The sequence below is a fragment of the Macaca fascicularis genome, chromosome 15 (assembly GCF_037993035.2).
Source record: "Macaca fascicularis isolate 582-1 chromosome 15, T2T-MFA8v1.1".
Lineage (NCBI taxonomy): Eukaryota > Metazoa > Chordata > Mammalia > Primates > Cercopithecidae > Macaca > Macaca fascicularis.
Window position 1 is genome coordinate 35,394,949 of NC_088389.1, and position 69,741 is coordinate 35,464,689.

At 39.5% G+C, this 69,741-nt stretch overlaps 2 protein-coding genes across 2 annotated transcripts; both read right to left on the reverse strand.

Moving 5' to 3' along the window:
• Positions 1 to 23,205: 23,205 nt before the first annotated feature.
• OR1J4 (olfactory receptor family 1 subfamily J member 4) lies at positions 23,206 to 24,134 on the reverse strand. Its single transcript, XM_045372849.2, has one exon. The coding sequence runs from the start codon at positions 24,132 to 24,134 to the stop codon at positions 23,325 to 23,327; it is 810 nt and encodes a 269-aa protein (XP_045228784.2). The 3' UTR covers positions 23,206 to 23,324.
• A 13,537-nt stretch (positions 24,135 to 37,671) lies between these two features.
• On the reverse strand, positions 37,672 to 38,619 carry LOC141408697 (olfactory receptor 1J2-like). The gene is given in 1 exon segment (XM_074018060.1): positions 37,672 to 38,619. A coding segment is annotated over 1 exon segment (948 nt).
• Between the last annotated feature and the right edge of the window lie 31,122 nt (positions 38,620 to 69,741).

Sequence of the window (69,741 nt, forward strand, 5' to 3'; positions counted from 1 at the left end):
TATCCCTTTGCAGATTCCACAAAAACAGTGTTAGCAAACTGCTCCATGAAATGAAAGCTATGATGCTGAGAAATGATTTCACAAATCACAAAGAACTGTGCCAGAAAGCTTCTTTCTAGTTTTTGTCTGACGATATTTCCTTTATATCTTCAATGCACTCCAAAATATCATATGGCAGCTTCCACAAAAACAGTGTTAACAAACTTTTCAATGAAAAGAAGAGTGTAACTCTGTGAGATGAATTCACACATTACAAAGCAGTTTCTCAGAAAGCTTCTTTCTAGTTTTTATATGAGGGTATTTCCTTTGTAACCATAAGCTTCAATGCGCTCTGAAATATCCCATTGCAGATTCCAAGAAAACAGTGTTAGCAAACTGCTCAATGAAAAGAACAGAGCAGCTCTGTGAGATGAATTCACACATGACAAAGCAGTTTCTCAGACAGCTTCTTTCTAGTTTTTATCTGATGATATTTCCTTTTTCACTATAGGCCTCAATGCTCTCCCAAATATCCCTTCGCAGATTCAAAGCAAACGGCTTCATGAATAGAAAGGTGTAAATCTGTGACATGAATTCAAACATCACAAATAATTTTCTCAGAAAGATTATTTGTAGGCCGGGCGCGGTGGCTCAAGCCTGTAATCCCAGCACTTTGGGAGGCCGAGACGGGTGGATCACGAGGTCAGGATATCGAGACCATCCTGGCGAACACCGTGAAACCCCGTCTCTACTAAAAAATACAAAAAACTAGCCGGGCGAGGTGGCGGGCGCCTGTAGTCCCAGCTACTCGGGAGGCTGAGGCAGGAGAATGGCGTAAACCTGGGAGGCGGAGCTTGCAGTGAGCTGAGATCCGGCCACTGCACTCCAGCCCGGGCTACAGAGCGAGACTCTGTCTCAAAAAAAAAAAAAAAAAAAAAAAAAAAAAAAGAAAGATTATTTGTAGTTTTTATCTGAGGATATCTCCTTTGTCACCATAGGCTTCAATGCAATCCAAAATATCCCTTCTTAGGTTCCCCAAAAGCTGATCCATGAAGAGAATTGTGTAACTCTGTCAGATGAATTTACACATCACAAAGAGGTTTCTCAGAAAGTTTCTTTCTAGTTTTTATATGAGGATATTTCCTTTGTCACCATAAGTGTCAATGCACTCCAAAATATCCCATTGTAGCCTCCAGGAAAACAGTGTTAGCAAATGGCTCAATGAAATTAACAGTGTAAATCTGTAAGATGAAATCACACATCACGAATTAGTTTCTCAGAAAGCTTCTTTCTACTTTTTCTCTGAGGATGTTTCCTTTTTCACCATGGGCAATGTGCTCCCAAACATCCCTTTGCAGATTCCACAGACTGTGTTAGCAATCTGCTCCATGAACAGAAAGGTGATACTCTGTTAGATGAATACACACATCACAAAGCAGTTTCTCACAAAGTTTCTTTCTAGTTTTTATCTGAGAATAATTCTTTTTTCACTATAGGCCTCAATGTGGTCCCAATTATTCCTTTACAGATTCCACAAAAACAGTGTTAGCAAACTGCTCCATGGAAACCAAGGTGTAACTCTGTGAGATGAATTCACACATCAACAAAGCCTTTCTCAGAAAGCTTCTTTCTAGTTTTTATCTGAGGATAATTTATTGGCACCCTAGGCTTCAATGCTATCCAAAATATCCCTACTCATATTCCCAAAAACAGTGCTAAAAAAATGATCCATGAAAAGAATTGTGTAACTCTAGGAGATGAATTAACACATTACATAGTGGTTTCTCAGAAAGCTTCTTTCTAGTTTTTATATAAATATATTTCCTTTGTCACCATAAGCTTCAATGCACTCCAAAGAATCCCATTGCAGATTCCTAGAAAACAGTGTTAGCAAACTGCTCAATGAAAACAACAATGTAACTCTGTGAGATAAATACACACATCACAAAGAAGTTTCTCAGAAAGCTTCCTTCTAGTTTTAATCTGAAGATATTTCCTTTTTCAGCATAGGCATCCGTGCACTCTAAAATATTTCTTTGCAGATTCCACGAAAACAGTGTTATCAAACTGCTCCATGAAAAGAAAATTGTAACTCTGTGAGGTGAATTCACACATCACAAAGAAGTTTCTCTGAAAGCTTCTTTCTAGTTTTAATCTGAGAATATTTCCTTTGACATCATAGGCTTCAGTGCAATCCAAAATATCGCTTCTTAGATTCCCCAAAAATAGAGCTACCAAACTGCTCCATGAAAAGAAAGGTGTAATTCTGTGAGATGATCTCAAAAATCACAAAGCAGTTCCTCAGAAAGCTTCTTTCTAGTTTTTGTCTCAGAATATTTCCTTTGTCACCATAAACTTCAAAGTATTCTGAAATATCCCATTGCAGATTCCAAGAAAACAGTGTTAGCAAACTGATCAATGAACAGAACAGTGTAACGCTGTGAGATGAATTCACACAAAAAGCAGTTTCTCAGAAAGCTTCTTTTAACTTTTTTTTCTAAGGATGTTTCCTTTGTCACAATAGGTTTCAAAGCACTCCGAAATATCCTATTGCACACTCCATAAAAACAATATTATCAAATGGCTCAAAGAAAAGCACAATATAGCTCTGTGAGATGAATTCACCCATCACAAAGCACTTTCTCAGAAAGCTTCTTTCTAATTTTTATCTGAGGATATTTCCTTTTTCACCATAGGCATCAATGCCTTCCAAAATATCCCTTTACATATTCCACGAAAACAGTATTAGCAAACTGCTCCTTGTAAAGAACAGTTAACTCTGTAAGATGAATTCACATATCACAAAGAATTTTCTCAGAAAGCTCCTTTCTAGTTTTTCTCTGATGATATTTCCTTAGTCACCTTAGGCTTCCATGCAATCCAAAATACCCCTTCTCAGGTTCCCCAAAAACAGTGCTACCAAACTGATCCATGAAAAGAATTGTGTAACTCTTTGAGATAAATTATCACATCACAAAGTGGTTTCCCAGAAAACTTCTTTATGGTTTTTCTATGAGGATATTTCCTTTGTCACCAAATACTTTCTTGCACTCCCAAATATCCTATTGCAGACTCCATGAAAACTGTGTTATCAAAAGGCTCAAAGAAAAGCATGGCATAGCTCTGTGAGATGAACTCACCCATCACAAAGCAGTTTCTCAGAAAATTTCTCTCTAGTTTTATCTGAGGATACTTCCATTTTCACCATAGGCCTCAATGTGCCCAAAAATATCCCTGATTCCATGAAAACAGTGTTTGCAAACTGCTCCATGAAAAGAAAGCTGTATCTCTGTGAGATGAATTCATACAACCCAAAGAACTTTCTCAGAAAGCTTCTCTCTAGTTTTTATCTGAGGATATTTCCTTAGTCACCATAGGCTTCACGGCGATCTAAAATATCCCTTCTCAGATTCCCCAAAAAGAGTGCTACCAAACTGATCCATGAAAGGAACTGTGTATCACTCTGAGATGAATTAACATATCATAAAGCAGTTTCTCAGAGGGCTTCTTTCTAGTTTTTATATGAGGATATTTCCTTTGTCACTATAAGCTTCAATATGCTCCAAAATATGCCATAGTAGATTCCAAGAAAACAGTGTTAGCATACTGCTCCATGAAAGGAACAGTGTAACTCTGTGCCTTGAATTCAAACATCACAAAGCAGATTCTCAGAAAACTTCTTTCTAGTTTTTCTATGAGGATATTTCCTTTTTCACTATAGACCTCAATGTGATCCCAAATATCCCTTTGCAGATGCCATGAAAACACTGCTAGCAAACTGCTCCATGAAAAGAAACGTGTAAATCTGGGAGATGAATTCACACATGACAAGACAGTTTCTCAGGAAGCTTCTTTCTAGTTTTTATCTGAGGATATTTCCTTTGTCACCATAGGCTTCAATGTGATCCAAAATATCCCTTCTAAGATTCCCCAAAAACAGTGCTAATAAATTGATCCATGAAAAGAATCGTGTAAATCCAGCAGATGAATTAACACATCACAAAGCAGTTTCTCAGAAAGCTTCGTTCTAGTTTTTATATGATGATATTTCATTTGTCACCCTAAGCTTCAATGCACTCTGAAATATCCCATTGAAGGTTCCAAGGAAACAGTTTTAGGAAACTGCTCACTGAAAATGACAGTGTAACCCTGTGAGATGAATTCACACTTCACAAAGTAGTTTCTCACAAAGCTTCTTTCTAGTTTTTATCTCAGGATAATTCCTTTTTCACCATAGGTCTCAATGCACTCGTAAATATCCCTTTGCAGATTCCACGAAAACAGTGTTATCAAACTGCTCCATGAAAAGAAAGGTGTAACTCTGTGAGTTGAATTCACACATCACCAAGAAGTTTCTCAGAAAGCTTCTCTCTAGTTTTTATCTGAGGATATTTCCTTAGTCACCATAGGCTTCACAGCGATCTAAAATATCCCGTCTCAGATTCCCCAAAAACAATGTGACAAACCTGCTGCATGCAAAGTATCATGTAACTCTGTGAGATGGATTCACACATCACAAAGCAGTTTCTCAAAAAGCTTCTTTCTAGATTCTTTCTGAGGATATTTCCTTGTCACCATAACTTCAATGTGCTCTGAAACGTCCCATTGCAGATTCCAAGAAAACAGTGTGAGCAAACTGCTCAATGAAAAGATCAGTGTAAGTCTGTGAGTTGAGCTCACACATCACAAAGCAGTTTCTCGGAAAGCTTCTTTTTGGTTTTTAATCTAATTATACTTTCTTTGTCACCATTGTCTTCAAAGCGCTCCCGAATATCCTATTGCAGATTCCATGAAAACAGTGTTAGCAAACTGCTCAATGAAAGGAATGGTGTAAGTCTGTGAGATGAAATTACACGTCACAAAAAACTTTCTCAGAAAGACTCTTTCTAGTTTTTATCTGAGTGTATTTTCTTTGTCACCATCGGCTTCAATGTGATCCAAAATATACCTTCTCAGTTTCCCCTAAAACAGTGCTACCAAACTGATCCATTAGATAAATCGTGTAACTCTGGGAGATGAATTAACACATCACAAAGCGGTTTCTCAGAAAGCTTCTTTATAGTTTTTATATGAAGATATTTCCTTAGTCACAGTAAGCTTCAATGTGCTGCAAAATATTCCTTTGAAGATTCCAAGAAAACATTGTTAGCAGACTGCTAAATGAAAAGAACTTTGCAACTCTGTGAGATGAATTCACATATTACAAAGCAGTTTCTCAGGAAGGTTCTATCCAGTATTTATCTAATGATATTTCCTTATTCACCATAGGCCTCAACGTGCTCCCAAATATCCCTTTGCATATTCCACAAAAACAGTGTTGGCAAACTGCTCCATGAAAAGAAAGGTGCAACACTGTGAGTTGAATTCCCACATCACAAAGTAGCTTCTCAGAAAACTTCTTTATTATTTTTATCAGAGTATATTCCCTTTGTCACCACAGATTTCAATGCGATCTAAAATAATTCTCCTCACAATCCCCAAAAACAGTGTTACCAAACACCTCTTTGAAAAGAATTGTGTAACTCTGTGAGGTGAATTCCCAAGTCACAAAGCAGTTTCTCAGAAAGCTTCTTTCTAGTTTTTATCTGAGGATATTTACTCTTTCACTATAGGTCTCAATGCACTCCCAAATATCCCTTTGCAGATTCCATGAAAACTGTTAGCAAACTGCTCCATGAAAACAATGCTGTAACTCTGTGAGATGAATTCACACATCACAAAGAACTTTCTCAGAAAACTTTCTAATTTTTATTTGGGGATATATCCTTAGTCACCATAGGCTTCAATGCCGTCCAAAACATCCCTTCTTATGTTCCCCCAAAAACAGTGCTACCAAACTGATCCATGAAAAGAATCATATAACTCTGTGAGATGAATTAACAAATCACAAAGCAGTTTCTCAAAAAGCTTCTTTCTAGTTATTATCTGAGGGTGTTTACTTTTCCAACTTAGGTCTCAATTTTGTAACTCTGTGAGATGAATTCACAAATCACAAAGCAGTTTCTCAGAAAGTTTCTTTCTAGTTTTTGTCTGAGGCTATGTCCCTTTTCACAATAAGCTTCAATGCACTCTGAAATATCCCATTGCAGATACCAAAAAAACAATGTTAGCAAACTGCTCAACGAAAAGAACAGTGTAACTCTCTTGCATGAATTTTCACATCTCAAAGCAGTTCCACAGAAAGCTTCTTTCTAGTTTTTCTCTGAGGATATTTCCTTTTTCACAATACACTTCAATACGCTCCAAAATATGCCATTGCAGATTCCAAGAAAACAGTTTTTGCAAACTTCTCAATGAAAAGAACAGTGTAAATTTGTGAGTTGAATTCACACATCACAAAGCAGTTTCTCAGAAAGCTTCTTTCTAATTTTCATCTGAGGAAATTTCCTTTTACACCACAGTCCTCAATGCGCTCCCAAATATCCCTTTGCAGATTCCATGAAAACTATGTTAGCAAACTGCTCCATGAAAACAAAGGTGTAACTCTGTGAGATGAATTCCCACATCACAAGGAAGTTTCTCAGAAAGCTTCTTTACAGTTTTTATCTCAGGATATTTCCTTTGTCACCATAGGCTTCAAAGTGATCCAAAATATCCCTTATCAGATTCCCCAAAAACAGTGCTACCAAACTAATACATGAAAAGAATCATGTAACTCTGTGAGATGAACTAACACATCATAAAGCAGTCTCTCAGAAAGCTTCTTTCTAGTTTTTGTGTGAGGATATTTCCGTTTTCACCATAGGCTTCAATGTGCTCTGAAATATCCTATTGCAGATTCCACGTCAAAAGTGTAATCAAACTGCTTAATGAAACGAATGTTGTAGCCCTGTGACGTAAGCTCACACAACCCAAAGCAGTTTCTCAGAAAGCTTCTTTCTAGTTTTTGTCTGAGGATATTTCCTTTTTCACTATAGGCCACAATGTGCTCCCAAATAGCCCTTTGCAGATTCCATGAAAACAGTGGTAGCAAACTTCTCCATGAAAAGATGCGTGTAACACTGTGAGGTGAATTCACACATCACGAAGAAGTTACTCAGAAAGCTTCTTTATAGTTTTTATCTGAGGATATTTCCTTTGTCACCATAGGCTTCAATGAGATCCGAATTATCCCTTTTCAGATTCCCCAAACACAGTGCTACCAAACTGCTCTATGAAAAGAATCATGTAATGGCATGAGATGAACTAACACATCTCAAAGCAGTTTCTCAGAAAGCTTCTTTTTAGTTTTTAAATGTGGATATTTCCTTTGTCACCTTGGGATTCATTGCGAACCAAAATGTCCCTTCTCAGAATCCCAACAAATAGTGCTGCCAAACTGCTCCATGACAAGAATCATGTAACTCTGTGAGATGAATTCACAAATCACAAACCTCTTTCTCAGAAAACTTCTTTCTAGATTTTGTCTGAGGATATTTCCTTTGTCACCATAAACTTCTATGTGCTCCAAAATATTCCTTTGCTGATTCCAAAAAAAGAGTGTTAGCAATCTGCACAATAAAAAGAATGGTGTAATTCCTTGAGATGAATTCAAAAATTGCAAAGCAGTTTCTCAAAAAGTTTCTTTCTAGTTTTTGTCTGAGGATATTTCCTTTTTCAGCATAGGCCTCAAGGTGCTCCCAAATATCCCTTTGCACATTCCAAGAAAACAGTGTAGGCAAACTGCTGAATGAAAAGAACAGTGTAACTATGTGAGATGAATTCATGCATCACAAAGCAGTTTCTCAGAAAGCTTCTCTCTAGTTTTTATCTGAGGATATTTCCCTTTTTACCATAGGCCTCAGTGCACACCCAAATATCCCTTTGCAGATTCTATAAAAAGAGTGTTAGCAAACTGCTCCATGAAACGACAGTTGTAACTCTGTGTGATGAATTCTCACATCACAAAGAACTTTCTCAGAAAGGTTCTTCCTACTTTTTTATGGAGGATATTTCTTTTGTCACCATAGACTTCAATGTGATCCAAAATATCCCTTCTCAGATTCCCCAAAAGCAGTGCTACCAAACTGCTCAATGAAAAGTATCGTGTAACCCTGAGAGATGAATTCAACAATTATAAAGCGGATTCTCAGAAAGCTTTTTTCTAGTTATTTCTGAGGATATTTCTTTTGTTAAAATAAGCTTCAAACTGCTCTGAAATATCCCATTGTAGATTCCAAGAAAACCGTGCTGGCAAACTGCTGAATGAAAAGAACAGTATAACTGTGGAAGTTGAATTCACACATCACAAAGCAGTTTCTCAGGAAGTTTCTTTCTAGTTTATATCTGATTGTGTTTACTTTGTCACCATAGGTTCAAATGCCCTTCAAAATATCCCTTCTCAGATTCACCAAAAACAGTGCCACCAAACTACTCCATGTAAATGATCGTGTAACTGAGTTAGATGAATTAAAACATCACAAAGTTGTTTCTCAGTAAGCTTCTTTGTAGTTTTTTTCTGAGTATGTTTCCTTTGTCACCATAAACTTCAATGTGCTCTGAAATATCAGATTGCAGATTCCAAGAAAACAGAGCAAGCAAACTTCTCAATGCAAAGAACAGTGTAACTCTGTGAGATGAATTCACACAACACACACAGTTTCTCAGAAAGCATCTTTCTAGTTTTTATGTGATGATTATTCCTTTTTCACCCTAGACCTCAATGCGCTCCCAAATATCCCTTTGCAGATTCCAGGAAAACAGTCTTAGCAAACTGCTCCATGAAAAGAATCGTGAATCTCTGTGAAATGAATTCACAAATCACAAAGCAGTTTCTCAGAAATATTCTTTCTAGTTTTTGTCTGAGGATATTTCCTTTTTCACCATAGGCCTCAATGTGCTCATGAATATTCCTTTGCACTTTCCATGAAAACAGTGTTAGCAAACTGCTAGATGAAAAGAACAGTGTAAATCTGTGAGGTGAATTGACACATCAGAAAGCAGTTTCTCAGAAAGCTTCTTTTTGGTTTCTGTCTGAGGATATTTCCTTTGTCACCAAAAGCTTCAATGCACTCCCAAATATCCTATTGCAGATTACACGAAAACAGTGTTAGCAAACTGCTCCAAGAAATAAATCGTGTATCTCTGTGCAATGATTTCACTCATCACTAAGAAGTTTCTCAGAAGGCTTCTTTCTAGTTTTTATCTGAGGATATTTCCTTTGTCAAAATAGGCTTCAATGCAATCCAAAATATCCCTTCTCAAATTCCCCAAAAACAGTGCAACCAAACTGCTGCATGACAAGAATGGTGTAACTCTGTAAGATGAATTTAAACATCCCAAAGATGTTTCTCAGAAAGCTTCTTTCAGGTTATTATCTGAGGATATTTCCTTTTTCATCATATTCCTCCATGTGTTCTGGAATATTCCATTGCAGATTCCAAAAAAGGGTGTTAGCCAACCACACAATGAAAAGAATGGCAAAATTCTCTGAGATGAATTCACACATCCCAAAGAAGTTTCTCAAAAAGTTTCTGTCTCAATTTTACTGAGGATACTTCTTTGGTCTCCATAAGTTTCAATGCAATCGAATAAATACCTTCAGATCCCCCCAAAACAGTGCTACCAAACTGCGCCATGAAAAATGAGGTGTATCTCTTTGAGATGAATTCAAAAATCACAAAGCAGTTTCTTAGAAAGTTTCTATCTAGTTTTTGTCTGAGGATATTTCCTTTGTCACCATAAGCATCAATACACTCAAAAATATCCCATTGCAGATTTAAAAAAACAGTGTTAGGAAACAGCTCAGTGAATAGAACAGTGTAACTCTGTGAGATGAATTCACACATCACAAAGAAGTTTCCCAGAAACTGCTTTCAGGTTTTTGTCTGAAGATATTTCCTTTGTCACCATAGGCTTCAAAGCGCTCCAAAATATCCTGTTGCAAATTCCACAAACACAGTGTTATCAAACTGCTCAATAAAAAGAACAGTGTAACTCTGAGAGATGAATTCACAGATCACAAAGAACTTTCTCAGAAAGCTTCATTCTAGTTTTTATCTGAGGATATTTCCTTTGTCACTGTAGGCTTCAATGTAATCCCAAATATCCCTTCTCAGATTCCCCAAAAGCAGTGCTACCAAACTGATCCATGAAAAAAACTGTGTAACTCTGTGAGATGAATTCACAAACCAAAAAGCAGTTTCTCAGAAAGATTCTTTCCAGTTTTTATCTGAGGATATTTCCTTTGTCACCATAGCCTTTGATGCATTCCCAAATATCCTATTGTATATTCCACAAAAACATTGTTACCAAACTCCTCAATGAAAACTATGGTGTAACTCTGTGAGATGAATTCACACATCACAAAGAACTTTCTCAGAAAGCTTCATTCCAGTTTTTATCTAACGATATTTCCTTTGTCACCGTAGGCTTCAATGTGATCCAAATAATCACTTCTCAGATTCCCCAAAAACAGTGCTACCAAACTGCTCTTTGAAAAAGCATCGTGTAACTCAGTGAAATGAATTCAAAAATCACAAAGCAGTTTCTCAGAAAGCTTCTTTCTACTTTTTTTCTGAGGATATTTCCTTAGTCACCATAAGCTTCAATGAGCTCTGAAACATACCATTGCAGATTCCAAGAAAATGGTGTTAGCAAACTTCTCAATGAAAAAAACAGTGTAAATCTGTGAGGTGGATTCACACATCACAAAGAAGTTTCTCGGAAAGCTTCTCGCTGCTATTAATCTGAGGACATTTCTTTCAACACAGTAGGCTTGAATGTGATCCCAAATATCCCTTCTCAGATTCCCCAAAACATTGCTACCAAACTGATCCATGAACAGAATCATGTAACTCTGTGAGTTGAATTGAAACATCACAAAGTGGTTACTCAGAAAACTTTCTTCTAGTATTTATATGAGGTATTTCTTTTGTCACCGTAAGCTTCAATGCACTCTGAATATCCTATTGCAGATTCCAAGAAAACAGTGTTAGCAAATTGCTCACTGAAAACAACAGAGTAACTCTGTGAGATGAATTCACACATCAAAAAGCAGTTTCTCAGAAAGCTTCTTACTAGTTTTTATCTGAGGATATATCCTTTTTCACCATAGCCATCAATGCGCTTCCAAATATCCCATTGCAGATTCAAAGAAAACAGTATTAGTAATCTGCTCCATGAAAAAAAAAATTTGTAACTCTGCCAGGTGAATTCACACATCACAAGGAACTTTATCAGAAAGCTTCCTTCTAGTTTTTATCTGAGGATGTTTCTGCTTTCACTATAGGCTTTAATGCCATCCAATTATACCTTCTCAGATACCCCAAAACAGTGCTACCAAACTGCTCCATGAAAAGAATCATGTAACTCTTTGAGATGAATTCAAAAATCAAAAAGCAGTTTCTCAGAATGCTTGTTTTTAATTTTTATCTGTGGATATGTCCTTTGTGACTGTAGGCTTCAATGCGCTCCCTAATATCCTAACGCAGATCCCATGAAAATGGTGTTATCAAACTGCTCAATGAAAAGAATGGTGTAACTCTGAGACAAATTCCCACATCAAAAAGCAGTTTCTCAGAAAGTTTATTTCTTGTTTTTATCTGAGGATATTTCCTATGTCAACATAGGCTTCAATGCGATCCCAAATATCCCTTCTCAGATTCCCCAAAAGCAGTGCTACTAAACTGATCCATTAAAATAATCATGTAACTCTGTAAGATGAATTCACAAATCACAAAGAAATTTCACAGAGAGATTCTTTCTGGTTTATATCTGAGGATATTTCCTTTGTCACCATAGGTTTCAATGTGCTCCCAAATATCCTATTGTAGATTCCATGAAAACAATGTTAACAAACTGCTCAATGAAAAGAACGGTGTAACTCTGTGAGATGAATTCACACATCAAAATGCAGTTTCTCAGAAAGCTTCTTTCTAGTTTTTATCTGAGGAAATTCCCTTTTTCACTATAGGCCTCAAAGTGCTCCCAAGTATTCCTTTGCAGATTCCACAAAAACAGTGTTATCAAACAGCTCAATGAAAACAGTTTTGGGAAACTGCACCATGAAAAGAAAGGTGTAACTCTGTTAGGTGAATTCACACATCACAAAGAACTTTCTTTAGCAGTTTGCTAACAGTGTTTTTCTGGATTCTGCAAAATGATATTGGGAACACATTGAGACCTATGGTGAAAAAGGAAATATCCTCAGATAAAAACTGGAAAGAAGCATTCTGAGAAACTGCATTGTGATGTGTGAATGCAACTCACAGAGTTACATTTTTCTTTCATTGATCAATTTGCTAACACTATTGTCCCAAAATTTGCGGTAGGATAATTCTTAGCGCAATGAAGCTTACCGTAAGAAAGGATATATCCTCAGATAAAATGGAGAATGAAGCTTTCTGAGAAACTGCTTTGTGATGTGTGATTTCATCTCACAGAGTTACACCTTTCTCTCCATGAAACAGTTTGCTAACAGTGTTTTCATGGAATCTGAAAGGGATATTTGGGAACACATTGAGGGCTATTTTGAAAAAGGAAATATCCTCAGATAAAAACTAGAAAGAAGCTTTCTGAGAAACTGCTTTCTGATGTCTGCATTCATCGCAGATATTCACCTTTCTCCTCACGAAGCAGTTTGCTTGCGCTGTTTTTGTGGAATCTGCAAAATGATATTTGGGAGCTCATTGAGGCCTATGGTGAAAAAGGAAATATCCTCAGATAAAAACTGGAAAGAAGCGTTCTGAGAAACTGCATTGTGATGGGTGAATGCAACTCACAGAGTTACACTTTTCTTTTCATTGATCAGTTTGCTAACACAGTTTTCTTGAAATCTGCAATGGGATACTTCTTAGTGCAATGAAGCTTACAGTGACAAAGGAAATATCCTCAGATAAAAACTAGAAAGAAGTTTTCTGAGAAATTGCTTTCTGATATGTGAATTCATCTCAGAGTTACCCCACTATTTTGTTGGAGCCGTTTGCTGGCACTGTTTCATGGAATCTGAGAACTGATATTTCTCATGGGTTTGAAGAGTAAGGACAAAGGGAATATCCTCAGAGATAAACCAGAATGAAGCTTTCTTAGAAACTACTTTGTGATGTGTGAATTCATTTCACAGTGTTACACCACTATTTCATGGAGGAGTTGGCTAGCACTATTTTTGAGGAATCCCAGAAGTGATATTTGGATATCATTGAATCCCACGGTGAAAAATGAAACATCCACAGATAAAACCTGGAGAGAAGCCTCCTCAGAAACTGCTTTGTGGTACGTGAATTCATCTCACAGAGTTACACTATTGCTTTCATTGAGAAGTTTGCTAACACTGTTTTCAGAGAATCTGCAGTGAGATATACAGGAGTGCATTGAGAACGGAAATATCCTCAGAGAAAAATGAGAAAGAAGCTTTCTAAGAAACTTCTTTGTGATCTGTGAATTCATCTCACAGAGTTACACCTTTCTCTTCATGAAGCAGAAGTTACACTTTCTCACAGAGTTACACTTTCATTCCATGGAGCAGTCTGCTACCCCTGTTTTTGGGGAATCTGAGAAGGGATATTTTGGATTGCACTGAAGCTGATGCTGACAGAAGAAATATCCTCAAATAAAAACTAGAAAGAAGCTTTCTGAGAAACTTCTTTGTGAAGTTTGAATTCATCTCTCAGAGTTACACCTTTATCTTCAAGAAGCAGTTTGCTAACACTGTTTTCGTGGAATCTGCAAAGTGGTATTTGAGAGCACCTTGAGGCCTATGGTGAAAAAGGAACTATCCTCAGATAAAAACTGGAAAGAAGCATTCTGAGAAACTGCATTGTGATGTGTGAATGCAACTCATGGAGTTACACTTCTCTTTTCATTGATCAGTTTGCTAACACTGTTGTCCCGAAATCTGCAGTAGGATAATTCTTAGTGCAATGAAGCTTACGGTGACAAAGGATATATCCTCAAATAAAAGGAGAACGAAGCTTTCTAAGAAACTGCTTTGTGATGTGTGAATTCATCTCACAGAGTTATACTTTCTTCCCATGGAGCATTTAGTCTGTTACCATGGTTTTTGGGAATCTGAGAAGGGATATTTTGGGTCGCATTGAAGCCTACACTGACAAAGGAAATGTCCTCAAATAAACACGAGAGAGAAACTTTCTGAGAAACTTGTTGGTGAGGTGTGAAATGAACTCACAGAGATACACCTTTCTCTACATGAACAGTTTGCTAACACTGTTTTCGAGGAACCCGCATAGTGATATTTGGGAGCGCATGGAGGGCTATGGTGGAACAGGAAATATCCTCAGATAAAAACTAGAAAGAAGCTTTCTGAGAAACTTGTTGGTGATGTGTGAATTCATCTCACAGAGATACACCTTTCTGTCCATGAAACAGTTTGCTAACACTCTTTTCGTGGAATCCGCAAGGTGATATTTGGGAGCGCCTTCAGGGCTCTCGTGGAAAAGGAAATATTCTCCTGATAAAAACTAGAAAGAAGCTGAGAATCTGTTTTCTGGTATTTGAATTCATCTCACAGAGTTACACTTTCATTCCATGGAGCAGTCTGTTACCACGGTTTTTCGTGGATCAGAGAAGGGATATTTTGGATCTCATTGAAGACTACGCTGACAAAGGAAATGTCCTCAAATATACACGAGAAAGAAGCTTTCAGAGAAACTTGTTTGGAATGTGTGAAATCAGCTCACAGAGATACACCTTTGTCTTCATGAACGGTTTGCTAACACTGTTTTCGTGCAATCTGCAAAGTGATATATGGGAGCGCATTGAGGCCTATAGTGAAAAAGGAAATAGCCTCACATAAAATCTGGAAAGAAACATTCTGAGAAACTGCCTTGTGATGTGTGAATGCAATTCACTGAGTTACACTTTCCTTTTCATTTATCAGTTTGTTAACACTGTTGTCTTGAAATCTGCAATAGGATAATGCTTAACGCAATGAAGCTTATGGTGAAAAACGAAATATCATCAGATAAAAACTAGAAAGAACCTTTCTGAGAAACTGCTTTGTGATGTGTGAATTCATGTCTCAGAGTTACATATTTCTCTCCATGAGACAGTTTGCTAAGAGTGTTTTCGTGGAATCTGCAAAGTGATATTTGGGAACGCATTGAGGGCTATTTTGAAAAAGGAAATATCCGCAGATAAAAACTAGAAAGAAGCTTTCTGAGAAAGTGCTTTCTGATGTGTGCATTCATCTCACAGAGATTCATTTTTCTCTTCATGAAGAAGTTTGCTAACACTGTTTTCGTGGAATCTGCATAGTGATATTTGGGAGCGCATGGAGGGCTATGATGGAACAGGAAATATTCTCAGATAAAAACTGGAAAGAAGCATTCTGAGAAACTGCATTGTGATGTGTGAATGCAGCTCACAGAGTTACACTTTTCTTTTCACTGATCAGTTTGCTAACACTATTTTCCCGAAATCTGCAGTAGGATAATTCTTAGCGCAATGAAGCTTACCTTAAGAAAGGATATATCCTCAGATAAAATGGAGAACGAAGCTTTCTGAGAAACTGCTTTGTGATGTGTGAATTCATCTCACAGAGTTACACCTTTCTCTCCATGAAATAGTTTGCTAACATAGTTCGTGGAATCTGCAAAGTGATATTTGGGAACGCATTGAGGGCTATTTTGAAAAAGGAAATATCCTCAGATAAAAACTAGAAAGAAGCTTTTTGAGAAAGTGCTTTCTGATGTCTACATTCATCTCACAGAGATTCACCTTTCTCTTCATGAAGCAGTTTGCTAACACTGTTTTTGTGGATTCTGTAAAAAGATATTTGGGAGCTCATGGAGGCCTATGGTGAAAAAGGAAATATCCTCAGATAAAAACTGGAAAGAAGCATTCTGAGAAGCTGCATTGTGATGTGTGAATGCAATTCACAGACTTACACTTTTCTTTTCATTGATCAGTTTGCTAACACTGTTGTCACGAAATCTGCAGTAGGATAATTCTTAGCACAATGAAGCTTACAGTGGCCAAGGATACATCCTCAGATAAAAAGGCGAAAGAAGCTTTCTGAGAAACTGTTTTCTGATACTTCAATTCATCTCACAGACTTACACATTCATTTCATGCAGCAATCTGTTACCACGGTTTTTGGGGAACCTGAGAAGGGATATTCTGGATCGCTTTGAAGACTATGCTGACAAAGGAAATGTCCTCAAATAATCACGAGAAGGAAGCTTTCTGAGAAACCTGTTTGTGATGTGTGAAATCAACTCAAAGAGATACACCTTCCTCTTCATGAACGGTTTGCTAACACTGATTTCGTGCAATCTGCAAAGTATTATTTGGGAGCGCATTGAGGCCTATAGTGAAAAAGGAAATAGCCTCAGATAGAATCTGGAAAGAAGCGTTCTGAGACACTGCATTGAGATACGTGAATGCAATTCACTGAGTTACACTTTTCTTTTCATTGATCAGTTAGCTAACATGGTTGTCTTGAAAACTGCAGTAGGATAATTCTTAGTGCAATGAAGCTTACAGGTGAAAAAGGAAATATCGTCAGATAGAAACTAGAAAGAAACTTTCTGAGAAACTGCTTTCTGATATGTGAATTCATGTCACAGAGTTACACTTTCGTTTCATGATGCTGACAGAGGAAATATCTTCAATTAAAAACTAGAAAGAAGCTTTCTGAGAAACTTCTTTGTGAAGTTTGAATTCATCTCTCAGAGTTACACCTTTATCTTCAAGAAGCAGTTTGCTAACACTGTTTTCGTGGAATCTGCAAAGTGATATTTGAGAGTGCCTTGAGGCCTATGGTGAAAAAGGAACTATCCTCAGATAAAAACTGGAAAGAAGCATTCTGAGAAACTGCATTGTGATGTGTGAATGCAACTCATGGAGTTACACTTTTCTTTTCATTGATCAGTTTGCTAACACTGTTGTCCCGAAATCTGCAGTAGGATAATTCTTAGCGCAATGAAGCTTACGATGACAAAGGATATATCCTCAGATAAAAAGGAGAATGAAGCTTTCTAAGAAACTGCTTTGTGGTGTGTGAATTCATCTCACAGAGTTATACTTTCTTCCCATGGAGCAAGCAGTCTGTTACCACAGTTTTTGGGGAATCTGAGAAGGGATACTTTGGATCACATTGAAGCCTACGCTGACAAAGGAAACGTCCTCAAATAAACACGAGAAAGAAGCTTTCTGAGAAACTTGTTGGTGATGTGTGAAGTGAACTCAAAGAGATACACCTTTCTCTACATGAACAGTTTGCTAACACTGTTTTCGAGGAACCCGCATAGTGATATTTGGGAGCGCATGGAGGGCTATGGTGGAACAGGAAATATCCTCAGATAAAAATTAGAAAGAAGCTTTCTGAGAAACTTGTTGGTGATGTGTGAATTCATCTCACAGAGATACACCTTTCTGTTCATGAAACAGTTTGCTAACACTCTTTTCGTGGAATCCGCAAGGTCATATTTGGGAGCACCTTCAGGGCTATGGTGGAAAAGGAAATATTCTCAGATAAAAACTGGAAAGAAGCATTCTGAGAAACTGCATTGTGATGTGTGAATGCAACTCACAGAGTTACACTTTTCTTTTCATTGATCAGTTTGCTAACACTGTTGTCCTGAAATCTGCAGTAGGATAATTCTTAGTGCAATGAAGCTTATAGTGACAAAGGATATATCCTCAGATAAAAAGGAGAACGAAGCTTTCTAAGAAACTGCTTTGTGATGTGTGAATTCATCTCACAGAGTTACACCTTTCTCACCATGAAACAGTTTGCTAACATAGTTTTCGTGGAATCTGCAAAGTGATATTTGGGAACGCATTGAGGGCTATTTTGAAAAAGGAAATATCCTCAGATAAAAACTAGAAAGAAGCTTTTTGAGAAAGTGCTTTCTGATGTCTACATTCATCTCACAGAGATTCACCTTTCTCTTCATGAAGCAGTTTGCTAACACTGTTTTCATGGCATCTGCAAAGTGATATTTGGGAGCGCATTGAGGCCTGTGGTGAAAAAGGAAATATCCTCAGATAAAAACTGGAAAGAAACATTCTGAGAAACTGCATTGTGATGTGTGAATGCAACTCACAGAGTTACATTTTTCTTTTCATTGATCAGCTTGCTAACACTATTGTCCTGAAATCTGCAGATATGATTTGTGAAATCTACTCACAGAGATACACCTTTCTCTTCATGAACAGTTTGCTAACACTGTTTTCATGGGATGTGCAAAGTGACATTTGGGAGTGCATTGAGGCCGATAGTGAAGAAGGAATTAGCCTAAGATAAAATCTGAAAAGAAGCGTTGTGAGAAACTGCATTGTGATGTGTGAATGCAACTCACAGAGTTATACTTTTCATTGATCAGTTTGCTAACACTGTTGTCACGAAATCTGCTGTAGGATAATTCTTAGTGAAATGAAGCTTACGGTGACAAAGGATATATCCTCAGATAACAAGGAGAACGAAGCTTTCTGAGAAACTGCTTTGTGATGTGTGAGTTCATCTCACAGAGTTACACTTCCGTTCCATGGAGCAGTCTGTTACCATGGTTTTTGGGGAATCAGAGAAGGGTTATTTTGGATTGCATTGAAGCCTACGTTGACAAAGGAAAGGTCCTCAAATAAACGCGAGAAAGAAGGTATCTGAAACCTATGTCCACCCTGATACCCTAAATCTGCTGCTCAGATTCCCCCAATCAACTTTAACTTCTGTACTTGTGGTAATTTCTCTAGGTAGCTTTCTGGTTTCTTTCACCATTCTGATCCTCTGGGACCCTCGATGCACTCACTGATAGTGTAGTAAATTTCTGAACCCTATTTGGGTATGGTTTAAATTATTTCTCACAGGCCCCAAGAAAACTAGATGTGACTGGGTGTCAACTTCTGTTTACTTAATGTAATTATGTGGCCGTTAGGAGTTAGGGCAGCACTGAACATACAAAGATTCATCAAGGGACACTGTTGCCTATCACGATTCCAGCCAGCCAAGAGTTATCAATTTATTCAAACTTCCAAACTTATTCCTCCCTTGATATACAGTTATACTTTACTTAACTATGAGGATATGTTTTCAGAAATGTTTCACTGGGCAATTTTGTCATTGTGCAAACATCATAAAATGTACTTACAGACGCCTACATGGGATGGCCTGCTATACAGCTAAGCTATATTGTATAACTAATGCCCCTACGCTAAAAACATGTACAGCTTGTTAATATACTAAACACTGTAGGAAACTGTAACACTATATAAGTATTTCTGTGATAGGATTTATTCAGTTCCTTTATGAGCCTGAAACCACTGTCGCATATGGGGTCTGTTGTTGATCAAAACATCATTATGAGGCACATGACTATCTTATTACACCTATCCCCAAAACCTAAGCTCAAATTTCTATTCCTTTAAGGTCATCCATGTCAAAGAGAATTAATGTGATATTTGCATTAAAATAATTCCCGCTGACATACAGGTTACTTAGAAATCTTTGCACCTTGGTAGGATAATGTGAGCAGGGTGTGCTTTGAATCAGAGGTCGGGTAATGGAGAGAGGTGGCATAATAGAAAGCTTCCTGGTGTCCCTTGCCTGTTTAGGGATTTTACTTTCTTCTTGCTCAGAACATATTTTTAAGAAGCAAGTGGTCTTCAATTTGTTTCCTCACTTCCTCAAGACTGTTAGACCTAATCAAAATTATTGAAGGTACCTAGTCTTCATTTTGTTCTTAAATATCAGTCCACAGAACCATAAATTGAGAGCAATCATTCATTCTATCACCTACTTCCCATCAATTACCAATACTGTCTAGTCTACCTTCAAGGGTATTCTCTTCTCTGTCTTTACGCCATTGTCTTCATCCAGGCACACATTATCTGTTACCTGGATGTACAATGACCTTCTAATTAAGCCTCTTGACTCAAGGCACTCCAATCCATTGCCAAACCATCTCACACATTGGTTACCTGAGTAATCTTTTGAAAACACAAATATAACCTTCCCTGGGACTAATCCCTATTCGACCCCACCCCTAGCCAGTGGTGCCTGTCACTGGCAAGGCAATGTCTAAACCTCTTAACAGGACATCCTACTCCCCTCACAATATAGTCTTTGTCTCCCTGTCTAGACGCAGTTCTTGATGCTCCCTTGACTCATACACACATATGTATAGCAATATCATTTTTCTTACATTCCCCTGAACATACCACGCAATTTCAGTGTCCTGGCCCACTCTGTCCACTATACCTAGATTCATTTGTTCCATTATGTATCAATCCTGAGCGTTCTTCAACTCCCAACTGAAGAATTATTTCCCCTGTAAAGCTTTTGCTGATATCCAGGCAGCATTAACTATACTCCCTTGTGTTACTACCATGTAAGTATTACATCATCTCTAAGCCTCAATTTCTCCAGTTGTAAAATATACATGACAAGAGTGTATGTATATAAAATTATTATCAGGATTAAATGAGATAATACAGGTACAGCTTTTAATAAAATGCCTGACGCGCAGTAGCCATGCAAAAAAAAGCACAACTATTCGTGGTGTTATCATATTAAGGCATTTTTTGTACTCTTGCATATTTCTTAGTTCATCTGTCGCTACACTGTGAGATTATGAGCTTCTTTTGCTTGGAGGCTTTCTCTTTATCCAGCTCTGTTTGACCAAGGATAGGCACACTGCCTGACACAGACAGGTAACTTGCAGAATGGATACTGAGGAGTGCAATCAACAAAATAAATAATGTTTTACTATTTTCAGTATAATTCCAACATTTGTCCTTAATTAAATACAAATTAAGTTGTATGTATATGTGAGTTACACACACGCAAACACACACACATGCACACAGTTCTTGGATTCAAAGATGCTAATCGACACAACATCGATGCATTTATTTTTTCCTTCAAAAGCTAAGTGAACTTAATTCTTTAGCAAATTCCCCTTCTGCTTTCCATCTGTGAGAAAACAGAATTATTTTTGTTTACTCTTAAAATTCCCATGTCAGAGTTATGTGCTAAAATCAAGTGCTGGAGCTCTGGGTTCTAGGATATTTTGATTCCTCCCTTCCGAAAAAGGTTTTTCTATTGTCACACTGTGAAAGAACTAATATCAACTTTTGAGAAGGATGTACACTGGTCACTTGAAACATCAATAATTGCCAATTTTCAGAACTATTTATTAAGTTGTGAACAAATCACACATTCATGGATTTCAAAAATGCAGCAACCTTTGTTCTAAACTCAATGAGGTGCTTCACTGGAGAAGGTCATGAATCTTAGCCTTGGCATTGCTAGAGTGAAATGCACTAAAATAAATTGCATGCTTCCAATGTGATTGATGTCCAGTTCTATTTGCATATTCAAATCATTACAGTGTACACCAGTGTCCTTTGGGCTGTCCAAAACCAAAGCAAACTGATCTAGGAGATGGGGTGGACTAGTAGGACAGATAGTGATAAAACACTTCCTAACAGACAAGTGACCTTGCCATTTGTTGAGGAAAAGCCATTCAGAGAAGTGTCACCAGCCTGTGGCTAAAAACATAAATGACAATATTGGCCTCTCTGGAGGATGGGACTGACAAGACTAGGCAGACCTTCAGGGATCTGAACAACAGAACTGGAATGTGGCAGGGAAAATAAGTCAGGCACTCTGTTCTACAGATCACATCACTGTAGCAGGGATGAGAGTATACAGTAGTTCATGAGTGTGTTGAGGCTACCAAGGCACGCTTTATCTAGACCAACAATAAAGAATTTATCCCTGTTCAGGTTTTGGCTCTGGAAAAAGTAGGGGCTAAGCCTGTAAACAAAGTGACCCTGTGTTTGCAGCAAGGGGTGGTAGTAACACTCTTTCTTGTTCTACAAAGGAATCTGGGATGCCAAAATGCAGCTACATGAGCCCCCAATGAACAGTCACTCTTTGAGTCAATATCAAGCAAGTGAAGAGTAAGGTATTTTTCTGATCTGCCTTTCCTTACCTACCCACACATCAACTCACTCGTTCATTGCCCTTTAGTTATTTGGTTCTGGATCAAGCCAGAATAGATAGCTTGCTGTGTTCTAGGGCACATTATTGCTTTTGAACTGGGAATATAACCAACATGACAAGTTGCCCATGGTCACCATAATTCAGGAGTGTCTGCACAAGTTCTGCTTCAAAACTCATCTCTGATGGAGAAGTTATAGAAAATTAACATTCATTATTCTTGGCCAGCTGTAGTGTTAAGCCCAATTTATTACTGCACTTACTTCAAATAAAAATATGTTAGATATTGCAGAACTTTTTCACCTATACAGAAGAAGAAATTGAGTTTCAAAGGAGTTTGGTGAATTGTCTGAGGCCACACAGCCACCACCCTGGTATATACAGATACAAGTGAGATCTATCTTTCCAAATATTCTTTTCTTGCAGCTACATGTTGCTGATTCTCAGAAGCATTTGTAACTCTGTTTATCTTTAAGTAGAGGAACAAAAAAAGAGACCTATGTGCCCTTCACTGGATGGTGAAGAACATAGAAGATAGAAGAGAATCATAGATGATTACTTGGGCAAATAATACAAACCAGGGGCCATTAAGCTGAGTAGAAATACTTTTCAATAAGAAAGACAATGAAGAGACTGAATGGAAAAGGGATCAATTTTAGTGAGGAAAACAGACCACTCCTGACTGTTAATACTTTTTTTTTCTTCTCATTCGTTACCTGGAGTGAGTCTGTGTCATGACTGAAACTCACATGTGTAGTCAGAAAGCTTCATAGACAGCTGGTGTAAAAGTGAACTGTTGAATGAAAGTTACTGTAGTCTAGAAGAGGAACCTCAAGTCCTGAAGTGGAAGAGCTGAACTTATGACAGTGAATAGCTTTATGAATCTGTAAGGGGTACTATATAGTTTCTTCTCCTGACCCACCACTGTCAGCAACAGCAATAAAAAATGTGAGAAGAGAACTGAATGGGAAGAAACAAAGGAAAATGCCTTTACAAGTACTCAATCCTTCAACTTTTCTATGGCAAGGGAAGCCTGTTAGTCAACATATTTAAACTATTCATAAGAACAAATAAATAAATTTCCAGGAAATAAAAGCAAAGATTTAAGTTCTGTTAACTATGTAATTTCTGAATCTAATAGGCAAGATAAATAACCAATTATATAAACTCAGAATTGACAATTTACACTACAGAGGAAAAGAGAGAAGAACTGTAACAGAATGCAATTCAAGTCATCAGAGAGTTACTGAGCACTTATCCCTTGCTGGGATCAGGATTAAGGATCTATCATTTGGAGAGAGGTCAATACATATGTCTATTATAAAGAAGAGCAAATGTCATTGAGATAAGACTGTTGTCCTGTTGAAGAGTCTCTCCAGGGATCCCTCTACGTCCCTGTTCCTTAGACTATAAATGAAGGGATTCAGCAATGGCGTGATCACCGTGTACATCACAGAGACAATTAGTCACTGGAGGCACTGGATGAGGGGAGAAAATACAGTCCAATAATTGTGCCATAATACAGAGACACCACAGAGAAGTGGGAGCCACAGGTGGACAAAACGTTGAAGATGCCCTTGTTAGATGGAGCCTTCAGGATGGTGACCCCAATGTGGCCATAAGAGATCAAGATGCATATTAGTGGTAGAGTAATGACTGCCTGTCCCACTGTGAAAATGACTAGCTCATTGAGGGAGATATCTGAGCATGAGAGTTTGAGTAGGGCAATAAGGTCACAGAAGAAATGGGGGATGGTGTTGTCAGCACAAAGGGACAGTGGGGCCAGGAGGAGAGTGTGAGACAGGGCATTGGTAAAGGAGAGGATCCAGGACACTGCTACCAGTAAGTTACACCGTCCCTCTTTCATGATAGTGGTGTAGCAGAGGGGGTGACAGATGACCACATACCGATTGTATGCCATTAAAGTGAGAAGGAAATTGTCTAGATCAATGAAAAATATGAAAAAATAGATCTGAGTTACACACCCTCCATAAAGAATGGATTGATCCTGAGTTTGCATGCTCATTAACATCTTTGGGACCATGACAGATGAAAGAGAGATGTCAGTGAGAGCCAAGTGGCTGAGGAAGAAATACATGGGGGTGTGAAGGTTAGAGTCCAGCCGGATGAGCAGGATGATGAGCAGGTTCCCCAGCACTGTGATCAGGTACATGCCCAGGGACAGGGCGAAGAACACAGCCTGCTGCTCTGGCTGGATGGGGAGGCCCAGGAGGAGGAACTCGGATGTGCTGCTCTGATTCTCCCTCTTCATACTGATAGTCTTCTCTCTGCTGGGAATAGAGGGACATTGAAAAAGACAGAAACAAACAAATATTAACAGCAGGCAGGTAAGAATAATATCTTGCTACTGATGAATATGGTAGTGTCTGTCTACATTTCTATGTCCCTACAAAAAATCATTTAAAGTAGATCATTTTATCACAAAAAAATGGGATAATTTGCCAAGAGAGTAGAGGGTTTGAAATAGAAGAGAAGACCAGACATGTCTAGTCAGTAAAGAGAAAGCCTCACACTGTCTTAGCAGATGGATAGTAAGATAACATCTTTCCAATTTCCATTGTTTCTGTACTTTTAAAAACATTCATCAGGCTAGTCATGAGCCTTCGTGTTGTAACATATTCAACTTTTTAAAATTTGGCTTCAAGCCGGGGGCAGTGACTCACGCCTGTAATCCCAGCACTTTGGGAGGCTGAGGCAGGCAGATCACCAGGTCAGGAGATCACGACCATCCTGGCTAACACAATGAAACCCCATCTCTACTAAAAAAACACAAAAAAATTAGCCGGGTGTCTGTTGTCCCAGCTACTCAGGAGGCTGGGGCAGGAGAATAGGGTGAATGTGGTACAAGGAGGATGCAGTGAGGCGAGATCCTGCCACTGCACTCCAGCCTGGGTGACAGAGCAAGACTCCATCTCAAACAAAAAAAAAAAATTGACTTCAGAATCTATTAATAAGCAACATATAGGGATGAAGTTTCAATAACATATATCCAAAAGAAATTGGATCAAAGATAGCCAAAGTTTTCATTATGTATAAAGTTGATGAGGAAAAAAAAAAAAACCATGTCTATTGATTACAATATCACCGCCATAAAAAAGTAAATCTTACACAAAATACTTAAAGATGAGAGCTTAGGGAGGTAATTAGGTCATGAGCATAGAACCCCATGAATGGGATTAGTGCCCTTATAAGAAGAAACACAAGAATGTCTCAGGCATTGCCATGTGAGGACACAGCAGGAAGGCAGCCATCTGCTAAGCAGAAAGTGGACCCACACCAGAAACCAAAGTTGCTGGTACCTTGATCTGGGGCTTCCCAGGCTCCAGAACTGTAACCAAAAAAAAAAAAAAAAAGTCTGCTGTTTAAAGTCACCCCACTATAGCAACCCAACTGACTAAGACACTCACTAAACTAAATAATACAGCAAACACCATACCTAGTGGTGATATTTTAAAACATTTCCATTAAAATCAGGAATGAGAAAAATATGCCAGCTTCCTCCACAGCCACTATCTACCCATTAAAATATTCTAGGGGGGCGGAGCAAGATGGCCGAATAGCAACAGCTCCAGTCTCCAACTCCCAGCGCGAGCGACACAGAAGACCGGTGATTTCTGCATTTTCAACTGAGGTACTGGGTTCATCTCACTGGGGAGTGCCGGACGATCGGTGCTGGTCAGCTGCTGCAGCCCGACCAGCGAGAGCTGAAGCAGGGCGAGGCATTGCCTCACCTGGGAAGTGCAAGGGGGAAGGGAATCCCTTTTCCTAGCCAGGGGAACTGAGACACACAACACCTGGAAAATCGGGTAACTCCCACCCCAATACTGCGCTTTAAGCAAACAGGCACACCAGGAGATCATATCCCACACCTGGCCGGGAGGGTCCCACACCCACGGAGCCTCCCTCATTGCTAGCACAGCAGTCTGTGATCTACCGGCAAGGCAGCAGCGAGGCTGGGGGAGGGGCGCCCGCCATTGCTGAGGCTTAAGTAGGTAAACAAAGCTGCTGAGAAGCTCGAAGTGGGTGGAGCTCACAGCAGCTCAAGGAAACCTGCCTGTCTCTGTAGACTCCACCTCTGGGGACAGGGCAATAACAAACATAGCCGAAACCTCTGCAGACGCAAACGACTCTGTCTGACAGCTTTGAAGAGAGCAGTGGATCTCCCAACACGGAGGTTGAGATCTGAGAAAGGACAGACTCCCTGCTCAAGTGGGTCCCTGACCCCTGAGTACCCTAACTGGGAGACATCCCCCACTAGGGGCAGTCTGACACCCCACACCTCACAGGGTGGAGTACACCCCTGAGAGGAAGCTTCCAAAGCAAGAATCAGACAGGTACACTCGCTGTTCAGAAATATTCTATCTTCTGCAGCCTCTGCTGCTGATACCCAGGCAAACAGGGTCTGGAGTGGACCTCAAGTAATCTCCAACAGACCTACAGCTGAGGGTCCTGACTGTTAGAAGGAAAACTATCAAACAGGAAGGACACCTACACCAAAACCCCATCAGTACATCACCATCATCAAAGACCAGAGGCAGATAAAACCACAAAGATGGGGAAAAAGCAGGGCAGAAAAGCTGGAAATTCAAAAAATAAGAGTGCATCTTCCCCGGCAAAGGAGCGCAGCTCATCGCCAGCAACGGATCAAAGCTGGACGGAGAATGACTTTGACGAGATGAGAGAAGAAGGCTTCAGTCCATCAAATTTCTCAGAGCTAAAGGAGGAATTACGTACCCAGCGCAAAGAAATTAAAAATCTTGAAAAAAAAGTGGAAGAATTGATGGCTAGAGTAATTAATGCAGAGAAGGTCATAAACGAAATGAAAGAGATGAAAACCATGACATGAGAAATACGTGACAAATGCACAAGCTTCAGTAACCGATTCGATCAACTGGAAGAAAGAATATCTGCAATTGAGGATCAAATGAATGAAATGAAGCGAGAAGAGAAACCAAAAGAAAAAAGAAGAAAAAGAAATGAACAAAGCCTGCAAGAAGTATGGGATTATGTAAAAAGACCAAATCTACGTCTGATTGGGGTGCCTGAAAGTGAGGGGGAAAATGGAACCAAGTTGGAAAACACTCTTCAGGATATCATCCAGGAGAACTTCCCCAACCTAGTAGGGCAGGCCAACATTCAAATCCAGGAAATACAGAGAACGCCACAAAGATACTCCTCGAGAAGAGCAACTCCAAGACACATAATTGCCAGATTCACCAAAGTTGAAATGAAGGAAAAAATCTTAAGGGCAGCCAGAGAGAAAGGTCGGGTTACCCACAAAGGGAAGCCCATCAGACTAACAGCAGATCTCTCAGCAGAAACTCTACAAGCCAGAAGAGAGTGGGGGCCAATATTCAACATTCTTAAAGAAAAGAATTTTCAACCCAGAATTTCATATCCAGCCAAACTAAGTTTCATAAGTGAAGGAGAAATAAAATCCTTTACAGATAAGCAAATGCATAGAGATTTGGTCACCACTAGGCCTGCCTTACAAGAGACCCTGAAGGAAGCACTAAACATGGAAAGGAACAACTGGTACCAGCCATTGCAAAAACATGCCAAAATGTAAAGACCATCGAGGCTAGGAAGAAACTGCATCAACTAACGAGCAAAATAACCAGTTAATATCATAATGACAGGATCAAGTTCACACATAACAATCTTAACCTTAAATGTAAATGGACTAAATGCTCCAATTAAAAGACACAGACTGGCAAACTGGATCAAGAGTCAAGACCCATCAGTCTGCTGTATTCAGGAGACCCATCTCACATGCAGAGACATACATAGGCTCAAAATAAAGGGATGGAGGAAGACTCACCAAGCAAATGGAGAACAAAAAAAAGCGGGGGTTGCAATACTAGTCTCTGATAAAACAGACTTTCAACCATCAAAGATCAAAAGAGACAAAGAAGGCCATTACATAATGGTAAAGGGATCAATTCAACAGGAAGAGCTAACTATCCTAAATATATATGCACCCAATACAGGAGCACCCAGATTCATAAAGCAAGTCCTTAGAGACTTACAAAGAGACTTAGACTCCCATACAATAATAATGGGAGACTTCAACACTCCACTGTCAACATTAGACAGATCAACGAGACAGAAAGTTAACAAGGATATCCAGGAATTGAACTCATCTCTGCAGCAAGCAGACCTAATAGACATCTATAGAACTCTCCACCCCAGATCAACAGAATATACATTCTTCTCAGCACCACATGGTACTTACTCCAAAATCGACCACGTAATTGGAAGTAAAGCACTCCTCAGCAAATGTACAAGAACAGAAATTATAACAAACTGTCTCTCAGACCACAGTGCAATCAAACTAGAACTCAGGACTAAGAAACTCAATCAAAACCGCTCAACTACATGGAAACTGAACAACCTGCTCCTGAATGACTACTGGGTACATAACGAAATGAAGGCAGAAATAAAGATGTTCTTTGAAACCAATGAGAACAAAGATACAACATACCAGAATCTCTGGGACACATTTAAAGCAGTGTGTAGAGGGAAATTTATAGCACTAAATGCCCACAAGAGAAAGCAGGAAAGATCTAAAATTGACACTCTAACATCACAATTAAAAGAACTAGAGAAGCAAGAGCAAACACATTCGAAAGCTAGCAGAAGGCAAGAAATAACTAAGATCAGAGCAGAACTGAAGGAGATAGAGACACAAAAAACTCTCCAAAAAACCAATGAATCCAGGAGTTGGTTTTTTGAAAAGATCAACAAAATTGACAGACCACTAGCAAGACTAATAAAGAAGAAAAGAGAGAAGAATCAAATAGATGCAATAAAAAATGATAAAGGGGATATCACCACCGACCCCACAGAAATACAAACTACCATCAGAGAATACTATAAACACCTCTACGCAAATGAACTGGAAAATCTAGAAGAAATGGATAATTTCCTGGACACTTACACTCTCCCAAGACTAAACCAGGAAGAAGTTGAATCCCTGAATAGACCAATAGAAGGCTCTGAAATTGAGGCAATAATTAATAGCCTACCAACCAAAAAAAGTCCAGGACCAGACGGATTCACAGCTGAATTCTACCAGAGATACAAGGAGGAGTTGGTACCATTCCTTCTGAAACTATTCCAATCAATAGAAAAAGAGGGAATCCTCCCTAACTCATTTTATGAGGCCAACATCATCCTGATACCAAAGCCTGGCAGAGACACAACAAAAAAAGAGAATTTTAGACCAATATCCCTGATCAACATCGATGCAAAAATCCTCAATAAAATACTGGCAAACCGGATTCAGCAACACATCAAAAAGCTTATCCACCATGATCAAGTGGGCTTCATCCCTGGGATGCAAGGCTGGTTCAACATTCGCAAATCAATAAACATAATCCAGCATATAAACAGAACCAAAGACAAGAACCACATGATTATCTCAATAGATGCAGAAAAGGCTTTTGACAAAATTCAAGAGCCCTTCATGCTAAAAACGCTCAATAAATTCGGTATTGATGGAACGTACCTCAAAATAATAAGAGCTATTTGTGACAAACCCACAGCCAATATCATACTGAATGGGCAAAAACTGGAAAAATTCCCTTTGAAAACTGGCACAAGACAGGGATGCCCTCTCTCACCACTCCTATTCAACATAGTGTTGGAAGTTCTGGCTAGGGCAATTAGGCAAGAGAAAGAAATCAAGGGTATTCAGTTAGGAAAAGAAGAAGTCAAACTGTCCCTGTTTGCAGATGACATGATTGTATATTTAGAAAACCCCATTGTCTCAGCCCAAAATCTCCTTAAGCTGATAAGCAACTTCAGCAAAGTCTCAGGATACAAAATTAATGTGCAAAAATCACAAGCATTCTTATACACCAGTAACAGACAAACAGAGAGCCAAATCAGGAATGAACTTCCATTCACAATTGCTTCAAAGAGAATAAAATACCTAGGAATCCAACTTACAAGGGATGTAAAGGACCTCTTCAAGGAGAACTACAAACCACTGCTCAGTGAAATAAAAGAGGACACAAACAAATGGAAGAACATACCATGCTCATGGATAGGAAGAATCAATGTCGTGAAAATGGCCATACTGCCCAAGGTAATTTATAGATTCAATGCCATCCCCATCAAGCTACCAATGAGTTTCTTCACAGAATTGGAAAAAACTGCTTTAAAGTTCATATGGAACCAAAAAAGAGCCCGCATCTCCAAGACAATCCTAAGTCAAAAGAACAAAGCTGGAGGCATCACGCTACCTGACTTCAAACTATACTACAAGGCTACAGTAACCAAAACAGCATGGTACTGGTACCAAAACAGAGATATAGACCAATGGAACAGAACAGAGTCCTCAGAAATAATACCACACATCTACAGCCATCTGATCTTTGACAAACCTGAGAGAAACAAGAAATGGGGAAAGGATTCCCTATTTAATAAATGGTGCTGGGAAAATTGGCTAGCCATAAGTAGAAAGCTGAAACTGGATCCTTTCCTTACTCCTTATACGAAAATTAATTCAAGATGGATTAGAGACTTAAATGTTAGACCTAATACCATAAAAATCCTAGAGGAAAACCTAGGTAGTACCATTCAGGACATAGGCATGGGCAAAGACTTCATGTCTAAAACACCAAAAGCAATGGCAGCAAAAGCAAAAATTGACAAATGGGATCTCATTAAATTAAAGAGCTTCTGCACAGCAAAAGAAACTACCACCAGAGTGAACAGGCAACCTACAGAATGGGAGAAAATTTTTGCAATCTACTCATCTGACAAAGGGCTAATATCCAGAACCTACAAAGAACTCAAACAAATTTACAAGAAAAAAACAAACAACCCCATCGAAAAGTGGGCAAAGGATATGAACAGACATTTCTCAAAAGAAGACATTCATACAGCCAACAGACACATGAAAAAATGCTCATCATCACTGGCCATCAGAGAATGCAAATCAAAACCACAATGAGATACCATCTCACACATTAGAATGGCAATCATTAAAAAGTCAGGAAACAACAGGTGCTGGAGAGGATGTGGAGAAATAGGAACACTTTTACACTGTTGGTGGGATTGTAAACTAGTTCAACCATTATGGAAAACAGTATGGCGATTCCTCAAGGATCTAGAACTAGAAGTACCATATGACCCAGCCATCCCATTACTGGGTAAATACCAAAGGATTATAAATTATGCTGCTATAAAGACACATGCACACGTATGTTTATTGCAGCACTATTCACAATAGCAAAGACTTGGAATCAACCCAAATGTCCATCAGTGACAGATTGGATTAAGAAAATGTGGCACATATACACCATGGAATACTATGCAGCCATCAAAAAGGATGAGTTTGCATCCTTTGTAGGGACATGGATGCAGCTGGAAACCATCATTCTTAGCAAACTATCACAAGAACAGAGAACCAAACACCACATGTTCTCACTCATAGGTGGGAACTGAACAATGAGATCACTTGGACTCAGGAAGGGGAACATCACACACCGGGGCCTATAATGGGGAGGGGGGAAGGGGGAGGGATTGCATTGGGAGTTATACCTGATGTAAACGATGAGTTGATGGGTGCAGCACACCAACATGGCACAAGTATACATATGTAACAAACCTGCACATTATGCACATGTACCCTACAACTTAAAGTATAATAATAAAAAAATAAATAAATAAAAATAAATAAAATATTCTAAAACCATGGTGTATATGTACCACATTTTCTTTATCCACTCTATCACTGATGGGCATTTGAGTTGATTCCATGTCTTTGCTATTGTGAATAGTGCTGCAATGAACATACATATAAAGGAATAGACCATGTCTTTTGCAGGAACATGGATGGAGCTGGAAGCTGTTATCCTGAGCAAACTAATGCAGAAACAGAAAACCAAACACCGTATCTTTTCACTTGTAAGTGGGAGCTGAACAATGAGAACACAGAGAGGAGAACAATACACACTGCGACCTGTCTAGGGAGGCTGAGGGGCTGAAAGCATCAGGCAAAAGAGCTAACGAATACCAGGTTTAATACCTAGCTGATGGGCTTGATAGGTGCAGCAAACCACCATAGCACATGTTTACCTATGTAACAAACCTGCACATCCTGCACACGTATCCTAGAACATTAAAAAAAAGAAAAAAAAACACCTCAAAAACATATTCTAAACCTAAGTTACCAAATCCTGCAAGGCAAGTAGGAACGAGTTTATAATTCCATTGTGCCTTAATTGAAAAGTTCCCTTTAAGTCAAAAATCAATGCCAAATGCCTCATATATATACCTACATACACTAAGTAAATAGAAAATGTTAGGATGTCATTATAACAGTTCTTAATTGGGAGAAAAATTCAGAAGAGCTATACACAAGTTAAGGATACACTTAAAAGTCTTTGCTTCTTTAAGCTGGTGAGTTGAGCATACTCCTATTTCATATAGGAATACCATCCTTCCTTTGAAATTTACCAAAAAGCAGTCAACTAACAGAGTTCTGAATGGACCCGTAGAGAAGACGGGCAAGAATGCCTGGCCCAGGTTCTCTGCCTGTACCTGCTCACTCCAGCATTTCGAGGCCCCCTGGGGCTGTGACCTTAAGGATAGAGCCTAGTATCTGAGGGTAGTATGTTGTACTGATAAAAGCATTGCAATTAGCCCTAGATTCAAGTCCTGCCAACATCACTTCACATTGCAAGTTCTGGGGAAGTGACCCAATTGGCTTGAGCCTCAGTTTTCTCATCTCTAATCTGGAGATAAGACAACAAGCCTAAGTCATGAGAATATTGTGAATATTAAGAAGATAACATTTGTGAAGCGTGACTGCATATAATCTGCAGCAACTCATATTAGTTTCTCACCTGCCATTTCCTGAGTCTCCCTCATTTCTCCCTCTGATTTCCCACTCCTTTCAACAGGCAGATACTGGCAGAGTTGAGGCACAACAAGGTCACTTCATCATGAGACCATGACCTGATGCAGGCAAAAGCCAGAAACAGCAATAATGAAGTTGGGCAGAAAGGCAGCATCCAACCACACCCTAGAGAATGATGGCTCAGATATCTCACTATTCTGGACTTCTCCCTCTCCTTCTCCAGTCTCTTCTAGTTTCTCTCAAGCTATATCAATTGGATGACTCCTTCCTGAACTTGTAAATCTATTTAATCCATGGGATTTAAGACTTTAATATAAAGTCCCCTGAATCCAATTCAACCATGCCTATTTCTAACTGCATAAATTCTGTGTAAAGACCATGTACGGACTCCACTCCACCACATTCAGCCTCCTGATCACTAAAACCTCAATGACTTCTTGCTGATAACTGATATTCCCTTGACAGTGAGGTTGTGTATTATAGAAGACAAAGCATGGGTTTTGAAGTCAGACAGAACTGGTTCAATCAAAGTTCTATGTCTTTGGGCAAGGTAGTGCACATCTTAGGAGCCTCAGTTTTTCCTCTTTAGAATTGTGAACATAATCCCTGAATTATAGCAAAAATTAAATAAGGTAAGGTCAATAAAAACACCTCATCAATAGAGGTGTCATATACGAGATGACATTGTTTCCATTAAAATAAAGTGCAAAGACCTCTAGGGAAGAAACTCAGTGTCTTATCTTCAGTGCAAACCAGGCAAAAGTAATTGGGGTAGGAGATGTTGCCTGGGCTCAAAGTTTGCTGCCTTTGATGAAGGTTTAAGAATACACTAGAGATAACAGGCAGGAAATTATCAAGCAGATTCTAATATCAAGCAGATGCAATATGGATGCTACATGAAGGAAGAAAGGACCAAAAGCTCTCTAGCTAAACGTGTCCTTCAAACATACTTTCAGAAAGTAGCTGTACTGTCTAAAGGGAAGGAAATGACTTTGGAAAGAGAGGGCTCTCTAACACTGCATGCAGTAAATAAGCCAACATTCTAATATCTAGAACATGAATGATGAGATGAGACCCCTAGCTTGAATTTTGAAGATATGCCCATCAATTTATGTAGCCAGCTGGCTCTATCCCTCATCTCCCCACAAGCTGGGGTTAAAGACGTGAGAGTTATTGGCCAGTGGTGAATGTTGCATCCCTGTCTTTTGGAACTGGGAATAAAAAATGACTTCAGCAAGAGTACAGAGAAATGCTGAGCAACTGTATACACACACAAACACGCACACACACACACACACACACACACACACACACACACACACACCTGCTACTGGAGAAGGATACCAGTCCTGCTCTGAACTTTATGTTCAAGTCATTTCTGGGAATATGGACTGGTTTCTCACCTTCTTTCTAGGAGACCAAGGGACCAGAGTTAGCCTCCAAATTCTGTGGTCGTAAACCTCACTGACATTGGAGAAAAAAAAGTCATGAACCTGGAGCTTACTCTTCTCAATTTACAGGCTTCAGAAATGGAGAGGTAACAACTCTATTCTACCCACAAGGGAGAGGACTCAAGGTGACAGGGCACCAAGCTCATGGTTAGAGACTTGCATTAAACATGCATTAATTGCTCAGTTTCCCTCCTACTCTCCCCAAGACAGATGCCATTGGGCAGTGGTCTCCAAACTTTGATGTTCATCAAAATCACCTGGGGAGTTTGTTAAAGATCAGGTCCAAGCTCCACCTGCAGAGATATTCATTCATGAGACCTGGAGACAGGTAATCCTGAGGTAAGTGGCTCTAAGGGCAGACTTGAAGGAACCTCTGTCCTTAGGAAGAATGTCAGGCCCTGTGAATTTAAGTCCAAAAGGAGATGGGGAAAGACCTCTCCTGCCAGATTCTGGTTTCCCCTAGTTAGGTGTTAGGTTGAGATGTCTATAAAGACTTTTCTCTCAAAAGAAAATTCTCTTTTGTTTTGCTGCTTATAAAACTAATTCTTCTTCATGATGGAAATACAAATAATATAAACATGAAAACAAAGGAGAAAGTCAAAGTATCTCACCCTTTCATGATTCATTTTTTATCCTTCTAAGAGGGCATTTTCATTATTCATAATAGCAAAGACATGGAATCAACTTAGGTGTGTATCAATGGTGGACGAGATCAAGAAAATGTAGTACACCATGGAATACTATGAAGCCATCAAAAAGGATGAAATCATGTCCTTTGCAGCAACATGGAAGCAACTGGAGGCCATTATCCTAAGCAAATTAACACAGAAACAGAAAACAAATACTGCATGTTCTCACTTATAAGTGGCAGCTAAACATTAGGTACACGTGGACAGGATGGGAGCAATAGACACTGGGGACTACTAGAGAAAGATTGAAAAACCAACTATTGGGTACTACGCTCACTATCTGGCTGATGATATCATTTTTAGCTCAAACCTCAGCATCACGTAATATACCCATGCAATATACCCTGACATGCACCCCACGAATGTCAAACAAAAGTTGAAATTAAAAAAAATAAAATGACTTTTATTCATAAACATGTCTGTTTATGTAATGAATTTATTTTATAGTACTTTATAGCTTTCATTTTCTGTGATAATTTGTCACCATCTTTTCACTTCTATTTCTATGCATATCAATACATACATATCTACTTAAGATTTTTTATTTTATTCACTGTTAAATTTTATTAAAGACTATGAAATGCCTTGAAACCATCTCTTCTGTGAGTTGTCTGATTAAGGCTACGTTAATATCTTCAAAAGCATCAGTTTTAATGTGCTGCACTCTTAATTCCTCAGTGTCTGCGGCTTGCCCTTTTGAAAAGAGGAGAAACAACTGTGAAAATGCTTGTGAATCATAAGTGGGAGTTGAATGATGAGAATCATGGACCCAGAGAGGGAACATCACACACTGGGGCCTGTCGGGCGGTGGAGGGCAAGAGGAGGGAGACCATTAGGACACATACCTAATACATGCGGGGCTTAAAACCAAATGACAGGTTGATACGTGCAGCAAACCACCATGGTACACGTATACCGATGTAACAAACCTGCACGTTCAGTACATGTATCCCAGAACTTAAAGTAAATTTTTTTAAAAAATGCTTGTGAAAATACATGAACAATGGAAGTTCAGGGTGAACTCTGTGGAAAGACAGGCAACAATGCCAGATTGTTTTCTCCCACCCAAGCCTAGGTGAAAGATTATGGAATGAAATTAGCTGAATAACAGGGAAGTTGCTACTACAATATTCCACACATAGATCAAATATCAAACTCCTTCAAAAAGGACAAGAATTTCTATCTTCGTATCTCAGACTACTGTTTAAGCCATCACCAATGCCATCCCAGTTACTGCTTACATAATAATTAGCCTTATCTTTATGTATAAAATTGAGTAAACATATTGCATTTTGCATAGAGCCAATGTGAGATAAAGAGGGGACATAAAGACTGGGGTAAAAATGACAATAATGTGGATTCGATCCACAACAAATGCTATTTTATGGGATATGTCAAAAAGCCTGGCAAACTCAGTGAGCATTTATAAATGAATGACATCATTTAACATAAAACTGTTCAATATTCTGCCAAGAACTCGTGTCCCTTTGTGGGGTTATAGTTTTTCTGAAATCATCTAGTGCTTTCTAACCAATACACAATTTAATGTACATCACGTGTGAAATTTGAGTGACATTAGAAAAGTTACATGGCACACTGAAATTCCACCAGGCTTAATGGAAACAAGACACAGATGGACATGAGATGTAATTTTTTTCCAAACTTTGGCTTCATTTTCATTACATATATAGGTTGGCATGATGATACAAACCATGATATGGAGTAGCTGGGTATTTCTTTTTTTTTTTTTTTTTTTTTTTTGTAGCTGGGTATTTCTATGTTAGATATAAAAGAGATAAGAAAAGCTGATAGCTGATACAGGAGACATCCTCCTATATTAGAGATTGGGGAGAGGAATTTACTACAGTCAGAGTTAATACAAAAATATCAACACGAATCACTGATTTCTCTATTACTGAAATAAGCTGTCTCTTGTTTTACTCCATCTACTACCAGAATTCAGGTGAGGTGTTATAAATGTGCATCCCTCAACTTCCAAGATTTAGTGAACATTCTACAGCATCGTTTCACGTGGCAGCTTGTTAGGAATGCAAATTCTTAGACCTCACCCAAAATTCTACTAAATCATAATTTGTAGTAGTAGATCCAAGGAATTTGAGTTTTGACAATCTTTCCAGGAATTCTCATGTACCCTAACATTTGGGAAGCGTTGCTTTTCATTCTTCATTTGGAAGACAGGGCTCTTCATTCTTCATTTGGAAGACAGGGCTCTCTTTCTCTTCATGAAAGAGAGTCAGTGCTGAATCTGGAGTGGCATTTTTAGGAAAATGATGCTTTCCAAGAATTAGCACTCGAATTTGGTTATATTTCCAAGGAGACTGGTATGAAGCACTACTTCACTAATGATCGCACTCAGTCTACATTATAGAGAATAGTAAAATAATACAGCTAATTCTTTCAATTCTATGTTGTGTTAAAGCCTGGGGTTATGGGCCAAAAGTATATATGTCTCCAAACATCTTCTCAAATAAGGGATAAGAAAACTGTATATTATTGTATTATGTCCCTTCTCCAAGTTGCAGAAATAAATAATACAATTAATTTGTCATTCACTGCTCAAAAATTATTTGTAAAGAATAACATTGTTAATAAGAGAATGGAATTCTGGTCAACAAATATTTACCAATTACATTCAACATGTTAACATTTGTCTTAGGGCTTCAGGACATAAAAGGTTTTGAGACATATTCAAATGGAAAATCAAATATATGAAGTAAACCAAAATGAGATTCTAATTTTTAAAAAAGTCAGATATCACCAAGAGAAAAATGTTGCTCTACTGAAGAGTTTTCCAAGGGCCTCTTTCACGTCCCTGTTCCTAAGGCTGTAGATAAAGGGGTTCAACATGGGTGTGACCACGATGTACATGAGAGCCACAGTAACATCCTTGTCAATAGAACTGCTTACAGTTGGGAAATGTTACTGGCCAAATATTGACCCATAATAGAGAGAAACCACAGAGAGATGGGAGGCACGTGTGGACAATGCTTTGTGGATCCCTTTGGTTGAAGGGACCCTCAGGATGGTGGCCCCAGTGTAGCCATATGATACCAGAATACACATGAATGGCAGGGTAATGACCACCACCCCTACTGTGAACATGACCAGCTCATTGAGGAAGATATCTGACCAGGACAGCTTGAGCAGGGCAGCAAGGTCACAGAAGATGTGGGGGATGGTGTTCGCAGCACAGAAAGACAGCTGGGTCAGGAGAAGGGTGTGAGAGAGGGAGCTGGCACAAGACAGAATCCAAGATACAGCCACTAAGAAGACACAGAGCTCTTCCCTCATGATGGCAGTGTAATGGAGAGGGTGACATATGGCAGCATATTGGTCATACGCCATTGATGTAATAAGGAAGCTGTCCAGGTCAGTAAAAAATATTTAAAAATACATCTGAGAAATGCATTCCTCATAAAGGATCGATTTGTACTTAGTCCACATGTCCATCAGCATCTTAGGGACAGTGACAGATGAAAAGGAGACGTCAGTGAGGGCCAAGTGGCTGAGGAAGAAATACATGGGAGTGTGAAAGTTAGAGTCCAGCCAGATGAGCAGAATGATGAGCAGGTTCCCCAGCACCTTGTTCAGGTACAGCACCATGGTCAGGAACAGGGCGAAGAACATGGCCTCCTGCTCTGGCTGGATGGGGAGGCCCAGGAGGAGGAACTCAGACACACTGCTCTGGTTCTCAGAGCTCATACTCCTTCACCCTCTGATGGAGATGAAGGATGCTTGAGAATATTAGAGACTTTGAAATTATCATTTTTAGCAGTCAAATTAAAAGATGTACATTTTAACATAGACACAGGGAGAGGAACAACACACACTGGGGCCTATTGGGGGTCTGGGGGGAGGAAGAGCATCAGAAAAAATATATAATGCATTCTGGACTTAATGCCTAGGCGATGGGATGATAGGTGCAGCAAACCACTATGGCACAGGTTTACCTATTTAAGAAATCTGCACATCCTGCACATGTACCCCAGAACTTAAAGAATACATATATATTATACAAACATATATATACACATATATATATGTTTTATTTCAGAAAGTGCAAAATTTAACCTGCTTCTCGTATGTTTCCTTCTATGTTATGTAAGAAAACCAAAAAAAAGTATTGAAGCAAATGTTACTGAGAGTCAGTATTTCTTGGTTCAGTAACAAAACAGAAATCTTGCCCCTGTGGGACTGAGGACTAGGCTGTGGAGAAAGGTGTTTCAGTCAAGTTACTACCCCTAAAAGTTAACGTGGCAAGTATTCTAAGCCATCAATCATGGCACAGCAACCATTAGAAGACTTGACTTCACCAGCCATTGTTAAATTTCAGATGAGAGGTGGCGTTTTCAAACAAAAGCATATAAAGAATAGTATTCCTCAAATGACTGTTCTTCAAACAACAGTTGTTATTTTTTTTAATTTAAGTTCTGGGGTACATGTGCAGGATGTGCAGGTTTGTTACATAGGTAAATGTGTGCCATGGTGGTTTGCTGCACCTATCAACCCATCACCTAGGTATTAAGCCCCACATGCATTAGCTATTTATCCTGATGCTCTCCCTCCCGCACCCCTCGACAGGCCCCACTGTGTGTTGTTCCCCTCCCTGTGTCCCTGTGTTCTCATTAGAACAGTTATCATTATGCATACATTTTTATTTGTTTCAATTATGTGGAGGGTTTCTAAGAAATTCTGGATTGTATCAATTCATTTTCCCTACTGCAGTCTTGGAGATCTTTTTTAAAACTATCTTTCAACATGACTTCCATGTCTAAAAATTCTCAAAGGATTCCCATTGACCTTTAAGATTAGAGTGTAACAACCTTAATATGGCTTAAAGGCCCTGCAAAACCTGCATCTCTCCTACATTTCCCATTTCTTTCTTGCCCTCCCTTTCCCCCACACCCTTGCCAACCTCTCTGTTTCAACCTTGCGGGAAGGCACATTTCCATTTAATGTCATTTAGACTTCTTCCCTTTGGTGGTTGTGGATTTCTTGTGATTCCCCGGCATGTTGAGAAAGTAAAGACCAGACTGGCTATAAGAAAATATTTTAGGCAAATTTATTTAGGCTTTATTGTCTACTGTCAACACAAAGCAGTTTAAGTGACATCATCTTAAATTATATTGAAAGTATACATTCTCCAGTTCTTTTCCAATCCAGTCTCCCTTTACTCCCTAGGCAATAACACTCATCCCATAACAAACTGTGAAGCCGATTATCAAAAGATGGCAAGAGAAGTGAGATTTTAGGTGTACCCCAAGTTTACAGCTCCCTCTTGGATACTCCTGTCATCTTTAAACACAATACCTGCTAGTCAGCTGTGGTAAGCATAATAAGAACCTCCAAAGTTGTCCACATCCTAATCTCCAGAACCTGTAAATCTGTTATGATGCATTCCAAGGGGCGATAAAGGTTGTAGATGGAATTAAGGTTGCTAATCAGCTGACTTTAAGATGGGGAGCTTATCCTGGATTATCTGGGTTGGCCCAATGTGATAATGAGTCCTTAAATGTGGAAGAAGACATAGAAGAGTCAGAATCAGAGAGGTATTTGAAGATGTTATATTGTTGGCTCAGAGAGTGAAGGAAGGGGCCATGAGCTAAGGAATGCAAATGGCCTCTACAAATTAGAAAAAGCAAGAAAACAAGATGATGCTCTAGAACCTCTCAAAGAAATGCCAACCTCTTCAGTTTTAACCCAGTGAGACCCATTTTAGACTTCTGACCTCCAGAACTGTGATATAATAATATTTGTGAGGTTTTTCTAAATCACCAAGCTTGTGGTAATTTGTTAGAGCAGTAATAGAAAACTGATACATTAGCACTGGAAAGACTTCAGGTATATCCAAATATTCTGGTTACCTAGGGACCAGAATGCAACAAAATCCATGTGTCCTTCCCCAACTTCCATCTTGCATTCAACAAAACAAAGCAATCACTCAGCAGAGCTAATCCTTACCTAACCAGTAGGGAAATGAGGCTGCTGTATCATTGGAAGCATTTGTCACTAATCATAAATGAGACTCTACACCATCCCTCTCCTACAAAATTTCAGTATCATCCTTTCATTTAATAAGAAAAGGCCGAGTTAGCGAGAGTTCTTACCCATCCAATGGACTTCTGACCTAGAGCAAAAATTCAGCAGAAGACAAGTCAGTGGCAGGTTTCAAATCTTTCAGTTTTTCAATCTAACTATATAGACTTCATCCTAATTCCTTAAAGACATGCCCCACCCTGACATACATATTGAGGTCAGTAAACACAGTGTTCAAAGTGTGTTGAGCTCAAACATCCTCCTTTTTTCTTTTTCTTTCTTCTTCTTCTTCTTCCTCCTCTTCTTCTTCTTGTTCTTCTTCTTCTTCCTCTTCTTCTTGTTCTTCTTCTTCTTCTTCTTCCCTTTCCCCTTCTCCTTCTCCTTCTCCTTCTTCTCCTTTCTCTCTCTCTCTCTCTCTCCCTCCCCCTCTCTTTCTTTCTCTCTCTCTCTTTCTCTCTCCCTCACTCTTCCTCTCTCACTCCCTCCCTCTCTGCCATCTACCCCTACTTTGAAGGCAACGTGAGACTAGAGAAAAAGCCACAGATTTTTGAATAAGATAGGCTTGGTCATCATAAAACTTTGATTGTGGCATTTTTGTCCATAGCAGGTCTCTTAACTCTTGCAAATCTCAGAAAGATGAAGATCTTTTAAACAGGATGTAATTATACCCTATAAGGTTATTGTACGATGAAATGAGATGACATATTTGAAACCCCTAGTACCTTTGCTTGCACAGTGCCCAATAAATGTTGGTTTCCCTCCTGCCACAATTAAAGACAAAATGCAAATCTACCCAGAGAGGGGTCAGAGGAATTTACATCCTTTTACACGCAGGATAAAATTGTTCATATCAATTCCTTTGCTGGACTCTGGGTGTGGATTCCTAGGACAAAGATGTGGAATTGAGTATAGAAACTGCTGGCAAACCAAGAGCACCAATATAGAACACATATGAGCATAGAGGGAAAATGATTATTCTACTGCTGGAGTTCTCATTCAGATAGGTGAAAAAAAGGCACTACTTACCAGGGAGGGAAAACAAAAGGGAAATTCAGAGGAGAGGCTTGTTTTCACATAAGTAGCTTATATTCTGATGCCCAACAGTTGAATGCAATGCCTTGGTGCAGACTGTATGGGGGATAAGCTATATAATGTACAAGGCAGCCAAGTGCCAGTCCGTCAGCAGCCTACCAAAACTCAAAGCCAATGGCAAGAGGATAACTGAGTGTTCAGCAAGATATAAAGAGACGACTTTGTTTACCCTAATCCCAGCCTCCTAAGTATTTTCCCCTTTAATGACCTTTTTTTTAAAAATTTATTTATTATTATTATACTTTAAGTTGTAGGGTACATGTGCATAACGTGCAGGTTTGTTACATATGTATACTTGTGCCATGTTGGTGTGCTGCACCCATCAACTCGTCATTTACATCAGGTATAACTCCCAATGCAATCCCTCCCCCTTCCCCCCTCCCCATTATAGGCCCCGGTGTGTGATGTTCCCCTTCCTGAGTCCAAGTGATCTCATTGTTCAGTTCCCACCTATGAGTGAGAACATGCGGTGTTTGGTTTTCTGTTCTTGTGATAGTTTGCTAAGAATGATGGTTTCCAGCTGCATCCATATCCCTACAAAGGACACAAACTCATCCTTTTTTATGGCTGCATAGTATTCCATGGTGTATATGTGCCACATTTTCTTAATCCAATCTGTCACTGATGGACATTTGGGTTGATTCCAAGTCTTTGCTATTGTGAATAGTGCTGCAATAAACATACGTGTACATGTGTCTTTAGAGCAGCATAATTTATAATCCTTTGGGTATATACCCAGTAATGGGATGACTGGGTCATATGGTACATCTAGTTCTAGATCCTTGAGGAATCGCCATACTGTTTTCCATAATGGTTGGACTAGTTTACAATCCTACCAACAGTGTAAAAGTGTTCCTATTTCTCCACATCCTCTCCAGCACCTGTTGTTTCCTGACTTTTTAATGATCGCCATTCTAACTGGTGTGAGATGGTATCTCATCGTGGTTTTGATTTGCGTTTCTCTGATGGCCAGTGATGATGAGCATTTTTTCATGTGTCTGTTGGCTGTATGAATGTCTTCTTTTGAGAAATGTCGGTTCATATCCTTTGCCCACTTTTTGATGGGGTTGTTTGTTTTTTTCTTGTAAATTTGTTTGAGTTCTTTGTAGGTTCTGGATATTAGCCCTTTGTCAGATGAGTAGATTGCAAAAATTTTCTCCCATTCTGTAGGTTGCCTGTTCACTCTGATGGTAGTTTCTTTTGCTGTGCAGAAGCTCTTTCGTTTAATTAGATCCCATTTGTCAATTTTGGCTTTTGCTGCTGTTGCTTTTGGTGTTTTAGACATGAAGTTTTTGCCCATGCCTATGTCCTGAATGGTATTACCTAGGTTTTCCTCTAGGATTTTTATGGTATTAGGTCTAACATTTAAGTCTCTAATCCATCTTGAATTAATTTTCATATAAGGAGTAAGGAAAGGATCCAGTTTCAGCTTTCTACTTATGGCTAGCCAATTTTCCCAGCACCATTTATTAAATAGGGAATCTTTTCCCCATTTCTTGTTTCTCTCAGGTTTGTCAAAGATCAGATGGCTGTAGATGTGTGGTATTATTTCTGAGGACTCTGTTCTGTTCCATTGGTCTATATCTCTGTTTTGGTAACAGTAGCATGCTGTTTTGGTTACTGTAGCCTTGTAGTATAGTTTGAAGTCAGGTAGCATGATGCCTCCAGCTTTGTTCTTTTGACTTAGGATTGTCTTGGAGATGCGGGCTCTTTTTTGGTTCCATATGAACTTTAAAGCAGTTTTTCCAATTCTGTGAAGAAACTCATTGGTAGCTTGATGGGGATGGCATTGTATCTATAAATTACCTTGGGCAGTATGGCCATTTTCACGACATTGATTCTTCCTATCCATGAGCATGGTATGTTCTTCCATTTGTTTGTGTCCTCTTTTATTTCACTGAGCAGTGGTTTGTAGTTCTCCTTGAAGAGGTCCTTTACATCCCTTGTAAGTTGGATTCCTAGGTATTTTATTCTCTTTGAAGCAATTGTGAATGGAAGTTCATTCCTGATTTGGCTCTCTGTTTGTCTGTTACTGGTGTATAAGAATGCTTGTGATTTTTGCACATTAATTTTGTATCCTGAGACTTTGCTGAAGTTGCTTATCAGCTTAAGGAGATTTTGGGCTGAGACAATGGGGTTTTCTAAATATACAATCATGTCATCTGCAAACAGGGACAGTTTGACTTCTTCTTTTCCTAACTGAATACCCTTGATTTCTTTCTCTTGCCTAATTGCCCTAGCCAGAACTTCCAACACTATGTTGAATAGGAGTGGTGAGAGAGGGCATCCCTGTCTTGTGCCAGTTTTCAAAGGGAATTTTTCCAGTTTTTGCCCATTCAGTATGATATTGGCTGTGGGTTTGTCACAAATAGCTCTTATTATTTTGAGGTACGTTCCATCAATACCGAATTTATTGAGCGTTTTTAGCATGAAGGGCTCTTGAATTTTGTCAAAAGCCTTTTCTGCATCTATTGAGATAATCATGTGGTTCTTGTCTTTGGTTCTGTTTATATGCTGGATTATGTTTATTGATTTGCGAATGTTGAACCAGCCTTGCATCCGAGGGATGAAGCCCACTTGATCATGGTGGATAAGCTTTTTGATGTGTTGCTGAATCCGGTTTGCCAATATTTTATTGAGGATTTTTGCATTGATGTTGATCAGGGATATTGGTCTAAAATTCTCTTTTTTTGTTGTGTCTCTGCCAGGCTTTGGTATCAGGATGATGTTGGCCTCATAAAATGAGTTAGGGAGGATTCCCTCTTTTTCTATTGATTGGAATAGTTTCAGAAGGAATGGTACCAACTCCTCCTTGTACCTCTGGTAGAATTCAGCTGTGAATCCATCTGGTCCTGGACTTTTTTTGGTTAGTAGGCTATTAATTATTGCCTCAATTTCAGAGCCTGCTATTGGTCTATTCAGGGATTCAACTTCTTCCTGGTTTAGTCTTGGAAGAGTGTAAGTGTCCAGGAAATTATCCATTTCTTCTAGATTTTCCAGTTTATTTGCATAGAGGTTTTTATAGTATTCTCTGATGGTAGTTTGTATTTCTGTGGGGTCGGTGGTGATATCCCCTTTATCATTTTTAATTGCGTCGATTTGATTCTTCTCTCTTTTCTTCTTTATTAGTCTTGCTAGTGGTCTGTCAATTTTGTTGATCTTTTCAAAAAACCAACTCCTGGATTCATTGATTTTTTGGAGGGTTTTTTGTGTCTCTATCTCCTTCAGTTCTGCTCTGATCTTAGTTATTTCTTGCCTTCTGCTAGCTTTCGAATGTGTTTGCTCTTGCTTCTCTAGTTCTTTTAATTGTGATGTTAGAGTGTCAATTTTAGATCTTTCCTGCTTTCTCTTGTGGGCATTTAGTGCTATAAATTTCCCTCTACACACTGCTTTAAATGTGTCCCAGAGATTCTGGTATGTTGTATTTTGTTCTCATTGGTTTCAAAGAACATCTTTATTTCTGCCTTCATTTCGTTATGTACCCAGTAGTCATTCAGGAGCAGGTTGTTCAGTTTCCATGTAGTTGAGCGGTTTTGATTGAGTTACTTAGTCCTGAGTTCTAGTTTGATTGCACTGTGGTCTGAGAGACAGTTTGTTATAATTTCTGTTCTTGTACATTTGCTGAGGAGTGCTTTACTTCCAATTACGTGGTCAATTTTGGAGTAAGTACGATGTGGTGCTGAGAAGAATGTATATTCTGTTGATTTGGGGTGGAGAGTTCTATAGATGTCTATTAGGTCTACTTGCTGCAGAGATGAGTTCAATTCCTGGATATCCTTGTTAACTCTCTGTCTCGTTGATCTGTCTAATGTTGACAGTGGAGTGTTGAAGTCTCCCATTATTATTGTATGGGAGTCTAAGTCTCTTTGTAAGTCTCTAAGGACTTGCTTTATGAATCTGGGTGCTCCTGTATTGGGTGCATATATACTTAGGATAGTTAGCTCTTCCTGTTGAATTGATCCCTTTACCATTATGTAATGGCCTTCTTTGTCTCTTTTGATCTTTGATGGTTTAAAGTCTGTTTTATCAGAGACTAGTATTGCAACCCCCGCTTTTTATTGTTCTCCATTTGCTTGGTAAATCTTCCTCCATCCCTTTATTTTGAGCCTATGTATGTCTCTGCGTGTGAGATGGGTCTCCTGAATACAGCAGACTGATGGGTCTTGACTCTTTATCCAGTTTGCCAGTCTGTGTCTTTTAATTGGAGCATTTAGTCCATTTACATTTAAGGTTACGATTGTTATGTGTGAACTTGATCCTGCCATTATGATATTAACTGGTTATTTTGCTCCTTAGTTGATGCAGTTTCTTCCTAGCCTCAATGGTCTTTACATTTTGGCATGTTTTTGCAATGGCTGGTACCGGTTGTTCCTTTCCATGTTGAGTGCTTCCTTCAGGGTCTCTTGTAAGGCAGGCCTGGTGGTGACCAAATCTCTAAGCATTTGCTTATCTGTAAAGGATTTTATTTCTCCTTCACTTATGAAACTTAGTTTGGCTGGATATGAAATTCTGGGTTGAAAATTCTTTTCTTTAAGAATGTTGAATATTGGCCCCCACTCTCTTCTGGCTTGGAGAGTTTCTGCCGAGAGATCTGCTGTTAGTCTGATGGGCTTCCCTTTGTGGGTAACCCGACCTTTCTCTCTGGCTGCCCTTAAGATTTTTTCCTTCATTTCAACTTTGGTGAATCTGGCAATTATGTGTCTTGGAGTTGCTCTTCTCGAGGAGTATCTTTGTGGCGTTCTCTGTATTTCCTGGATTTGAATGTTGGCCTGCCCTACTAGGTTGGGGAAGTTCTCCTGGATAATATCCTGAAGAGTGTTTCCAACTTGGTTCCATTTTCCCCCTCACTTTCAGGCACCCCAATCAGACTTAGATTTGGTCTTTTTACATAATCCCATACTTCTTGCAGGCTTTGTTCATTTCTTTTTCTTCTTTGTTCTTTTGGTTTCTCTTCTCGCTTCATTTCATTCATTTGATCCTCAATCGCTGATACTCTTTCTTCCAGTTGATCGAGTTGGTTACTGAAGCTTGTGCATTTGTCACTTATTTCTCGTGTCATGGTTTTCATCTCTTTCATTTCGTTTATGACCTTCTCTGCATTAATTACTCTAGCCATCAATTCTTCCACTTTTTTTTCAAGATTTTTAATTTCTTTGCGCTGGGTACGTAATTCCTCCTTTAGCTCTGAGAAATTTGATGGACTGAAGCCTTCTTCTCTCATCTCGTCAAAGTCATTCTCCGTCCAGCTTTGATCCGTTGCTGGCGATGAGCTGCGCTCCTTTGCCGGGGGAGATGCACTCTTATTTTTTGAATTTCCAGCTCTCCTGCCCTGCTTTTTCCCCATCTTTGTGGTTTTATCTGCCTCTGGTCTTTGATGATGGTGATGTACTGATGGGGTTTTGGTGTAGGTGTCCTTCCTGTTTGTTAGTTTTCCTTCTAACAGTCAGGACCCTCAGCTGTAGGTCTGTTGGAGATTGCTTGAGGTCCACTCCAGACCCTGTTTGCCTGGGTATCATCAGCAGAGGCTGCAGAAGATAGAATATTGCTGAACAGCGAGTGTACCTGTCTGATTCTTACTTTGGAAGCTTCCTCTCAGGGGTGTACTCCACCCTGTGAGGTGTGGGGTGTCAGACTGCCCCTAGTGGGGGATGTCTCCCAGTTAGGCTACTCAGGGGTCAGGGACCCACTTGAGCAGGGAGTCTGTCCCTTCCCAGATCTCAACCTCCATGTTGGGAGATCCACTGCTCTCTTCAAAGCTGTCAGACAGAGTCGTTTGTGTCTGCAGAGGTTTCTGCTGCGTTTGTTATTGTTTACTGTGCCCTGTCCCCAGAGGTGGAGTCTACAGAGACAGGCAGGTTTCCTTGAGCTGCTGTGAGCTCCACCCAGTTCGCGCTTCCCAGCAGCTTTGTTTACCTACTTAAGCCTCAGCAATGGCTGGTGCCCCTCCCCCAGCCTCGCTGCTGCCTTGCCGGTAGATCACAGACTGCTGTGCTAGCAATGAGGGAGGCTCCGTGGGTGTGGGACCCTCCCGGCCAGGTGTGGGATATGATCTCCTGGTGTGCCTGTTTGCTTAAAGTGCAGTATTGGGGTGGGAGTTACCCGATTTTCCAGGTGTTGTGTGTCTCAGTTCCCCTGGCTAGGAAAAGGGATTCCCTTCCCCCTTGCGCTTCCCAGGTGAGGCAATACCTCGCCCTGCTTCAGCTCTCGCTGGTCGGGCTGCAGCAGCTGACCAGCACCGATCGTCCGGCACTCCCCAGTGAGATGAACCCAGTACCTCAGTTGAAAATGCAGAAATCACCGGTCTTCTGTGTCGCTCGCGCTGGGAGTTGGAGACTGGAGCTGTTCCTATTCGGCCATCTTGCTCCGCCCTGCAGAAGCTCTGTAATGACCATTTTTAACTCCATTCTTCTTTTCATCATCAGGTGCCCTCTGATTGCTTCAAAGGTCATGACTTATCTCGCAGTTCTGACACAGGCAAACATCAGGAAATAAACAAGTGACTCTTTTGGAGAGAAGTTTGTCCTTATAAGGCACATGCATTCATTCAACAACCAGACCCTTGAAACCTACCACAGATAAGGCACTATATTAGTGTTGTCCTGACTAAACAGAGAGGAATATGCTTGTCATCAAAGAAAAATTATCCCAAATGTTGGCAGTTGAATAATTTTTATAGCCAGTGAAGAACAAGAACATATTTTGAAAGTGTAGAAGACCTTCTCAAAATTCCATATTTAAACACCAAAACAACTTTGGAATGCTTGGATTCTGTGCTGTTCAGATCTGGTTTTCTATGTCAGGATCCAAGGCAGAAAAAATTCCTCCAGTATGTCGATCTCTCTCTTCATTCATCTTTTTCTCCTTTTGCCCCTTTCTCTCATCCTGTCTTTGTCTGCCACTCAATATCTCTCTGTTCCTTCCTTCTCTCTCTTCCTGTATCTCTCTGTGTGTGCCTTTTTATATTCTATCTCTTCTCCCCATGCCAACTGCTGCCTTCTGTTTCTTCCTCATCTCTATCCACTTATAAACTCATCTATTGCGGAGAGGAAAAAAATATCCATTCCATCCCCAATGCTTACCTTCCCTTCATTTTTGAACCAATGTTTGGTGAATAAGTGTGTCCTAAGGTTATCTTTATGGGACCTAAAAACCAGCTTCCATGATCATAGACATTTCTCAGGCATCAAGAAGAAAAACTACAAGTGCAAACTCATTCCTGTTTACAGCCCCAGAGCTGTGAATCAAAGAGCTTAACTAACTAAGGAGAAAACTCCAGGGAGTAGGAGATTGAACTCGTTGTCTCCAGTTAAAGATATTCATAAAAGATGGCTTAATTGTCCAATTTTCCCCTTGATTCCACCGGGAAAGGTATTCTGTGGGATGATATTTGTCTTGGGAATCTTAGAGGGTGGGTACACAAAGAAAAGATCCAAAGTACCCTCAGTCTCTCTTCTGTTCTACCCTCTATTTTCCCAGCCTTAATCACACTTTGGATACATCCCAGGGAGGTTAAAAAATACTGACTCCAACCACGTTTAAATAGAAATTCATATGACTGCTGGGCTCTGGGAATTTAGGTAGAACCATATCCCATTCAAAGGGATCTTATTGAGTCCCACTCACCAGGTATCCCAAAGGAAGTGACTTGCGTTTCTTTTCTCTGGTGAACAAGAGGAAATGCAGAAGGAGAAGAAGCAGAGATAATCATCTTTTTTGAGGTTTTATTGTTTCGTTGACAAACTTAGGTATGGTTTTACCAAATAAAAATAGTTTTCAAGGAAGAAACGAAACAAGGAGAGAAGGAAGAGAAGGGAAGGAAAACTAAATGAACAAAAACAACAGAACACAAACTTGCAAATAGAAAAAAACCAGTTGACACACAAAATCTAGAAAAAATGACTCAAAATTGAAAAGCTTCAGGTTCTCTCAAATTGATCTTTTGAGGATAATGGTTATTTATCGTGCCAATTGTGATTCTTAGGGGTGAGATATACAGGTATGTAGGACAAATAAAGAAGTATTTATAGCTCGAGATAATAATGTTTGAGGATTTATTTTGGCCTCTTTCATATCTAGGTTTAAGACATACAGCGAAGTTTATGCTATGGTTTGAATGTCTGCCCCCTTCAAAACTCATGTTAAAACTTAATTCCTAATGTGTCAGTGTTGAGAGGTGGGCCCTTTAAGAGGTGATTGGGTCTTGAGGGCTCTGCCCTTATGAATGGATTTATCCATTCATAGATTAATGCGTTAATTGATTAATAGGTTATCACGACAAGGGACTGGTAGCTTTGTAAGAAGAGAAAGAGAAACCTGAGCTAACATACTCAGCCCCCTTACTATGTGATGCCCTGAACTGCCTCAGGACTCTGCAGAGTCCTCACCAGCAAGAAGGTCCTCACAAGATGCAGCCTCTTGACCTTAGACTTAGCCTCCAGAACTGCAAGAAATAAATTCCTTTTCTTTAAAAATTACTTAGTCTCACGTATTCAGTTATAACAACAGATAGCAGACTGAGAGAGCTTATATGTGGGCAGCTTCTTTCTAGGTGTGATGACCCTGTATTTATTACCACAACTTTATATAACTTGGAGCAGAGGGACTTGGAGACTCTTTCAACTCAGTATCATTGAAGTCCAACAGCATTCTAGGCAAAACCCAGGGAAGACGGTTAAAAGAATATTGGCCAGTAGCAGCTTAGCAAACTCAAAGTGGGCTGTAAGCTAGTTTAGCTATAGGAACTGGATGCTCTGGGAAGGACATGCCCGACACTTGGTTCTCTGGGAAGGGCAACTCCACTGTACAGTAAGTGGGCAGATTGAATAGACAGATACAGGACGCAGGGAGCTCCGATGCCAGATACAGGAAGCTATGAATGCAAGCAGTATAGACAGCGTAGACTGTAAGGCAAAGACAAAGGTACCTGTGGTGAGTTTGGACAGATTGTAATACAATAGATCAGATGGAGACACCTCGGACTAAAGTCTGACACATTACAGACAGAGAAATGACATGTATGTGGTCACAAGGGGACTTAAAGTAGGACTGGTGAAAAACATGATTCTCACTGGAAAGTAAAGGACAAGTTATTACATCTTACCCCTCTTACCACTAAGAAAAAAGCATTGCATTTGGTAGGCCTCTTCATATTTTGAAGACAGCACACACCACATTTTTAATACTGCTCTGACAAATTTATCAAATGACTTGATAAACTTCCAGCTTTAAATAAGCTCTAGAACAAGGTAAGATTCTGCAGCTGGTTTAGACTGCGGTACAAGGGACTATGCTAATTGGATCATATGAATGGGCAGTACTCATGGTGGTAGATGTGTCAATGATAGATAGTGGCATTATATTGAGCCTCTGGTAAACTCCAATAGAAGAGTTGCAAAGCAGTGTTTCTGGAGCCACGAACTGCTAGGGAGCTACTGGGCTTTGGTAGAGTGGAGTGCCTAACCATGGGACATCCAGTGACAGAACCTGAGAATTGTCAGGCACAAAAAGTTGTAAGGTCAGATAGACACAGCAGCAAATTTGGCATGGGCCCTTGGTAGGTCTAGAGAGCAAAAGTAAACTTCAGAAACAGGTAGCCTGGACCCCCAGATCATCTAATTACGTTGCATTGAAGTCTGTCCCTCAGGCCACACCTATGGCCTCATGAGGATTTCAATACAACTAATTGAAAAAGAGAAAAGAAATCCTGGGCTTGGTTCATAGATGGATTGGCCATATATGTTTGTGGGAGCTGAAAATTGACTTCTGTTTCAGTTCAGATCTGATCAGGATGGCTCTAAACAACTGTGATCAGGGGAAACTCCCTGCTCAAAAAGTTCTTGTGCAGTATGCCTGGTCATATCTTGTGTAAATGGCCTGAGGTAAAGATATACATTAATTCTTTGGTGCTGGTGAGTGACTTAGTTGTTTGTCAAGGGCCTGGAGGGAGTAAGAGTGAAAGTTTTTATATCATAAGTTTTTCATAAACCTCATTTTAATGATTATGTAATATTACCCCCCAATGAATGTGTAGTATAGTTCCCTTAACCTTTCCCTTATTGATGGAAACTAGTCTGTAACTAATTCTTGTCTCTTAAAAATTATGCTGTAATTAGACAACTTTCTGCATAAAAGTTTTTTCAGTATTGAGCAAAAATGTAGAAACTTTCAAAAGTCAAAACCTATATCATTAATGATCAAACTTCAGTGACTCCTATTTTGTTACACATTGTGGCACCTAGATCACAGTTGACTTCTACCCTACAAATTAGCTATCAACTCGAGTGCCTTCAACATTTGTTTAAGTGAAACATTCACCATCATAACAGCGTTAGTCTTTGACCTCATCTTCAATGACCTTGACCTCCCTTGCACTTTAGTCATCTTTTCTCATGGCCATATCATGAAGTCGAAAATTGCTTTACCTAAAAAATATTAAATCTAGTGCCATATCCACTTAGAAATAGCAAGATAGTACATAGAGATCAACTCTGCGCACTTTAATTCAAGAGGGAAAATGAGAATCCACCAGAATCACGAAGGACACCCCAGATCCCAGAGAGGAGAATGCTGGCGAATGGACCCTGTGACTGCATCCAGCTGCTAAAAGTGAGTAAAGCACCAGTATGTGAGAGAGGCAGAGAGCCTCCCTCTGTGACTCACCTATCCACTGAAGATCTGAGCAACCCAGGCAGAAAGAGACAATTTTTTTTCTTTCAAGCCCTGGAGTTAACTTGGGGAGAAGCTTGGAGATGCTTTGAGGAAAAGACACCAAAAAAGCTGCAGACATTTTCCCAGACCCAGAACGGAGAGCAAATTGCCATTTTTAGTCCAAGTGCATACAAAGTCAGCTATTCTTTGGCAGTGTGGCTGTGCAAGCATTTTAGTCTCAGGCCAGAGATTGGAGCACCTGCTCTGGAACACGGTAGCAATCTCCACAGCCAGAACTGTGGAAATTGTCTCAGCAGTAGGTGCTATAATTGTGCTCCTATTGCAAGCCTGCAGTGGGAGGAGAGCTGCTACAGCTGCAGCTTCTCCTGGGCAGCAACACTTGCAGCCAAGGTCAGCTTGGTGCCCTGAAATTGATCTATGTGTGCCATTGATGGGTGCCCCACCCTGCTCCCCTGAGATTGTGGTGCAGCGGGGCCCTCTCTGCTCCACTTCCAGGCAGAAATCAAGACATTTGACATGCCTGTTTGTCCAGACTAGCAGCATGAGATGCCCAACCCTTCCTGGACATAGATCTTAGTGCAGCGAGGCTCTTCTCTGCTCCACAGCCAGGCAGATCTTCAGGCATTCAGAACACTTGTTCACCTAAATCAGCAGCCTGACCCACCCTACTCTTCCTGTGCAGAGATCCTGGTGCAGAGAGACCCCATCGCTACATGCTCAGACAGATCTACAGGCAGTCAGAGCACCTGCTTCCTTCATCCATCAACCTGTGTTGCCTCCACCCCTCCTGTGCAGAGATCTTGGTGCACAGGGGCTCTCTCTGATCCATGCCCAGGCAGATCTCCAGGCATTGAAAGCACCTGTTTGCCTGGTTCAGCAACCCGAGATGCCACATCCCTCCTGTGCAGAGATCTTGGTGTAGGGGCTCCCCTCTGCTTCATGCCAGGCAAATCTCCAGGGATCTGAGCATTCACTCTCCTGGGTTAAAAGCTTAGGCAGCCCTCTGTCCCCATGCAGAGAACGTGGAACTAAGGAGGTTTCCCAGCTCCACACCTAAGCACACCTCTGGGATCCTGGTGGCCACCCACTGGATTCTCCATTGGCCTTGGTTCTTATGCCTGCCATCAAGGCACCTGCAGGTAAACCTGCCCAGTCCAGCCTTGCTCTTCATGACTCAACCCACAGGCATGGGCAGGGAGCTCAGACCACTGTGCATTCCTCAAATCAGATCATTGCCTGAGGCGAGGGGGAGCTTCTGCCAGTAAACAAGGACTAAGTACATACCCAACCATGTTGGCTGCAGCCAGCTGTTTCCTATAGTGCCATCTATAGGCTTGTGGGATGAACTGCACAGCCCAATATAAAACCCGCCAAAAGAAGCGCGTGGAGCCATAGAAGCAATGCCAAAATACCCTACGCATCAGTATTCTCTACAGTTACACCCCATAGGGAGAGGAGAAAAGGGAAATAATAATAATATTATAGGGAAAGAAAGAAAAAGAAAAAAATCTTAATTGCAAAAAAATCATCACAAAAATTAGAAGTTCCAGCATCTCCAGATGAAAAGGAATCAGTGCAAGAGTTCTCGTGCCACGAAAAACCTGAATGTAGTGACACCACCAAAGGATTGCACTAGATCTCCAGCAGAAGTCCCTAGCCAAAATGGAATCTCAGAAATGACAGATAAAAGATTCATTGCTTCAAAGAGATAAAATACCTAGGAATCCAACTTACAAGAGATGTAAAGGACCTCTTCAAGGAGAACTACAAACCACTGCTCAGTGAAATAAAAGAGGACATAAACAAATGGAAGAACATACCATGCTCATGAATAGGAAGAATCAATATCGTGAAAATGGCCATACTGCCCAAGGTAATTTATAGATTCAATGCCATCCCCATCAAGCTACCAATGAGTTTCTTCACAGAATTGGAAAAAACTGCTTTAAAGTTCATATGGAACCAAAAAAGAGCCCGCATTGCCAAGACAATCCTAAGTCAAAAAACAAAGCTGGAAGCATCATGCTACCTGACTTCAAACTATACTACAAGGCTACAGTAACCAAAACAGCATGGTACTGGTACCAAAACAGAGATATAGACCAATGGAACAGAACAGAGTCCTCAGAAATAATACCACACATCTACAGCCATCTGATCTTTGACAAACCTGACAAAAACAAGAAATGGGGAAAGGATTCCCTATTTAATAAATGGTGGTGAGATAATTGGCTAGCCATAAGTAGAGAGCTGAAACTAGATCCTTTCCTTACTCCTTATATGAAAATCAATTCAAGATGGATTAGAGACTTAAATGTTAGACCTAATACCATAAAAACCCTAGAAGAAAACCTAGGTAATACCATTCAGGACATAGGCATGGGCAAGGACTTCATGTCTAAAATACCAAAAGCAATGGCAACAAAAGCCAAAATTGACAAATGGGATCTAATTAAACTAAAGAGCTTCTGCACAGCAAAAGAAACTACCATCAGAGTGAACAGGCAACCTACAGAATGGGAGAAAATTTTTGCACTCTACTCATCAGACAAAAGGCTAATATCCAGAACCTAAAAAGAACTCAAACAAATTTACAAGAAAAAAATAAACAACCCCATCAAAAAGTGGGCAAAGGATATGAATAGACAGTTCTCAAAAGAGGACATTCATACAGCCAACAGACACATGAAAAAATGCTCATCATCACTGGCCATCAGAGAATGCAAATCAAAACCACAATGAGATACCATCTCACACATTAGAATGGCAATCATTAAAAAGTCAGGAAACAACAGGTGCTGGAGAGGATGTGGAGAAATAGGAACACTTTTACACTGTTGGTGGGATTGTAAACTAGTTCAACCATTATGGAAAACAGTATGGCGATTCCTCAAGGATCTAGAACTAGAAGTACCATATGACCCAGCCATCCCATTACTGGGTAAATACCAAAGGATTATAAATCATGCTGCTATAAAGACACATGCACATGTATGTTTATTGCGGCACTATTCACAATAGCAAAGATGGAATCAACCCAAATGTCCATCAGTGACAGACTGGATTAAGAAAATGTGGCACATATACAACATGGAATACTATGTAGCCATAAAAAAGATGAGTTTGTGTCGTTTGTAGGGACATGGATGCAGCTGGAAACCATCATTCTCAGCAAACTATCGCAAGAACAGAAAACCAAACACCGCATGTTCTCACTCATAGGTGGGAACTGAACAACGAGATCACTTGGACTCGGGAAGGGGAACACCACACATCGGGGCCTATCACGGGGAGGGAGGAGGGGGGAGGGATTGCATTGGGAGTTATACCTGATGTAAATGACGAGTTGATGGGTGCTGACGAGTTGATGGGTGCAGCACACCAACATGGCACAAGTATACATATGTAACAAACCTGCACGTTATGCACATGTACCCTAGAACTTAAAGTATATTAAAAAAAAAAAAAAAGATTCAAAGATTGATTTCAAAAAAGTTCAGTGAGATTCAAGGCAAGGTTGAAAATCAACACAAAAAAAATCTTCTGAAGCTATCCAGGAAATGAAAGAAGAGATAAACCTCTTAGAAAGAAATCAATTGGAGTTTCTGGAATTGAAAGAGTCACTTAAGGAATTTCAAAATGTAAGTGAAAGCTTTATCAATAGACTAGACCAAGCAGAACAGAGATTTTAGGGCCTGAAGATCAGTTTTTTGAACCAACCTAGTCTAATACAAATGAAGAAAAAGTAATTCTTAAAAATTTGTTTTAATGAGCAAAGTCCTTGGGATTACGTAAAGTGACCAAACCTATGAATTATTTGCATCCTTGAGGAAGAAATGAAAAAAACAAACAAACAATCTGGAAAATATATTTGAGGGAATAATTCACGAAAATTTTTCTAATATTGCTAGAGAGGTACACATCAACCACAGAATATACATTCTTTTCATCTGCACATATAACCTACTCCAAGATTGACTACATGCCTGGCTGTAAAGCACATCTCAATAATTTAAAAAAAAAAAAAAAAACATTTCAATCATATGCTCAGACCATCATGGAATAAAAATAGAAATTAATACCAAGACTTCTCAAAGCCACACAATTACATGAGAGTTAAATAACTTGTTCCTGAATAACTTTTTGGTAAACAATGAAATCAAGGAAAAAATAAAAAAATTCTTTGAAACAAATGAAAACAGAGACATAACATACCAAAATCTCTGGAATGCCACAAACACTGCAGCAAAAGCAGTATTAACAGGAAAGTTTATAGCACTAAATTCCTACTTCAAAAAGTTAGAAAGACCTCAAGTTAATGAACTAACATCACACTTAGAGGAACTAGAAAGCAAGAATAAACTAACCCTAAAGATGGCAGAAGAGGTCGGGCATGGTGGATCACACCTGTAATCCCAGCACTTTGGGAGGCCGAGGCGGGCGGACCATGAGATCAGGAGATCGAGCCCATCCTGGCTAACATAGTGAAACCCCGTCTCTACTAAAGAAAGACAAAAAAATTAGCCGGGCGTGGTGGTGGGCGCCTGTAGTCCCAGCTACTCGGGAGGCTGAGGCAGGAGAATGGCGTGAACCCGGGAGGTGGAGCTTGCAGTGAGCTGAGATTGCGCCACTGCACTCCAGCCTGGACAACAGAGGGAGACTCCGTCTCAAAAAAAAAAAAAAAAAAAAAGATGGCAGAAGAAAACAAACAGTAAAATCAGAGCAAAACTGAATGAAACTGAGACCCAAAAATGCATACAAATAATAAATGAAACCAAAAGTTGGTTCTTTGAAAGAATAAAAAATATCAATAGACCAGTAGCTAGATTAACAAAAGAAAGAGAAGATCCAAATAAGCACAATAAAAAATGACAAAGATGACATTACAACTAATCCCACATAAACACAAAAGATCCCCAGAGACTATTATGAATACCTCTATATACACAAACTAGAAAATCTAGAGAAAATGGATAAATTCCTGAAAACATGCAATCTCCCAAGTTTGAATCATGAAGAAATTGAAATACTGAATAGGCCAATATCGGGAGGAAGATGGCAGATAGAAGGCAGGACTAACTTCCCGCTCCCACTCGGATGGACAGAGCAGTGTGGAGACTCACATCCTGAAATTTTGTTCCAAGAACTATCACAGGAACATACCAGGAAAGCCAAGAGAATCCACAGACCCTTTGAAGGAACTGGATCACTGCTGCAGGCTCCCTGATATGCCAAAAACCTGTGAACCTTCTTGCTTTCTCAATGGGAAGGCTTGTGGTCTGGAGCAAGTTCTCAGCCCTGGTCACTTGCTGCCTGGAAATAGACTCTGTGCTGTCGTAGTGCAGAGGAGGAAGGGGACACAGTGTGAGTAAGACTGGCCTTTAGGACTGCAGGCTGCATGGGAGCAGGATGAGGCCAGTGACTGCCCGCTTTCTCCCACTTCCCTGGTGACCTGTGTGAAAGAAAAATAAATTTTGTGGCCCCAGAATCACTAAGCTAAAGGGAAAAGTCAAGCTGGAAACTGCTTAGGGCAAAACTGCCTCCCATTTTTTTCAAAGTCACCCCTCTGCTCACTGAGATAAATGCATGCCTGATTGCCTCCTTTGGAGAGGCTAATCAGAAACTAAAAGGAATGCAACAATTTTCTCTTATCTACCTATGACCTGGAAGCCCCCTCCCCACTTTGAGTTGTTCCACCTTTCCAGACCAAACCAATGTTCATCTTACATATGTTCACTGATGTCTCATGTATCACTAAAATGTATAAAACCAAACTGTGCTCTGACCACCTTGGGCAAGTGTCATCAGAACCACCTGAGGCTATGTCTCAGGCACATGTCCTCAACCCTGGCAAAATAAATGTTCTAAATTAACTGAGACCAGTCTCAGATATTTGGGGTTCATACCTATATGACATAGCAGAAGCAACCACAATCTCCCTGGGAATATAACTCCATTGGCCTGAGAACCACACCCTGACTCCTACAGAAGCTGCAGCAAGCCCCAACCAAGGAGAGTCTAAGCTCAGACACGCCTATCCTGCCCCCACCTGGTGGTTTTCTCTACCCACCCTGGTAGCCGAAGACAAAGGTCATAATCTCTTGGTAGCTCTATGACCCTGCCCATTTGAGAAACCTGAATACTTAACTAGGTGTCCCTAGGGCAAGTTTGCATCCTCCCCATAGGACCACAGCTGATGTGCTCTTGAAAGCACCACCTACTTGCTGGAGTTCAACCAACACAAACCAACACACTAGATAAAAACACAACCGAGGACCCTCACACAGTCAACTTCATTCTCTGCTACCTCCACCAAAGCAGGTGCTGGTACCCACACTGCAAAACTTGAAGACAGATCACATCATAGGACTCTTTGTAGACACTCCCCAGTCCCAGCCCAGGGCCTGGTAGCTCCACTGCGTAACTAAACCTAGAAGACCAAAAACAATCACTACAGTTTGGCTCTCAGGAATCCCCATTCCTAGGGGAAGGGGGAGAGCACCACATCAAGGGAGCACCCCACAGGACAAAGGAATCTGAACAGCAGCCCTTGAATCCCAGATCTTCCCTCTGACATAGTCTACCCATATGAGAAGGAACCAGAAAGAAATGCTGGTAATACGACAAAACAAGGTTCTTTAATACCCCCAAAAGATCATACCAGCTCACCAGCAATGGATCCAAACCAAGATGAAATCTCTGAATTGCCAGAAAAAGAATTCAGGAGTTCAATTATTAAGCTAATCAAGGAGGTACCAGAGAAAGGTGAAGGGCAACTTAAAGAAATCAAAAACATGATACAGGATATGAAAGGAAAATTCTTCAATGAAATAGAATGTATACATTTTAAAAAAAACAACAACAACTTCTGGAAATCAAGGACACACATGGAGAAATGCAAAATACACTGGAAAGTCTCAACAATAGAATCAAACAAGCAGAAGAAAGAACTTCAGAGCTCAAAGATAAGGTTTTTAAATTAACTCAATCTGTCTAAGACAAGGAAAAAATAATTTTAACAAAAAACGAACAACACCTCTAAGAAGTTTGGTCTACGTTAAATGTCCAAAACTAAGAATAATTGGTGTTCCCACGGAGGAATAGAAATCTAAAATTTTGGAAAACATATTTGAGGGAATAATCAAGGGAAACTTCCCCAACCTTGGTAGAGATCTAGACATCCAAATACAAGAAGTTCAAAGAATACCTGGGAAATTGATTGTAAAAAGATCATCATTTAGGCACATAGTCTTCAGGTTATCTAAAGTCAAGATGAAGGAAAAAAATCTAAAGAGGTGTGAGGCAACAGCATCAGGTAACCTCTAAAAGAAAACCTATCAGATTAACAGCAGATTTCTCAACAGAAACCCTACAAACTAGAAGGGATTAGGGTCCTATTTTTAGCCTCCTAAAACAAAACAATTATCAGCCAAGAATTTTGTATCCAGCGAAACTAGGCTTCATAAATGAAAAAAAGATGCAGTCTTTTCCAGGCAAACAAATGCCGAGCAAATTCACCACTACCAAGTCAGTATTGCAAGACCTGCTAAAAGGAGCTCTAAATCTTGAAACAAATCCTTAAAATACACCAAAATAGAATCTCCTTAAAGCATAAATCTCACAGGGCCTATGTAAAAATAACACAATGAGAAAAAAAAAAAACAACAAGGTATTCAGCAATGAACAGCATGATGAATAGAATAGTGCCTCATATCTCAATATTAACATTGAATGTAAATGGCCTAAATGCTCTACTGAAAAGATACAGAATGGCAGAATGGATAAAAACTCACCAACCAAGTTTCTGCTCTCCTCAGGAGACTTGCCTAACACATAAGGACTCACATACACTAAAGGTAAAGGGGTGGAAAAGATATTCCATGCAAATGGACACCAAAAACAAGCAAGAATAGCTATTATTACATCAGACCAAACAAACGTTAAAAAAACAGCAGTTAAAAAAGACAAAGAGGGACATTATGTAATGATAAAAGGACTAGTCCAACAAGAAAATATCACAATTTTAAATGTATATGCACCTAAGGCTGGAGCTCCCAAATTTATAAAACAATTACTACTGGACTTAAGGAATGACATAGATGGTGACACAACAATAGTAGGGGACTTTAACACTCCACTGACAGCACTAGACGGGTTATCAAGACAGAAAGTCAACAAAGAAACAATAGGCTTAAATTATACCCCAGAACAAATTGACTTAATGATATTTATAGAACATTCTACCCAACAACTTCAGGATATACACTCTATTCATCAGCACATGGAGCATTCTCCAAAGAGACCATATGATAGGCCACAAAACAAGTCTCAGTAAATTTAAGAAAAGCGAAATTACAGCAAGTACTCTCTCAGACTACAATGGAATAAAATTGGAAATCAACTCCAAAAGGAACGTTCAAAATCATGCAAATACATGGAAATTAAATAACCTGTTCCTAAATGATTGTTGTGTCAACAATGAAATTTTAAAAATTCTTTGAACTGAATCATAATACTGACACAATCTATCAAACCTCTGGGATACAGCAAAGGGAGTGCTAAGAGGAGAGTTCATAGCATTAAATGCCCACATCAAAAACTCTGAAACAGCACAAATAGACCATCCAAGATCACACCTCATGGAATTGGAGAAACAACAACAATCCAAACCCACACCTGGAAGAAGAAAAGAAACAACGAAGATCAAAGCAGAACTAAATGAAATTGAAACAAACAAAAAACAATACAAAAGATAAATAAAACAAAATGCTGGTTATTTGAAAAGATAAATAAAATTAATAGACTATTAGTGAGATTAACAAAGAAAAGAAGACAGAAGATCCAAATAAGCTCAATTAGAAACAAAATGGGAGATATTACAACCGATACCACAGCAATACAAAAGATAATTCAAGGGTACTATGAACACCATTATGCTCATAAACCAGAAAACCTAGAGGAGATGAACAAATTTCTTGAAATATACAATCCTTCTAGATTAAACCTGGAAGATATAGAGTCTCTGAATAGACCAATAACAAGCAGAGAGATTGACATAGTAATTTTTAAAAATGCCAACAGAGAAAAGTCTGAAACCAAATGGATTCACAGCTGAATTCTATCAGACATTCAAAGAAGAATTGGTGCCAATCCTATTGACACCATTCCAAAAACATAGAGAAAGAGGGAATCCTTCCTAACACATTCTGCGAAGCCAGTATCACCCTAATAGCAAAACCAGGGAAAGACATAACAAAAAAAGAAAACTGCAAGCCAATACTCCTGATGAACACAGTTGTGAAAATCCTCAACAAAATACTAGTGAACCAAAACCAATAGTATATCAAAAGGATAATCCACCATGATCAAGAGAATTTCATACCAGGATGCAGGGACGATTTAACATACATAAGTCAATAAATGTAATACACCACTTAAACAGAATTTAAAACAAAACTCACATGATCATCTCAATAGATGCAGAAAAAACATTTGACAAAATCCAACATCGCTTTATGATTAAAACCTTCAGCAAAATTGGCATACAAGGGACATAATTTAAGGTAATAAAAGCCATCTACAATAAACCCACAGCCAACATTATGCTGAATGGGGAAAAGTTGAAAGCATTCCCCCTGAGAACTGGAACAAAACAAGGATGCCCACTTTCATCACTTCTATTCAACATAGTACTAGAAGTCTTAGCCAGAGAAATCAAACAGAGAAAGAAATAAAGGGCATCCAAATCAGTAAAGAGGAACAAAGTCAAAAACAATAAATGTCGATGAGGCTGTGGAGAAAAGGGAACGTTTGTGCACTGTTAGTGGAAATATAAATCAGTTCAGCCATTGTGGAAAGCACTTTGTAGATTTCTCAAGGAACTCAAAACAGAGCTACCATATGAGACCAGCAATCCTATTACTGGGTATATATCCAAAGGAAAACAAGTTATTCTACCAAAAAGACAAATACACTTGCATATTCATCACAGTACTGTTCACAATAACAAAGACATGGAATCAACCCATGTATTCATCAATGGTGGACTGAATAAAGAAAATGTGGTACATATATACCATGGAATACTATGAAGCCATAAAAAGAATGAAATCATATCCTTTGCAGGAACATGAATGTAGCTGAAGGTCACTATCCTAAGTGAACTAACTCAGGAAAAAAAAAAAAAATACCACATGTTCTCACTTATAAGTGAGAGCTAAACATTGGGTTGTCAGGGACTTATGTGGCAACAACGGACACTGGGAACTATTAGAGGAGGGAGGAGGGAAGGGAGCAACAGGTGAAAAACTGTTAGGTACTATGCTCAGTACCTGGGTGATGGGATCATGCATACCCCAAACCTCTGCATCATGCAATATGCCAAGGTAACAAACTTACACATGTTCACCCTGAATCTAAAATAAAAGTTAAAAAAGAAAAAAATTGTTAAAACTAAACATTCAAATCTTTTTTCTCTCTCTCTTTTTTATCCTACCCATTATATAGGATATTTGGCCTCATAAATCTATCCAGTCTCTAATCCTGTTCATTTTTCTCCAAAATTTGTTTTGCCTTCACTCTTAAATCTTCAGGATGGACTGCATGGTTTATAGCTCTCTTACCAATTTGCTTGTCTTTACCACAAGGTCCTTCCTTCCCACTCTTCCACCAAAGCTTCGACATTGAATCAGTCAAACCATCCACCATGTGCACATTCTGACTTTCTGTTTATTATTCAATCCACTGTAATCTAGATTCCATTCCCACCTTTTATTCGCATTGTTCCTAGTCATGTCACCGAAATCCTCATTATTACTAAATCCAATGAATTGTTTCAGCACTTAACCTTGGCTCTACATTTTTATATTCTCCTTCTCCATCTCTGGTTGTTCTTTGATATCTTTGGGGGACTTTATTTCTCTGTTACTATCTTAATTGTCAATGTTCCCTATGGTCTGTCCTCAGCAACTATTCCCTTCCCTTTCCTTGCTTTCCTCCCTATTCCTTTCCTTTCCTCTCCTCCCTTTCTCTCCTGTCCTTCTTCTTTTTCCTTAGCTTTTACTAATCTCATTTGGTTTTAGGCAATCTCATCCTTCCTTATGTTGATGGTCCATGAATTTTTATCTCTATCCAAAATATATCCAAAATATATCCACCTGCCTACTAAATTTGTCTCAAGGGATGACCTATAGGTACCTCATACTCTGTGCAACAAAACTTCTCAAATCTGTTTCTCCTTCTATATTCCCTTCAGTGAATAGCACAACCATAAAGTCAGCTGTTCAAGCCATAAATTTAGAGAGGTTTTCAACTCTCTCATTTTCCTTATTTTATGCATTCTTATCAAAGTCAGCTGACATCAAAATTACTATGTCCATTAGATTCTGATTAAGGAGACTTAAATCAATATAGTTCTCTCTAACATCATGGTCACTATCTTATACAGACTTTCATAATATCTTACCTAAATGACTTGATCTCCTAAAGAGTCTCTTTGCTTCTGGTCTTGCATTCCACTACCCCATGCCTGCGCTGCCAACATGTCCTCCACCCACCGCAAACACATGCTAATTATCCACTCCTCAACTATACCAACTGTGTTTAGTACGATTGTCAGTCTGCTGATTAAGTCCTTCTATGGGTCTTTCTTTCCTTTTGAGTAGTGTGCAAATTCTTCAGTATGGCTTCTAAGGTCCTGCATGATTTATTCCTTCTAGTTTCTCTGGACTCATTCTGAACCTCATCCCCTGTTTGAGTGTACATTTCAGCCATTCTGATTTTTCTGATAATTGTTTCCTAAATTTGCCATCCTTTCTCTTCTCTAGGTCTTTTCCTATTCCTCTGTTTCTCTCCCTTTTACTTGCTCTGCCTCTATGTCGTTGACGTCACCTTCTACTTGTTTTGATTTTCTTGAGTTTCTGCTTACTTGTAACTTTCTACAAGCCTACCTTGCTGTTCTGTGTGGAAAATGCATGAGGGGAGAAGAAAAGACACACATGCAATACCTTTAAGGGTAAACAAGCTTTATCCCATGTAAATGGCAATGTAGATATAACAAGCCAATGATATAATATACAAATTGATATAATAAACAAGTTGCAATGGGAAGGGGATAAAGGAAAAAAGATATATATATTTACACCCACAGCCCCACACTGGACGGGGAGATGCACCTAGGGATGGCCATCAATTCCATTCACCATCTGGGATAAAATATTCCCTCCCCAGTAGTCTAGATGCTTACAAACATCAATGGTTATGAATGCGCCAGACTCCCTGATGATGGTACCCTATCACAGTATTCTCCCCTGCCGCCAGTACAATCCTGCTTCAGCAACAAATTAAAATATTAAGCTTACATGTAGAAAAAGCTCTTAATGATAGTAGCACTGGACTTATTTGTTATCAGATGAATTTGCTCAGCTGTGCATTGTTGTGTTGCAAAATCAAGTGGCATTAGATATGCTTACCGCAGCCCAAGGAGGGGTTTGTGCATTACTGCATACTAAATATTATCTGTCTATCCCTGACAATTTTCACAATATTACTCTCCTTGCAAAGCTATAGTGGGTGTGGTTTTTATTAATTGTGGTTTTAATTCTCCTGTGCTTACCATGTATCTGTAATCTATCAACTGTGCTTTCCCCATATATCTGTAAGGGTATTTTCCTACAATTGAATATCAAATTGAGGCCCAATGTGGAGAAAAAGTTAAATATTAAATTTGAACTCAATCAAAGGTGGACACAAACAATGATCACCAAGTCCCTGAACAGGTTGTGTGAGCTCCTTGAGGCATTCATCCAGCGTTGTTTCCGAGAAATCTCTATTTCAATCTATTCCTATACATTAGTTATTGCAAAACAATAGACAATCACAAAATCAAGTTGATCTTTTGTGTTCTTTGAGCCCAGTCGCGAAGGGCCCTCATGACTGGGCTTCACGCAAAACAACTTCTTACAAAAAGAGCTAGGGTACCAGACAGCGTGGAAGCTTCATGAGACCTCTCCTCGTCTGTGCACAGATAAGTGGCTGACTCTGGAGCTCAGGCTGCTACTTCCCGGTATGGTGGTGAATCCTCCATAATCTGGTGAGTGCAATGTCTGACTCTGGAGCCCACACTGTTGCTTCCCAGTCTGATAGTGAGTCCTCCATAGTCTGGTGAGTGTAGTGTCTGACTCTGGAACCCAGGCTGTTGCTTCCCAGACTGGTGGTGAATCCTCCATAGTCTGGTGGGTATATATATATACACCTTTTCCCTCCTCCCCTTCCCATTGCAATTTGCTTATTATATCATTTGCTTATTATACCAATTTGCTTATTATATCATTTATCATTTGCTTATTATATCTGCATTGCTGTTTACATGGGATAAAGCTTGTTTACTCTTAAAGGTATGGTGTGTGTGTCTTTTCTTCTCCCCTCATGCGTTTCCCACACAGAACACTTGCTTGATGCCTTTAATTTAGGTTTGATGCCCCTCTTTGTGCTCCCACAGCAGTTGGCTCTTACCTTTATTACAGTGTCTGATGTGCACTGTTTTGTCAGTCTCTCTCAACGGATTGGGAGCTCTTTGAGGGATAGAAAATTGTGTTTTCCCATGGACACAGGGAGGGGAACATCACACACCAGGGCCTGTCAGGGGGTGGGAGGCTAGGGGAGGGATAGCATTAGGAGAAATACCTAATGTAAATGACGGGTTAATGGGTGCAGCAAACCACCATGACATGTGTATACCTATGTAACAAACCTGCATATTCTGCACATGTATCCCAGAACTTAAAGTATAATAGTAATAAATTTTTAAAAAAGAAAATTGTTTTCTTTACTTACAGTGCCTCACAAAATTCTTGCCACATCATACTTATACAATATTCTTCTGAATGAGTAAATGAATGAACAAATTATTGAAAGAAATAATGAAAAAAAGCAAACTCCTCCACTTAATTCTGCATCTCTTTTATATTTTTGCCAATCTGAATGTAGTAGGTTTCTGAAGATTCTCACACTCATTTTTATGGTCAAATAATACTTTTTGAGCCCTGAGAATGTTCCAACTATTATTATGCATCATCACTGACCAAAAATAAATCCTGCATGTACTCAGGTGTTTCCTATGAAGAAAATAAATCTCTAGCCCTTGAAAAGTGTTCTTATTCCTCAGGGACTAGTAACACCTCTCCTCCCAGTTCCAAACTGAATGTGGGAAGTAGGAAGTCTGTGTAGGCCTGGAATGGTGGCTCACGCTTGTAATCCCAGCACTTCGGGAGGCTGAGGCAGGCAGATCACCTGAGCTAAGGAGTTTGAGACCAGCCTGGGCATCATGGTAAAACCCCATTTCTACTAAAAATACAAAAAATTAGCTGAACACCGTGGCACACACCTGTAATCCCAGTTACTTGGGAGGCTGAGGCACAAGAATCGCTTGAACCAGGGAGGCAGAAGTTGCAGTGAGCTGAGATCATGCCACTGCACTTCAGCCTGGGCAACAGAACTGTCTCAAAATAAAAACAAAACAAACAAAAAACCCAAAAGAATTCTTTAAAATATAGAGCTCACTAATATAAGGGAGGAAACATTGAACAAACCTAGAACAAAACCAGGCTTTAGGTTTGAAGTTAATGTGTTTATGTTTGAATACTCATTTAGCCATTTACTTTTGAGACATTGTCAAACTCAATAAATGGGAAAAATAGTATCTACATCAAACATTATTGTGATTGTTAAAAAATCCTATACATGTGAACGTTCTTTATAAATAAAAAAATGTACATAATAAAAGTTCTTATTTATCTTCCCATATGAGTTGACTGTCTTTAGTGTCTGGCAAAGGCACATCTCGACTGGGAATATTAAGGGAAATACAGTAATTACTCCCTAACTCTCTCTCACCACAAACTTCCTGCACCAGTCCCCTGGGTTCCCAACCTGGTGGGTAAAGGGCGATACTCTTGTTGTTGCCTTGCGGCTGGTGAAAAACAGAGAATGTGCCTCTTCTCCACTTCAGGGTTGACCTCACGACTTTTCTCACTGTTCCAGCTCTAAGACTTTTGGAGAGAAAATGAAAAATTATTTCACACCAAGGAGCTGACATTATTTGAATTTATCACTGAACTAGGTAAGACTAATGCTTACAGACTCCACTAAGCAGTTTGTGTGTGCGTGTGTGTGCGCACGCGCGTGTGTTAATCATCTCCAAAATCTTGCAGATGAGTACACATGTGCCAGGTGTTTTATATAATTTTTGTATCACATCAAATAATTTAGGTGGACATCATTATTATTATTCCCTGGTGTTTGTACTTTCCTCTTTAGGAAAATGTTCTCTCACAGTTTTGCCGAATATCTGGCCTGCATCCCAGCTATGAGCACATTCTTCAAGATTTAAAAAATAACAATCTGCATTTTTATAAATAGTTTATAAACATACCTATATACAATTTCCTATCATGTCCTTTAAAAATTATATCATAAGCTTTTAATGAATTTATTTTATTTACTACATATTATTTTCAATAATGTGTACCATAGTTGCCTTAACCTTTCCCTTATTGATGGAAACTAGGTAGTCCATCAAAAACATTGACCAGGGTCTTATTTGGTTTTCCCTGGGACCCGGAGAAATTTACCTTCTGGGAAGCTGCCTTTGTAAATCCAGTAACTGATTTCCTGGTCACTCTATTCTCTTCTGATCATCTGATTAAAGACTGAAGCAATAGAGCTATGCAAAGGCTTTTGAGAAATTACAGATTCCACCTCTTTAATGATCAGTGCATATCCAGATGTCTTTTCTATCAGTGCTCTGCTGGAGGCAATACGACATGATGATTAGCAGCATGAGTTTGAAGTCAGACAAATATAGGATTGAATGACCTCCCCATCATTTTCATGATGTGGGATTTTAGGCAAATTATTTGTACTCTGTAAACCCTAGTTTCCAACTGGTTAAATGAGAATAATGCCATTTTGTGATCCTGTTAGGCTGATATGATATAAATTGCATCACAGCAGCTGACCTATATTATTCACACAATAAATATGTAATTAATAAATGATTACTATTCTAATTTTTATTATCAGTATTATTGACATCACCATCCTGGCACAAATCTTGAAACTACAGATTTTTATTCATCCTTAAACTCTCTGATTTGCTTCATGAAACTCTTGAGTGCTCTCAGGCAGCAAATATTGTCCTATTTGAAGATATATTTAATAAGGACTTTTAATAGGGTGGGAAGAATATAGTCTTTGAAGCCAGATGGACTTGCTGTCAAATCCCAGGTTCACAACATACCAGTGCTATAACACTGGGCAAGTTTCATCACTGAATCCCAGTGTTCTTCTCTCTAAAGTGAGGATCAGAATGCCTATATAGACCAGGCACAGTGGTTCATGCCTATAATCCCAGCAGTTTGGAGGCCAAGGCAGGTGGATCACTTAACGTAGGGAGTTCAAGGCCAGCCTGGCCAACATGGTGAAACCCCCTCTCAACTAAAAATACAAAAATTGGCCGGGCATGGTAGTGGGAACATGTAATCCCAGCTACTTGGGAGTCTGAGGCAGAAGAATTATTTGAACGCGGAAGGCAGAGGTTGCAGTGAGTCAAGATGGTTGCACTACACTCCAGCCTGAGTGACAGAGTGAGACTCCACCTCAAAAAAAAAAAAAAAAAAAACTTATGTGGGAACAGGTGAATATTATTTGAAAATCACCTGGTAGGGCACAGCAACATGGCCAAATAGGAACAGCTCCAGTCTCCAGCTCTCAGCGCGAGCGACACAGAAGACAAGTGATTTCTGCATTTTCAACTGAGGTACTGGGTTCATCTCACTAGGGAGTGCCAGACAATCAGTGCTGGTCAGCTGCTGCAGCCTGACCAGAGAGAGCTGAAGCAGGGCGAGGCATCGCCTCACCTGGGAAGCCCAAGGGGGAAGGGAATCCCTTTTCCTAGCCATGGGAACTGAGACACACAACACCTGGAAAATCGGGTAACTCCCACCGCAATACTGCGCTTTACCAAGGGTC

Excerpts from the sequence above, each read along its gene's own strand:
- OR1J4 (XM_045372849.2), bottom strand. The coding sequence starts at position 24,134 with ATGAAGAGGGAGAATCAGAGCAGCACATCCGAGTTCCTCCTCCTGGGC.